The 72,089-nt window shown below is 36.1% G+C and overlaps 1 protein-coding gene and 1 long non-coding RNA gene across 28 annotated transcripts; both read right to left on the bottom strand.

Annotated features, from left to right (window-relative positions):
* Window positions 1–20,471: 20,471 nt before the first annotated feature.
* On the bottom strand, window positions 20,472–35,797 carry LOC115992342 (putative disease resistance protein RGA3). 27 transcript variants are annotated; one of them, XM_031116516.1, is made up of 21 exons: window positions 32,162–35,797; window positions 31,353–31,862; window positions 30,741–30,783; window positions 30,349–30,533; window positions 29,202–29,473; window positions 28,468–28,709; window positions 27,841–28,151; window positions 27,475–27,629; window positions 27,002–27,371; window positions 26,471–26,804; window positions 25,042–25,326; window positions 24,794–24,967; window positions 24,196–24,297; window positions 23,959–24,039; window positions 23,634–23,784; window positions 22,773–23,441; window positions 22,511–22,592; window positions 22,275–22,422; window positions 21,912–22,017; window positions 21,355–21,512; window positions 20,472–21,036 (listed from the first exon to the last, which is right to left on the bottom strand). In XM_031116516.1, the coding sequence occupies exons 1-2, from the start codon at window positions 35,660–35,662 to the stop codon at window positions 31,443–31,445; spliced, it is 3,921 nt and encodes a 1,306-aa protein (XP_030972376.1). In that variant the 5' UTR covers window positions 35,663–35,797; the 3' UTR covers window positions 20,472–21,036; window positions 21,355–21,512; window positions 21,912–22,017; window positions 22,275–22,422; window positions 22,511–22,592; window positions 22,773–23,441; window positions 23,634–23,784; window positions 23,959–24,039; window positions 24,196–24,297; window positions 24,794–24,967; window positions 25,042–25,326; window positions 26,471–26,804; window positions 27,002–27,371; window positions 27,475–27,629; window positions 27,841–28,151; window positions 28,468–28,709; window positions 29,202–29,473; window positions 30,349–30,533; window positions 30,741–30,783; window positions 31,353–31,442. The 27 variants fall into 27 exon arrangements, with proteins under 27 accessions (XP_030972376.1, XP_030972375.1, XP_030972363.1 ...); XM_031116515.1 differs by lacking the exon at window positions 30,349–30,533; XM_031116503.1 differs by lacking the exons at window positions 30,349–30,533; window positions 30,741–30,783 and having other exon boundaries at window positions 22,773–22,826; window positions 23,242–23,441.
* Window positions 35,798–44,157: 8,360 nt separating this feature from the next.
* Window positions 44,158–46,162, bottom strand: LOC115992609. Its single transcript, XR_004092574.1, has 3 exons — window positions 45,280–46,162; window positions 44,896–45,071; window positions 44,158–44,792 (listed from the first exon to the last, which is right to left on the bottom strand). It is a non-coding gene; the product is annotated as an uncharacterized LOC115992609 (long non-coding RNA).
* Window positions 46,163–72,089: the final 25,927 nt, after the last annotated feature.

Below are 72,089 nucleotides of genomic sequence, written 5' to 3'. Positions count from 1 at the left end.
TTTTTTTTTGGTCCTTTTGGATTTTTTTTTTTTTTGGATGTTATAAAAATTTGATTTGGAGAATAATGGTCAATTTCTAGCATACTTTTGATCATCATAATGTATACTAGCCTCTGAGCACTCGCATGCTTAGAGGCTCTTTTATTTTTATTTTTTTGGTAAAAGTTAAAAATTTGCATAAATTATAATTTGGGATTAATATATTTTCTAATCACAAAAAAAAAAAAAAAAAAAAAAAATCTATGGGTTTTGCTGGTGTTATTAAGCATTCTTGTGGTGAAATAATTTTATGTGATTAGTGTTGCTCAGGGAGTTTTTTTTTTTTTTTTTTTTATTTTACGTGATGTGAGTAGTTTTTTTTTTTTTTTTAATTTTTTATGGAAGTTTTTTTTTATTATTATTATTGGAACCGTTGGTAGTGCTTTTTATTTTTTATTTATTTTTTAATTTTATAGGAGCCGTGAGTGGGTAGCCTTTCTTTCTTATTTTTGATTAGAAATGTGGGGTAGTAAGGTTGGGAAGTGGGAAGTGGGAAGTGGGAAGTGTGAGGGTAGTGGGAAAATTTTAGTTTATTTACCATCTTAACCTTATTTCTCTTTTTAAGGAATAAGAATAGATTAATTAAATTAGGGGTATTTTTTACAGTAAAAAAAGCAATAACTAACTTTCTGAATCTTTTTGTAATGACTCAATTTGTATCGATCCCCAAACTAGTATTGGGTTCGTACGTTAGAGGCCCAAACAATAAAATTTGTAGAGCGTGGATGTCCAAAAACTAGGTTAACTCTAAAAGAAAAACGATTAAGCCTCACTTTGATAGATTAGCACGAATAAATCGATTTCTCTCTTCTTCAAACAAGTTTAGCTCTTTTTTAGGTTTTCTTCTGAGTATTTTTGTCTTTTCTTCTGTGTGTCCTCAAAAAGGGGTCACCGGTGTGGTGCCTGCCACAACGCCTCTGATGCCAAAGTTAGAACGATAAAGCAATTCACAAAACTAGAAAGTAATAGATATTTTCTCAGAGTATCAGTATGTATGTACCTTATGCTGCCAATGTAAGGACTTTATATATGTGATCTTGACTACTAGCCGTTGGGGTGTTAATGCCTCTCTTTAGTAACGCCTCCAGCCCAATTATGGGGCTTTTATTAAGCTCCAACGGTCTGTTTTGCTGGTTTCGTAACTGCCCAGGTTACTTGCTGGCATCATTGAATGACTTTCCTTTCCTCGTCAGTGATGGCTGCTCGTTGCCAGGGATGACCTCGTCACTAGGTTGACTTCGTCAAGGTAATGTGTTCTCGTCACTCCCATCAGTTGCCCCCCAGGTTTTGTGGTCGTCAGTGACGTGTCATGAGGGCCACAGAAGGTGAAAGGTTTCTTTTCCTGAGTTGTTTGTGACGCTTGGGATTTCGTTTCGAATTTAATGTATGATGGCAGCGCGGTATGAAACGTGGCCACGTGGCACATGCTGATTGAAGGCATTGATGGCATGACCCTTGGGTTTCCCGCTACTTTTCAGTTTCCTTGGATTTTTGGTTTCAAAAACTTTTCTTTTTCCTTCACTCTGATTTTTCTTTCTTTTCCTGCTCCGAGTGTTTGTCTCTCTGCGATTATTCCGATTCTGCTCCGGCGACTTCGACCTTGCTCCGGCGACGAATTTCTCCGGCCTCGACTGTTCCGCTTTTCAAGGTATGCTACTCCTTCGATTTTTCTCAGATCCTTTTTCTTAATGGCCCCCTTATAAATTCCTGATTTTTCCTTTGTCTTTTGTTTTTGTTGTCTTTTTTTTTTTTTTTTTTTTTTTTTTTTTTTTTTTTTTTTTGTTTTTTTTTTTTTTTTTTTTGTGTTTGATGTGTGGGCATTTAGGATTGCGTACCCCTTTTCATGGTTAGTTCTTCTGAGGTTTGGGTAGCTTGCCCCTCAGTTTCTTTCTTTTTTGCTCGCTTAGGGGCGGCTTTGGGTGTTTCCGGGGACTTTTTTCCTTTGATTGGGGACTATCTTTTTGAAGGTTGTGGGTTGAGTGTAGTTCTAAGGGAGCTGTCTCCAATTTTAGGTCAGTCGCTGGCTTGGTTTGAGGGAGAGACGAGGAGGATGTCGGAGGTGAGATCCAGTGAACTAGACACAGGGTTGTCGTCTAGCGGCAGCCCGGTTGAAGGTGATACAGCCGTTTCCACCCCTCGTCAGGTTAGGGCTTTTTATGCTCTTAACGAGGAGTGTGGGCTGGATGCTGACACCGTGGCTAGGTTCAAGGATAGGTTTCAGTTTCCTGCGAGAGTCTGCGTTCGTAGGCCTGGTCTTGAGGATCGGGCCTGCCACTTCTTTCCAAGTGAAGTATGCTTCTACGAGGCTGCTTTCACTTCTGGGCTTAGGCTACCCGTCCATCCTCTGGTGATGGAGCTTTTGGGTCATTTTGGCATTGCCCCCGGGCAACTCATGCCTAACTCCTGGAGGATAGTTATCAACTGTATGGAGATTTGGCTGGCTGCCAATGGAGATATGATCAAAGTGAGTGAGATTGTCCACCTTTACCGCTTAAAGGAATCGAAAGAGTATGGGTATTATGAGCTAGTCCCCTGGACGAGGAAGACTAGAATCATTAAGGGTTTAGCTTCGTCATTCAGGTACTGGAAATCACGTTTCTTTTTCGTGTTCGGGGATGATTTTGAGACCCCTTCTAGCGAGGCTTGGGGTGATATCCCAAGGTTACTTCGTCGGTGGAGAACCCCAAACTTAGGTGCGTCCACGTTTCTCATTGTCTGTTTATTTTCGTTTTGCATATTTGGTCGTCACTAACCACTTGTTCAATTTCTTTTGCAGTTAAAAGACGCCCCAAACTGAAGAGCAAGTATCAGGGTCGTGTTGAGAAGGCAATAGAATACGCAGAGTCGATTGAGAGTTGGGACGATCTTCTTGATCCACGGACGCTTGCTTTCTACTACTTAGGGCCGGACCCATCTCCTTACGTTTTGCGCAGCATCAACATCGAGGAGAAGAAGAGTAAGTGTTTACCTCGTCAGTACTGATCTTCACTTGTGTATTTTGGGTTTCTTAGTTTTTTTTTTTTTTTTTTTTTTTTTTTTTTTTTTTTTTTAGAGATGACGACCAGATTCAACAAAGATATGTACGCCAAGATGAGGTCCAAGAAGGACGAACCCTTGGCGAACATTGGCAAGAAGGGAGTTCGCATCACGGGGAAGGGTCCGTCCGTCCATCCTTCCGTAGATGCCACTCCAATCGTCTCAGGGGTAGAAAGTCTACGGGTGGCTTCGCCGGCCACTTCAGTTGAGGAGATCCCTACCCCGTCATCAAAGAGGCCGAGACTGTCAGCCAAAGAGAAAGAGAAGGAGAGAGTGGGCTCGTCCGTCTGGGATGACGAAGGTGTGGCCGTGGAGCAGGCACATAACGTTGTGAAGGCTAAAGACCTTAAGGTCTTTTCTGGAGTGCCTCTCAATGTGGTTGCAAGTCAGCATGTTCATAAGATCGTGCAGGTAAGGCTGTTTATGCATTTTCCATGGTTTCTTTTCACATTAATTTCCCTAACTTTTTTTTTTTTTTTTACTGACGCACTTAATTTACTTTGTCAGGTGTTGGGGGAGAGCCTTCACCTTGCTTCTAAGTGTCTCACTCAAGAGGCTAAGGTGGCTTCTTTTGCGTCCAGGATGGAGGCTCTGGAGAAGGAGAACTCCACGCTGAAAAAGGACCTCATAGAGTCTATGGACGAGGCTGCCACATTGAAGGAGAAAGTCAAGGCTTAGAATTCCGACCTTAGGGTTGAGCGTCAGCTGAACCTGGAGAAGGACGGCCAGCTACAGGTGGCAAAGGAGAAGCTAAAGACGATCGCTGCTAGGTCCGTCGAGGCCTTCCAGCAAACTGAGGAGTATTCCACAGTACTCTTCAGCTGGTACTTCAAGGGCTTCGAGCTCCTTCGTAGGTACCTCGTCAAGCACCCTATAGGGGTTGATCTGCCGAATTTGGATCTAGAAGTGGTAGATCAAGAGATGGTTGCTGACGAGGCTGCCTAGTCATTTGCACCTGAAGGTGATGCCCCTGTTGCTGATGATGCCCCTATTGCTGATGATGCTCCCGCTGCTGCTGATGATCCTGTTACTGACGCTCCAGAAACCCGAACCTGATACTTAGGAAAATTTATCTGTCATATATGCCCGTTGTGTTTTGGGCCTTTTTGGTGATGTATATATGTGTTTTTTTTTTTTTTTTTATCTATTTTCAGAACAATGTCTCTTGGCCCTCTGTTTCATGGGTCTGTAGGAAGAACAAAGATAATTGCCCTCTATTTTTAGGCTTTTTATGATTTTGTACTTACCCGTTTTTATGGCTATGCTTCTGTTGATGACCATGCATGTGTTTGTGATTTAGCATAAATTTCTTAGCATACCTTGTACTTAGCTTGTACTTAGCATAAATTTCTTAGCCGTGATCTGCTCGTCATTCTTTATCTTTAATGAGGGTTCTTGTCCTTCTTCTTTTTCTCCTTTATCCTTTCTCTTGCGGATTCGTCAGTATCCTGAGTTCGTCAAGCGGGACTTTGCCAATTGCGTAGGCCTCAAGGATTATGTCTTCGTCACCAGCACGTTATGGGGACATTTACTTTCTTTTATGTCTTCATTAGTGACTTACATCCGTCAAAGCGGAATCTTATCACTTGGCCACTTTTCGGTGATTTACATCCGGTTAAGGAATCTACTTCAGGATTCGTCAGTGATTTACATCCGTCTTGGCGGAATTTTATCACTTGGCCATTTTTTGGTGACTTACATCCACTCAAGGAATCTCGTCACTTCAGGTTTCGTCAGTGATTTACATCCGTCTTGGCGGAATTTTATCACTTAGCTTTCATATATTTTGTACCCGTTATGAGGGTCGTTAGTAACTTACATCCGTCAAGGCGGAATCTTATTACTTTAGTTTGCCTTATACCCGTTGGTGTTGTCGTCAGTAACTTACATTCGTCAAGGTGGAATCTTGTTACTTTAGTTTGACTTGTAATTGGCTAGACCTGTTTGCACAAAGACATCAGAGAATAAAGTTTTTTTTTATTAAATTCAAGAATGACTGCATTTGTCTATTACATCTACTGGTGGTACTTTTTTAAATGCTCAATGTTCCATGGTCGAGGGAGCCTTTGTCCGTCCATGGTTTCCAAGTGGTAACTTCCTTGTCTTGAGTAATGAATGACTCGGTAAGGTCCTTCCCACGTAGGACCCAGCTTTCCCTGGGTAGGGTCTTTAGTTGCTGTGGTGGTCCTGCGTAGGACGAGGTCTCCTATGTCCAGTCGTTTGAGTTTAACCCTCTTATCGTAGTACTCGGCCATCTTTTTCTGATACTTCGTCATTTTGTTGGATGCGTTGTCTCTTACTTCGTCCAGACAATCCAGGTTGAGTCGTAGTTCGTCATCATTGATCCCTTCGTTGAAAGTTCCTTGTCTGATGCTCGTTACCCCCACTTCGACTAGGATTACTACTTCTGTGCCATAGGTAAGCCTGAAGGGGGTTTCTCCTATCGGGGTTCTGGCTGTGGTTCTGTAAGCCCACAGGACATTTGGTAATTCTTCTGGCCAGGCACCCTTCGCATCGTCCAGCCTGGTCTTGATAATCTTGAGCAGCGTCCGGTTCGTCACTTCCGTCTGCCCGTTTGCCTGAGGATGCCCTGGGGACGAGAACTGATTCTTGATCCCAAGGTTTGAACAGAATTCCCTGAAGCCTTGGCTGTCGAACTGCCTCCCATTATCTGATATGATCGTCAAGGGAATCCCGAGCCTGCAGATTATATTCTTCCACACAAAGCTCCGGATCCAAGCCTCAGTGATCATTGCTAGAGCCTCTGCTTCAACCCATTTCGTGAAATAATCAATAGCAACAAGTAGGAACTTTACCTAACCTTTACCTTGGGGTAGCGGACCGACAATGTCAATTCCCCACTGTGCAAATGGCCATGGGGAAGCTATAGTCATCAGTCTCTCTGTTGGAAGCCGTTGCACATTCCCGTATCGCTGGCATTTGTCGCACCTCTTGACGATCTCAGCAGTGTCTACCTGCATGGTTGGCCAAAAATATCCTGCTCGTACTACCTTATTCACCAGGGATCTGGAGCCAGCGTGGTCGCCGTAAATTCCTCCGTGGATTTCTTCCAGGATGTATCTAGCCTCTTCCTCGTCGACGCACTTCAAGTAAGGCATAGAGAAGCCTCTCTTGTACAAGGCGTCATTCAGGATCATGAACATGGCCGCCCTCTTCTTGATCTTTTTAGCTTCTTCTCTGCTCTGGATGGTGAATGTTACAATTTCTTCGATACTAGGGTGTTTCTGGACCTCCATCGCCAGATTTGTGCTAATCCCCCCTTCTTCTGATGACGCTAGCTTCGATACTTCGTCAGCCCCCATATTCTGACTTCTTGGGATCTGCACGAACTCTACTATATCGAACTCCTGAGTTAGATGTTTCGTCAGCTTGAGGTATTTCTGCATCCTTTCTTCCTTTGCTTCGTACTCTCCCCTGATCTGTCCGATCATTAGCTTTGAATCACTTTGGATCAATAAGAGCTTTCCCAAGCCTTAGTCCCGTCAGTATCCCTTCATATTCAGCTTCGTTATTGGTGGTTGGGAATTTTAGTTGGATCCCATATTTGAGCACTTCTCCGTCAGGGGTGGTTATGACGACCCCTACTCCCCCCTTCCTCTAGGCCGACGAACCATCAGTTTGTATTGTCCATCTATCTACCCCGTCGGTAATCCTATCTTCGTCTGGAAGAGTGAATTCTGCGATGAAGTCCACCAGAGCTTGCGCCTTGATCGCTGTTCTGGGATGGTACTCGATGTCAAATTGACTAAGTTCAATTGCCCACTGGACCATTCTTCCTGCTGCTTCAGGCTTGTTCATTGATTTCTTGATTGGTTGGTCCGTCATTACAAGAATGGGATTTGCCTGGAAATATTGCCTTAGCTTGCACGAGGCTACAATTAGCGCAAACGCAATCTTTTCGATCCTTGGATATCTGGACTCAGCTCCTTGGAAGGCTTGGCTGACGTAATAAACCGGGAGCTGCTTCTTGCCCTCTTCTCTGATCAGGGCTGCACTTACTGCCGAGGCTGACACTGCCAGGTATAAGTATAGGTTTTCCCCTTCTTTGGACGGGCTTAGGAGAGGTGGGCTGCTCAGGTAACGCTTTAGTTCTTGGAACGCCGCTTCGCACTCGTCGGTACAGGCAAAAGCCTGCTTCAAAGTCTTGAAAAAGGGCAGGCATTTGTCTGTAGCCCTAGAGACGAACCTGTTTAAAGCCGCTATCCTTCCTGTGAGTTTTTGAACATCCTTGACGGTTTTGGGTAAGGCCATGTCAATGATGGCTCGTACTTTTTCTGGGTTTGCTTCTATTCCTCTCTGGGACACCATGAATCCCAGGAACTTCCCCGAGGCTACCCCAAAAACACACTTACTTGGATTCAACCTCATCTAGTGTTTTTTGAGGGTTGCAAACGTTTCCTTCAAGTCGTCCAGATGTGTAAGCTCTTCTTTGCTCTTGACGAGCATATCGTCCACGTACACTTCCATGTTCCTGCCAATCTATTGACTGAACATTTTGTTCACCAACCTCTAATACGTAGCTCCAGCATTTTTCAGCCCAAAAGGCATTACCTTGTAATAGTAGAGTCCTTGACTTGTGATGAAGGCGGTCTTCTCCTGGTCTTCCTCAGCCATCTTTATTTGGTTGTACCCTGAGAAGGCGTCCATGAATGTCAGTAACTTGTGCCCAGCTGTGGAGTCCACGAGCTGGTCTATTCTTGGTAGAGGGAAGCTGTCCTTTGGGCATGTCTTGTTCAGGTCGGTGAAGTCTACACACATCCTCCATTTCCCGTTTGCTTTCTTCACCAGGACGACGTTTGCGAGCCATTCAGGATAATACACCTCCCGGATGAATCCAACCGTCAGGAGTTTGGTAACTTCCTCTGCAACTGCCTGATCTCGTTCTGGGGCGAAGGTTCTTCGTCGTTGCTGGACGGGTTTCCGTTTTGGGTCCACATTCAACTTATGCTGGATGACTTTTGGAGATATGCCCGGTATGTCCTCGTGGCTCCATGCGAAGACATCTAGATTCTCTTTAAGGAACCTTATGAGTCTTGTTCTCATCTCAGGGCTCAACGTCGTTCCTATCTTGGTCGTCTTGTTCGCTTTTCCTTCTACCAATTCCACCGTCTCCAGGGCCTCTATCCTGTCTTCTTCCTTTTCTTCAATCATCCATGTGTGGTTCTCCTTCCCGGCCAGGACGGCTTGATAGCATTCTCTTGCCAGGACTTGATCTCCTTTCACTTCACCGATGCCATCATCTGTTGAGAATTTCACCTTCAAACAGTAGGTTGACGTCGCCGCCTTCCACTTGTTGAGGGTGGGCCTCCCAATGATGACATTGTAGGATAAGGGACAATCTACCACCAGGAAGTCTACTTGTCGGGTCAACTGTACTGGGTAGGCCCCTGCCGTCACCGTCAATGTCACTATGCCCCTGGGGTAGACCCTGTCTCCGCTGAAGATGACGAGTGGAGAGTCAAAATGGCGCAGTCTTTTAGGATCTAGTCTCAGCTACTGGAAGGCTGGGAAGTAGATGATGTCCGCGGAGCTTCCGTTATCGACGAGGATCCTCTTGGTATTGAACCCTTCTATATTCAGCATTATGACCAAGGGATCATTGTGGGGCTGCTTCACTCCCATGGCGTCTCCTTCACTGAAGGACACGTCCTGGTATGTTCGTCGGTGCTTGGATGGAGGTATGGCGTGGACGCTGTTCACTGCCTCTGGTATGCCTTTTTTAGTGATTTAAACGATCCTTCTGAAAACGGTCCTCCAGTAATCATGTTTATCTCCCCGATCACCTTGTGTGGAGGCTGGTACGGACGGTCGTCATCCCGGGAGAAGGATTCATGCTGGATTTTATTGTCGTCCCTGAACTTGCTATATTCTCCTTTCTTCACATATTTCTGTAACTTCCCTTTCCGTATTAACTCCTCTATTTGCTCCTTTAGGTCTCTGCAATCCTCCGTGTGGTGGCCGTGATCTTTGTGGAACCGGCAATACTTGTTCTTGTCACGGACATTGGGGGATGAGTGCAATGGTCTGGGCCATTTGAGATAATGCTCGTCCTTGATCTGCGTGAAGATTTTGTCAACAGGCATAACCAAAGGAGTAAATCTTACCGTCCGAGGATTTTTATCATCTTTCCTCCTGTTCCCGTCATTGTTCCGACGGCCTGATCGATCTCTCTTCTGCCCCCTGCGGTTGTCTTCCCTCTTGGCCTTGTCTCCTGGCTTCTCGGCATCCTTTATGGCAGCTAGAGCATCTTCAGCATTCATGTACTTCTGTGCCTTCAGGAGCATTTCCGCCATCATCTTTGGGGGGTTCTTTGCGAGGGAGGCCACAAGGTCTCTGGACCTCAACCCCGCCTTGAAGGTCGTCAGCTGCACCTTGTCATCAGCTTCGTCCACCTCCAGAGTCTCCTGGGTGAATCGTTTGACATACGACCTCAGAGTTTCCTTCTCTCCCTGCCTTATGGTGAGCAAATAGTCTACCGGCCTCTTCGGACGTTGCCCCCCTATGAAATGGCGCAAGAAGGCACTACTTAATTGATCGAAGTTGTCTATGGACGAGTTTGGCAACTTCGTAAACCATTTTCTTGCAGCTCCTTTGAGAGTCGTCGGGAAGGAACGACAAAGTATCTCGTCAGGTGGTTGTTGAAGACCCAAAGTCGTCTTAAAGGTATTAAGATGATCCTGAGGGTCTTTTAGTCCGTCGAATGGCTCAAGTTGAGGTAAGCGAAACTTTGACGGTACAGGGCATTCGAGTACCGTGACGGTGAAAGGTGAATCCGTAACCCTTACCATTTTGTCTACGCTTCGGTCTGTCTTCTCCTTAATGGCGCTCCTCAGTTCGTCCATCTCCTTCCTCATTTCTCGAAGGAGATCTGAGTTCTGCTCGTCTGGAGTAGTTGGCCTCTGAGGGGTTCCTCTCTGGTGGCTATCCCCTTCTCCCTCCGGGTTACCCTTGGACCGGTTCTCTTCCTGTTGAGCCTGTTGAACCTGCTGGAGCCGTAGCTTCATTTCCTGGTTCTGTTTGGTGAGTTCTTCAATGGTGGCTGCAAGGGCTTGGACTTGCTGGGCCAAGGCTGCTGAATCTAGGTTGGATTCCATCTGAATGTAGAGGGTTGATGGAAACTACGTTTTCAAATATAAATTTGAGAATGTCTCCCCACAGATGGCGCCAAATTGATGAAGTGTAAACTCGTCAGTCGTAATAAGCAGATGAAACTCCCCGTCAGCACCTGTGTGTCCTCAAAAAGGGGTCACCGGTGTGGTGCTTGCCACAACGCCTTCGATGCCAAAGTTAGAACGATAAAGCAATTCACAAAACTAGAAAGTAATAGGTATTTTCTCAGAGTATCAGTATGTATGTACCTTATGCTGCCAATGTAAGGACTTTATATATGTGATCTTGACTGCTAGCCGTTGGGGTGTTAATGCCTCTCTTTAGTAACGCCTCCAGTCCAATTATGGGGCTTTTATTAGGCTCCAACGGTCTGTTTTGCTGGTTTCGTAACTACCCAGGTTACTTGCTGGCATCATTGAATGACTTTCCTTTCCTCGTTAGTGATGGCTGCTCGTCGCCAAGGATGACCTCGTCACTAGGTTGACTTCGTCAAGGTAATGTGTTCTCATCACTCCCATCAAACATAAAAGGAAAAAAAAAAGGAATAATTTGCTAAGAACATGGATATGAACAGTCATGTGCAAGGAAGAACACAAAAACCATACATGATTATGTTCTTCCGAAAAAAAAAGAAAAAGAAAAGATATTTTATTTTATTTTAAAAATCATAAGTTTAGATTTTTGTTTTAATTGTTTTTCTGGAGTGGCTTTTTTTTAATATGTAAAATGCTGACGTGGCATTATTTTAATATTAATTAAATTTATTATTATTATTTTAATGTCTACATAGACACTTTATGTGCCAATAGTGCACTCCGTTTGCTACATAGAATATTTCCGTTATTTTGATGATGGTAGGGACCAAAATGGAACATGTTTTTCACTTTGGGACTAAAAACGGTAAAATAAAAATGTAGGGACCAAAATGGAAATAAGGTTAAAACATAAGGATCAAAACTTCAAAAGGGCATTTATGCCTATATTAAATTTAATAATAAATTAAATTATCTATTTTTTTTATTTGAAAGTGTTTTAAAAAAAATTGCAAGTTTTTTTTAGGGGAAAAATAAAGCATTTTACACTAAATCATTATATAAGGCGAGATTTTGTAAATAAAAACTTTTGAGTGTGACTTTGCTTTATTAGTAGAAAAAAAATTCCCAAACCAAAGCTTATCTAGAAAAATCAATCACCCAAATAATTGAACAAACAAAGGATTCAATCTTTTGAGGGAGAAAGACTAACAATTAGATAGTATGGTCGTGCGCAAAAAATATGTTGCCTTAAGGTATGACATAACATATGCAGAAAATAATTTTTTATATTTTATACTTTCTATTGCAAATAAAATTCATAAAAGTAAACAAAAGGCAAGTCTTTAACTCGTGATAATAAAAAAAAAATTAAATACAAAATAAAAGGGAAAAATATGTAAATTTCTTTATAACATCCTTTTATTAAGGACTTTATAAGAGCATGAAATTTTAACTTTACAAATTTGATCTTATAGTTAGGACTTTATAATTTATAGAGGCACTCTCTTTTAGGGATGGACCTATGCGTGGGTTGGGACTTGGGACCCAGGTTTTGAAAAACCAAAGACTAGTACATATATCTACAGAGAAGTTTAGAATTTTGTCCCTGAAATATTATATATTTTACCTACTCCCTCAAAATTCTTTTCAAATTGACCCATGAAATCAAAATAGTAAACTTATTATCTGACCATTCCTGCATTCCATTTGCTAGAAGAAAAACAAAAACCTTAAGACAATCCTTTGGACAAATTCACAAAGAAGCCCCATCCCATGCCTTACCTTTCCTTTTCTCTGTCTTCCACTTCCTTACGTGGCTTTCTCTCTTAACTCCAAGATAATTCCCACTTTAATTATCTTGGTATATTCCGAAATTCCAAAGATGAAAAACATATTAGATCAAGCTAAACTCAGGCCCTTGACAAACCACAATTCAGAAGCAAACCCAAACCATTTGCAACTTAAAGCCAAGTTTCAGATGGTATTGACTACTGAAGCGAAGGGTAAAGACAAAGATTGGAGTAGAGAAGGAAGTAACTGAACCGCAAATGGGTTTCTTGTGTATGGTTTTGTAGTAAGGTTTTATAAAGAGTATTGGTGTAAACTGTAAAGTTTTAGTTGGGTTTTATAAAGAGTATTGGTGTATGGTTTAAAAAATAAATGAGCCGTAAAATTGTGGAGGGTGCAAAGCTTACGTGGCAAGTTCTAAGGAAGTTAACAAAAAGTCATAGGTTTTAGTTTTATAGTATATGTAGATATCTTCATCCTTATTGAATTTGTAATAAAAAAGGGTAACGTTAATATTTAATTATTAATATATCATTATAGAGATATTAGGTATAATGTTAAAAATATTAAATAAATTGATTTTAAAACAAAAATTGTAGTGTGAAAAGATTAAAGAATCAATCCAATTTGAATCGAACCAAAGAACCTAGAAGTTTAGAACCACTCACTATTTTCGGTTCCCTTTGCAATCGTATTTTTAAAACCATAATGGATTCTTATAATTAATATATATATAATAATAATAATAATAATAATAATAATAATAATAATATGATAGTTACAACAAAAAAGAAGGGGATTTGAACCCTGCACATTTTTGTTGGACACACAACAAAAAATAATCAATAGTTTTGTAGCTCAACTTTCCCATAATCCCTAGAATTAATATGACTTTTAAACAATTCTAGAGCCAATTACAATATGCTATTAATCCTGCAGCTCAAACATTTTTTCTCCTAAACCTCTAAGCACCTTATACATGGGAAGGTGCCAATTCAATTACAAGACCCTAGACAAGCACAAAGATTCAATGTAAGGACATCTTGACATTGCATATTGGCATGTAACGGTTAGAAGATTTCTTTGCCACCGAATAAATAAAATCACAAACTTCAAGCTTTTTTGGGAGCTGTAAAGAGTGGAACATTTACACAAGGAAGAATATTTACGTTTCTAGCTTTACTTCTAAGTGTTAGCTTGAGAAAGAGGCTATAAGATTAAGCGGTGTGAAATAAAAGCAAAGAAATATTAAAAAAAAAAAAAAAGAAGAAGGGAAAGCCAAAGGACCTTGCATGTGTTAGGCTCAAGCTTTTTTTTTTTTTTTTTTTTTTGAGAAAGTTTCAACTTATAGGTTCTGCTCCTGATAATAGCTCTTTATTATCATACTAAGACACCAATTAGTTTTTGGTATAAGCGGGGATTGAACTCCGGATCTCTTATACAACCATCAGAGATTTTACCAGCTGAACTAACTGGAACCCATGCCTCAAACTTTGTTGGATGCTTTTAAAAAATGTACATTTACGCAAGTAATATTACATAAGCATTAATTCTTGTTTTTTAATAGAATATTTATATGCTTCTAGTTTTAGTGTTTTTTTTTTTTTTGATAAACAGTTTTAGTGTTAGTTTAAAAAAAAAAAAAAAAAAAAAAAGAGACTGTGGGCTTTTTAAATCTGTCATATATATGCTTCCATAAGCATTATATATGAATGTGATAGCTTCCTTATTTGAAAGCTTGATCCATTGCCCATACAGATGGGCTGTGACCGTAATTTAAAATTCTTCTTATGGAAATTAAACATTGCAATTAGAAAGTACCAGACTAATGAGACTGAAACGTTCTTTAAAAAAATCCCTCGAAATTGGACCACTTCAAAGAATTGATTGTCCCTCGAAAGACCATAAAAATCCAGTACAGCAACCCGTTTAGACAAATCAGAACAATTAAAGTATCATTAGAAGTAGAGGTAGGCAGGTGCCACTGTTGGGGGTGACAGTAACAGAGATCCATGAGCTAGAAGTTTTGATGATGCCAGAGAGCATTAGCATTGAAGAATGCCAATGCCATATTTAAGGCCTTTTTGGCATTTCATGGCTCAAAAATATTTGCATCAAAAAATTGTAAACCCCACTATTGCAAAATTTTTTGCAATAGTGCTATAGTACAATTCTAAAATTAGAATTGTACTGTAGCAGTTTTCTAAAAATATATATATATATATATATATTTTTTTTTTATTCCACCCTCGAAATTTCTCTCTCCATTGTCTTGGTACTTTAGTTCTTTTCTCTCTCTTCCTTCTCTATTTCTCTATCTGCTCTCTCCTCTCTTCAGACCCAAACACCATCTCTTCTCTCTCTTCCTTCTCTCTTCCTTCTCTGTTGGGTCTGGTGTTTGGATTGTGGTTGGGTTGTGGGTCCGGTGTTTGGGTTGTGGGTGATGGCGTGGGTCAATGGTGGTTGTGGTTTTTGGCGTGGGTCACTGTGGTGGTTGTGGTTTTTTTTTTTTTTTTTTTGGCTGTGACCGGTGCTTAAAGGGGTTGTGGGTCGTGGTTGGGTCCGGTGTTTGGTCGTTGATCGTGGTTAGGTTGTGGTTGAAGTGGGTTGTTGGTCGTGGATCAGCGAAGCTTCACACGGCCTCTCTCTCATCTCTCATCGTGGATCAGCGAGCTGGGTTTGGATCGATGGGCTGGGATTGGTTGATGGTGGGTTTGAAACGGTGGATCTATTGATCGGTGGGTGGATCGGTTGGGTTGATCATCGATAGCTCCGATGGTGGCTCTGGTGATGATTTTTTTTGAATGGGTTTGCTCCGGTGGGTTTCAAATCGGTTGGGTTTCAAATCGACGGCGTGGGTTTCTGATCGGTGGCTTGGGTGGTGGGTGTGGTGGCCGTTGTTGGCTCTAACTGGTTTGATGGTTTGTGTGTGTGTGGCTCTGTTGATGGTTTGATGGTTTGTGTTTATGTGTGTGGCTTTGTTGATGGTTTGTGTTTGTGTGTGTGGCTTTGTTGATGGTTTGATGGTTTGTGTTTGTGTGTGGTGATGGGTTTGGATAGGTTGATCGGTGTATCATGGGTCTGTGTGTGTGGCTCTGTGTGTTGAACCAGTGCTAGAGGTTGAGGGAGACTGAGGAAAAAAAATACTGTTGGAAAGCTCAGGAAAATGGAATCATGCCTAGTCTGAAAAAAAGTATCGGTTAGAAAGAAATAATAAAAAAAAATTAAAGAATAATATTTTAATAAAAATAAAGTTTTGGGATGTGGGAGGTATTGTAAAATGATATGGTATAAATAATAAAGTGGCTTTTTGAGATGGTAAAATAGAATAGGATAGCATTCTTTAATGCTGATGCTTCAAGGAAGACCAGCAATTCAAATTGGATTACAATTAGCTAGCTTCGTGATATTATTGCTAATGTGAAGTAGGTGATATTGCTTATAACGTGATCCTCTTTATGTTCGGAATAAACAATCCTCTATAAATAAATATATATATATATAAAACAAAATCTTTAGCGATAGTACTTTTCAAATCTATGTATTACTAAAAACTGAAGTATAGCGTTTAATGCTACTGCTCTCACGTTGCGCCACATCAGTTACTACGTCATTCTTTTTTTTCTTTTTTTTTTAAATATTAATTTGTCCTACAATTTTAAAATGGTTTTTACAATTTTCAACCCCATAAATGCAGCTCACTACTTATTTATCTACTTCCACTATCACCCTGTAATAAATCCAACCCACTAGTTATTTATTTACATCCACTGTCACCCTATAATAAATCTGTATAATTAATCAAGTCCACCTCTTATTTATTTAATTCCACTATCAAGCCCAACCCAAAGCCTTTTCAGTTCAACTTTAGGGTTTTGTGTGAGTATTTTCAGCTTAAAGGAAGAAAAAAAAAAAATACAAAACAAAACAAAACAAAACGTTGAAGCCTTTCAAGCTTTAGGGTTTTTTTTTTTTTTTTCCAATTTTCTTATAATTGTTTTTAACATTTATTTTTTTAATATTTACACTTCTCCATCCTTTCTCTCTCCCTTACCATTTCATCTTCTCACTACTTCTTTAATCTTTCTCCCTTCTTTACCTTTTCATCTCCCTACTACCCTTTACCTTAATATCCTTCTTCCTCTTTCCCTTTATCTTCCTTTATTTTTATCTGTTCTTATTCACATCCTCTTACTATAAATTTGTCACTATCTTTTCTATTCTATGCATAGTTTTCCCTCAAAAAAAAAAAAAAAAAAGGTTCCCTCTCTCTCTCTCTCTCTAAATATTTTGCTGGATTTTTTTATTTTTATTGCATCTCTACTTTAGGTTGATAATTAGTTATATTCTTTAAAACTCTATTTTGGGTTAATGCGATTTAGTTTTGTTTTTTAATTTGTGATTTAGTTTTGTTTTTTAAATTGTTGTTGTTGTTGTTTTTTTTTTATTATTATTATTTATTATTATTCTCTTTGATTGTTAAATATTATCCTATTGTGTTCTAAAGAATTAAATATAGCATATAAAAATATAATATTATTCTATTACATAGCATGATTTGGCTAATTTGGTATTTATTCCATTACATAGCATGATTTTTTATAGTACTCAATTTAGATGTTAAACTATGAGATTTTACTAATTTTTGTTTATTTTCTAATCCTTTGTGGTGGACAAAATACTCTTAATAGTTGTATTCGAAGTACTCTATAATGCCATTTATTTAAAGAAAAGCAAAGGTTAGCCAAACAAAAACAATCGGCTAGGTGACAAATTTCAACTTTTGCAATTTTAATTTTATTATTATTATTTTATAACAATGCATGTATAGAAATTTAATTCTTAGATTTTGCTAATAATTGTTTATTTGATAATATGTTTTGGGCGGTCGAAATTATAATTTTTACAAAGAAAATAACCTTAATAGATTATCAAAAACAAAATTTTATCCTAATATTGGTTCAATTAATCATTGTTAAGTTTTATTAATTTTTTTTAGTTTACATTTTTTTGGTGTTTTGGATTGTTCCTATATTACATTTATGATTGTTCATATAATAAATAAAAATATAATTACGAAATACATTACTCATTATTAGATTAGTTTAAATTGTAAATTTTTTTTTTAATAAAACCATCATAAAAATAATTATTACGCGCAACACGCAGGTCCGCAACTAGTACAAGTGAAAGTCAAATTCGTGTAATTTTTTAATATTTTTAGGAATACAATAAATGCATACTTACTATCATTTCCACTATAAATTTAACTAGTCGCTAACCCGTGCGATGCACGGGAAACTATTGAAAATTAGATTTTAAAAAAGAAAAATTTATTAATTTTAGTTTATATTGAATATTTATTTATGCTAGTTTAAAATATTATTTCAAATCTTCATTTCATTTTATTTTAGTTGGAATAACTTATATAATTAAATGAAATGCTTATGAATAAGAGTTGACATTAATAATATACTATATATATTTAGTGATTATTCAAGATATCATTCAAATATAACAATTTTTTTTGTTGTTTTAAAAAAAGAACAATATTAATACATTGAAACACAAAATACTATATTGTCCAATAGATATTACAACTTTAAAACTAAAACATGAGTAGTGATTTTTAATGGACTGGGGTAATAGCACAGCTTTCTATAGAAAAAAAATTGATTAAAATTTTTTTGGAGTTAACCATGCAATTGGCACGGTCTTATTAGATTGAAGACGACAATAACTCTATATATCAAACCATAACCTTTTTGTAATTTCTTGTAGTTGAATTCTTTTAAACAGAGAACAAAAGGCATATTACAAATGAATCTGAGAACAAACACCTGAGCATTCTATCAAACACATGTTCAGCAATCTCAAGTACTTATACTAACCAACCCCAACCTTTAAAAAAAATTCCCATGGAATCCAAAATAGCGGCAACCCCAACATAACATTCCACAGGCTATCATATATGAAGACCCAAAGATTATAATAATTTATAAAAAGGCAAAACCAATGTAAATGAAGATGACAATAACACTATATATCAAACCAAAACAAACCCAAAATTGAAATCAAATAGAAGATCCTAGGAAACCAAAAATCCAATAAAAATTGCATAACCAAAAAAAAAAAGGGAAAAAGAAAATCCAAACCAATGTAAAATGAAGATGAGAAAAACACTATATATCAACTAAAACAAACCCAGAATTAAAACCAAATAGAAGAATCCCAAAAAACCAAAAATCCAATAAAAATCGCATACAAAAAAAAAGGAAAAAAAAAATCTAATAACAAAAATTTCATGATTCTTCTTTGCCATAGATTTGACAACAAAGGAAGAAGAAGAAAACGTGGAAATCTGCAAAGAAAAAAAAAACAAAAACAAAAAAACTTAAATCCAAAGCAACCCACAGCCACAAACCAACAAAATTCCATGAAAAACAAAAACAAACCAAAAAAAAAAACTTAAATCCAAAGCAACCCACAGCCACAAACTAACAAAATTCCATGAACAATTGAAGCGGATAGAGAGAGAGCAATATATAGAAATTATGCAAAGTAAAAAACATGTTTTAATTACCTCAAAATAATTTGCCGACCTAGAATATGATGGGCTGGATTGAGCGGCGATGGAGAGGCAAAAAGAAATCGATGTAGTGGCGGTGATCCATGGTGGTGGCGGCAGCGGGAAGATCTGAGTTTTGGGGTGCCAGCGTATATTAGAAAACAGAGAGGTTGTTTTAGACGTGAAGGCTGACGGGAAACAGAGAGGTTGTTTTAGACGTGAAGACTGAAGGGAGTTGTATACTTGTATTAGGGTTGTAAATTAATAAATTCTAATATAATAATAAATTAGAATTAAAGAATTAAAAGAAAAAAGAAAAAAGAAAAAAGAAGAAGGTAACGTGAAGGTTGAAGGGGAGTTGATTGGGGGTGGGGTTCTAAATTAATAAATTCTAATATAATAAATCATTAGAATTTAATAATAAATCATTAAAAAAAAAAAGGAGAAGAAGAAGAAGGAGGTGACGTGAAGGTTGAAGGGGGATTAGGGTTGTAAATTAATAAATTCTAATACAATAATAAATTAGAATTAAAGAATTAAAAAAAAAAAGAAGAAGAAAGTAACGTGAAGGTTGAAGGGGAGTTGATTGGGGTGGGGTTCTAAATTAATAAATTATAATATAATAAATCATTAGAATTTAATAATAAATCATTAAAAAAATTTTAAAAAAAGAAGAAGAAGAAGGAGGTGGCGTGAAGGCTGAGGGGGGATTAGGGTTGTAAATTAATAAATTCTAATATAGGGCAGATACTTATCCTTTTATAGCAGATTTAATAAAAAAAAAAATCTTTAGATTAAACTTAGCTTAAAATATCAGATTTTATCCAAAAAAAGAAAAATAAAAAAAGAAGATAAGTATAGTGTTTTTAATTTTATTTTTTATTTTTTAAATATTGTGATATGCTGACGTGGAAAATTGTGGTGCCAGCAAAAGCTTCGGTTTTATATATATATATATATATATAGATTACTATCATGTAAGAAAAGGGAGCATATATTTATTATACTCCTAAAATACTGAATAATTACTCGTCAAATTCATGTTATAACCCTAAACCAAAATTTTTGCATCTTTCACTTTGTTCACACTGATGAGTCCAACCCAAGAGTATATGAGAAAAAAAATTGTGAAAAATAAAAAACTAAAATGAGCCAATCTGAACTTGACTAAATTAACTAAAATTAGGTAACGAGACACCTTGGAGGCCTAGAGCTAGATGGACCGGCATCCTAAATTTACAATCAAAGCAGCAGCCAGCAAGCTCCATCGATTTTGGAGGTTGTGTTAAACGTTACTACGATTTACGGGGAATAATAGAAAAAGGATTGTGGAGACGATTTTAACAAGCCAGAAAACTCCAAGCTAAAACAACATTCCTACTTTTTTAGCCCCTTGTTTTGAATAAATCCCGGAAAGGAAAGAAGGAACAGTTGATTCAGAATGCGCCACATAATGAACTAGAGAATCTCATTGTCTGTAAGCAATCTGTTGAAAATTTAAGGGTTAAATGACAAAAGATCATTGAAACTAGAGAATCACCTAAGTCTAGAGAAGCTAAGCAAGATATACAAGTCCTAGAGAAGGAACCTGAAGACAGGCAGAAAATTTGGGGGTAAATATCTGCTTTGTGACAATATACATATTGGGAATGGCTCTATAGATAGGAGGCTGACCTGTTTCATTATTTATTGGAATTTGGAGTCTCAACAGATGGAATTGCTTTTGTAGCCTTCAGAGCAAAGGAATGGGGCTTTCTAATGGAAGTGGCATATTTGATATTAGGAAACAGTCAATAATTAAAAGAAAAGGTTTTATAGAGGAAGAACTCGAATATGACAAAATTTCCGGAGGTAGATATGGATACTCTAAGGCCTTTTTCAAAGATACGCATGCAGACTCAGATTTCTTATATATTCAAAATAATATACAGTGGTTCTTTACGAAAGCATTGTGTCAAGAAGCTCAAGTAGGCCCCATCTACATAGGATAATTTCACCCAAAAATCTTACAAATCAGCAATGCTAGAACAAACCACAAAGATTTTAGACGGCGTACTTGACATAATTAGTATCAACATGCAGGAAAAAACAAAGGGATACAATAACACAGAAAACATCAAATTAACAGCTACTTTGATTGGAAAGTGCTGCTAATCACTTTATTAAGCCATTTTTGCTTCTAAAATGGTGTTCCAAGTGGTTCTTCTTCACTATGTCCTCATTACATCTTTGGGAACTCATATATGCTTAGATCTTGTTGCTTCCAAATGGTTCTGCCTATATATTGATAAGATTTGTGGTACATCCCTTCTTTCTATCCTCGATCAAGGACATCTGTATGGTCCAAGTCATTAAGAAACTCGGCTGATTGGTTGAAGACTGTAGTTATGCCCACATCATGTCATTTATCATGACCTTGCTTTGTTTCTCAATTGAACACTGCAAGCACAAAATGAGCAAACAAGTCCATATTATATTGCTGGCTAGTTGCCAATAATAAAACCAATATGCTCCTGCCCCAGTTGAAAAAACTCATTTATCATTGAATGAAATTTTGAATAAAAACTTGTAGTCACTTACAGATTCATTGATCATGTTTCTAGATCAATAGGTGCAACAAGCTATGTGTAAAACAGGCCAGATATTTAAAGGTCGGTTGGACATATGTGCAAACCCACAAACACATACATATAGCTCACACAGAAAGCCAGACATGATTAAGGAAGATAAAAAATTTCCAACCAAGAAGAAACTTACAGGGAATGGAATGTAAGCATGCCTCCCATTAATAGGCTCGACTGTGAATATAATCCATATACCCTGCCACTAAACCATGAATAGCCCTGTGTGCAAGGAGGGTTGAGCACACGTTTCAGATGCATTGCTCAGAACAACACAGATCATGTAATTAGGATCTGCAAAACAAGCAAACAAAGGCTTATCATTTGCCCATCAATTTTTAGGACAAGGGACAGAGGAAGGAACTGTAAATTTTCCCCCTATACTGATTTTAGACTGCTCCAAATACATGAATATCTCTTTAGACATAATTGAGGCTTTACACTTGCCTAACATGCACACTATAGATAACATGCATGCAAGAAAATGACCAAAAAAGAAGTTTAAAATACAACATTAATTTTTAACACCATGTTCCAGGAAACTTTATATCTCCAAAATGATTTTTGAGCGTTTTACACAGTCCAACATGTTTCTCCAACATGATGTGTGTTTTCCATAATTCATGGCTAACTATAAGTTTCCACATCAGATTATAGGACATTATAAGAACAATTATTTTTTAATAAACTAACCGTTATATTTGAGAAAGATACCCATCTTATGCAGCCCAACATTGACGCCAACTTTCTCTTGCAGTACACATAAACGAGATCACAATTGTATCTCCATTTGGCAACCCTGTCATTAGGGAGAATTCTATCCATGAACGTTAGCCAACAAATGAAGGAATGCTTAGGAATAGCAATACAAATCCAAACCAAACACCATCAATCAACAACTGGAATCTTTTACCTAATCTTATTGATCTACATTAACAAAATGAATAGAAAAACAACAATTTATTTACTTCTGAAGCACAATAGGGAGCAAAAATAAGGACTCATTTGTCAATTGAACAAACAAAACACAAGTTAAGGGAAAATTATATCAAGTACCATGACTAGTAGTGTTAATCTGTGACCACATAGCTGGGATTTTCTCTTTGAGATTGATCTTGACCTTTCTTCATCATCCATTGCAAGTTTTTTGTGTTAATCTTCTAGGCTTATGCTATTTGTAAAATCCAGAGGACCTTTCTTTGATCTGAATCATAAGTGCCAAACAGATTAAGATTATCTTGAGATGAGCTAGATGTGACCTAGTTGACAGTCATTTGAAGCATAGAGAGTACCGGAGTTCCAATTAATGTGACAATTGTCAATGATTTTAGGAAGTCCAGCCAACAAAACTTTGGGGGTAGTCCTCCAAATTTCCTACAGAGAGAGTAATCTTTCATACAAATTTCAAATCCACAAATTATCATTGTGTAGAAACTTTGTTAATATCACATAGCCCAATCCACTTAAAATTAGGGATCTCAAAAATCTCAAATTTTAACTCCATGTGACCATAACTTAGAAAACCAAAAATAATGCTAAATCAAATTGCATTACCTTACAAACCACTGAAGACCTTCTTGAGCTCCTGCTACTCTGAATGAATAAACTCTTGAGATGCACAAACAAATAATTACCAAAGAAATAAATTGGAGCTGTTCGCGTGAAGACAACAACATAGGCTAAATTTTAAAACTTATTAATGGCAATGAAAACATATTTACTATAGGATGTGATCCTGAAACTGTTGAATTTGAAAGTGTGGTTTTGGGCTCATTATTAATATTAATATTGCATTTGCCTGAAACTGTTGTTGTTGGTAGTGGTTTTTGACTGCTGAAAGTCTGAAGAAGAAGGAGGCCCGGGAGGTTTGGTTTCTGAATAGTCTAGGTTTTAATTACTTTTTTGCCCCTTATAAACCCTTATTGTGTGTGTGTGCCTGTGCGTTTGGTTCCACTTTCAGAGCTGCGATTGCGAAAACACAAATATATTTTTACCAAGATCTCCAAATAAATAAATAAAATACCATCAGAATTTCTCTGCATTCTTTGCTCCCTCCTCCTCGTCACTGCCAACAAGTCCAAAAGCAGATTCCCACCGCGCAGTGCAGTGCAAGTAGTAGTGTTTCTTCTTTCATTTCCTTTGCTCATTTACTAGCCATGTCAGGAGTGGGAAGTATCTCATAACAGTTAGCCAAGAAATGAAGGTACTGCTTGCAAATAGCAGCTGAAAACAAAACCAACCCCTCCAATCAACAACTAAATGCTTTTCCCAAATCTTATTCCAAGTTAATCTACATTAACAAACTTCAAAATCAATAGAAAAGAATCAATTCAATACTTCCTAGGCACGATGAGGAGCGTAAAAGTAACCCAGCATTTATAGTACTAATTAATAAGGTGCCAACAGCTTAAGTACCAGTAAAAGTAATGGCTGATTGATTGCCCCGTGTCATCACATAGCTAGTAGCCTCCCAAATTGTTTGGAGAATCACCAAGGGATGATGAACCAAAGCATTCATATACCACTGGCTGATTGAACATTATTAACACACTAGCACTTCTCTCACCTGCAATATTATCTTAGGTCATTAATTATCAGAAAAATGAAATTTAACAAAATCATGCACTTGTACAAACAAATTTTTCTGTAACTTTAGAAACCACCACCTGCCCCTAGAGTGATAAACCTGAAAACCAGTCATTCACATTCAAACAAAAAAGATATGGAAAGTGGTACTTACAGATATGCATAATGCCAATTGCCTAGTTTCCAATTCATTTGTCACTGGTTGACCTTATTTCTACTTCACATCCATGACATGCTACATTCACAATGTTGAATAGTACCTCTTCACTCAGCATAGTTGCAATCTATGGACTTAGTATAGAAATTTATTAACAATGTAAATGATATGGGGCAGAGAGGAAGGGAGCTTTGTTATTCTAACGTATCAAGCTTTGCAGCTGATGGAGCTTACCAAATATATCTTGCACCAGAATGTAAGACATGGCTATCTGAGGTGCATCCTTGCTCAACAATTTTCACCAATATAAAACTGTGCTTCTCCAATAGGTTTAAACTGCATTAGTTTTTACAAACAAGATCAATGATTCTGGACAAAGGATAGAAAATAGAAAAACGTACTTATGAGCAAAGTTTGAAATATTAATTAGGTGAGGATACAAAGATGAAACTCTAGTTTCTGCAAGAGTTGTATGGAAAGCAAGGAGCATTTGTTCTTTCAATGTGAATGCTCCTTCTCTAGAAGGATTTGGCAACAGTTTGATTAATAATCGCTGGAGTTGTTGTAAAGAAATAATGTTGTAGTGAGGAGTAGTTGTACAAACTAGCCTGGGCTGCCACTATTTATATTGTTCTACTTTAGATAATATGAAAAGGCTAACAGAAAACAACCTCAGCACATAAGTGCCAAAACCCAAATTTTTATATGGTTCAGCTTCAGGTACTTTGCAAATAAGAGGCTGACTCTACACAAGCACAATCTCAGCAAACACTATGGGTAATGAATTTCGAAAGAAAGATCGGATAGATGTTCAAGTCATGAAAAGGCAAACCTTCAATGAATGCCTAATGATGAGGAGGAAACGAAGACATTAAGGCTTCAAATGGTGAAACTAAAACCCAATTTTTGAAGTCATCGTCGCTATAAAGCTCAACACCATAGTGCACAACACCATTTTCCATGCATATAACTTTGTGCAACTAGCTTAATGATCCTCATCTGTGATCTGAGTCATTAGTGACAACCATAAGAGAAGATTTAGTCATTGGGAACATTAATATGCAAAAAAGAAAGCCTTACTTCATTGGCTGTTTAGGATCTTTGCTTATATCCCCAAGTTCTTGCCAAACTTCCTTTATATGCAGGGATTGTTTCTTTTGGCAAGGAGAAATAAATAAACCCTGATGAGCTGATCTTTGATTTGCCACACCCAAGCATCTGGTATAGCTGCCTTGCCATTCTGTTTGCCATTGTCAGTTTCTATGGGCCCTTTCTATCAACCGTGCATGAAGTTTGAGTGGAGTTTTGCACACGCATTTGTTGGAGGCAGATTTGCAAAGGAGTAGGGGATCAGAAGCCCAACGTCTTCCATACAAGGATTATTCAAGTTAACAAGCATCAATTAGAAGTAGGAAGTTTAAAGATGGCATAATATTGCAATAGACAACAACGAAAATGTTCTCAAAAAGAAATCAATTTTAAGATTTTTATCTCTATTTCAAGGGGTTATAACATTTAAAAAGGAATTTGAAATTCTAACCAATAAAGAAGTGATGGATGCGACATTTCATCTGAGCAATCAAAAAAATAGTTAAAATATATATTTTTTTTTATTTTTACGACTGAGATAAATTTAAAAAAAAAAAAAAAAGCAAATATATCACAAAATAGTTCAACCTTGACACAACACAAACAGCAAACTACTGCAAAACACAAAAACAATCAACACATCTATCTACTCTAAAACAGACACTAATATACCCCTGCAGCCAAAATGGCTCTATTTTGCACTGAGTTCTAGAACCCTGTAAACTACACTAACGACGTCTAATGTCATCTTTCACTAAACACAGGATCGTCTCTTTGCTATAAATGACTCCCTTGTGAACATTAGCATTGCCTTGACACCATATATGATTAATGAAGGCAGCCCAAGCCAACTTGCAAACAATAGTTCTGAAACATTTACTTTCAAGGAATGAATACCTCAACAAAACACTGAACTCCAATCATTCAGTGCTTGCAGACTAAACAAAACCTTAACACCTATTGCTATAGCCTTTTATTAAAGGAACAGTCATAGGAATATGTGATCTCTGGACTCTTGCTTTCTCCTGTAGAACAAACATACTAGGTCAGACTTATCCCCATTTACCAACCCTGTCAGGAGTGGGAAGTCTATCCATAAGAGTTAGCCAACAAATGAAGGCATGCTTGCAAATAGCAGCAGAAAAACAAACCAAAGCCCTCTAATTAACAACTGGATGCCTTTCCCTAATCTCATTCCAAGTTTATCTAAACTAACAAACATCAAAATCAATAGAAATGCAGCAATTTATTACTTCCTAGGCACAATGAGGAGCATAAAAGAAACCTAGCATAGATAGTACCAATTCATGTCACAAAACAGAGCTACCAAAGACTTTCATGCATTGTATAAGAAAAAATAAGAATGCTTTTGTCAATTGAACAAACAAAACAGGAGTTACGGGAAAAATATATCATGTACCATATTTTAAGAGTCAATCTCTCATAACTTTCCTTTTGGACTGGAAGATTCAGGCTCATGCTTATTTCTTTCCACAGCTGAATCCATGACCAGCCAAATGGGTTGTTTTCTTTGAGATTGATCTTGATCTCCCTTCCTCATAAATGGTTTGTATCTTCTAGTCTTATGCTGTTTCTAATACCAGATTGAGATTATATTTGGATGAGTTAGATTTGACCTGCAGTTAACAAATCAATTAAAGCATAGAGAGTACCAGAGTTCCAATTGCTGTGACATTGTCAATGATTTTAGGAAATCAAGCCACAACAACTTTAATGGTCGTCCTCCAAATTTCCTACAGAAAAGAATAATCTTTTTTAAACAGATTTCAAATCTTCAAATTATCATTGTGTAGAAACTTCTAAATAACACAACCCATTCTGATCAAAATTAGGGATCTCCAAAAATTCAAATTTTACTCCACATGACCATAACATAGAAAACCAAACTCTTTGTTCAATTAAAATAGCTATTCAAATTAATGAAACTTACCAGTGTTGCGGCCCATTAACTTGATGACAATGATACCATTCTTAATGCTTTATGATTGAACATGGGGTGTATGACCACTTTATTGAGCTTCCTAACAGTAGTGCCAGAAACAAAGGATAATTAATAACCTAAACTAGGAAGAGGATAAGGTCCGATAAGAGAGTTTCAATATCAAATCATGGTTTTCTGTTACTTCATGCTTTTTGCAAGAAGTGGCCTTGTTCAATAAATTTTTTCTTACTTATCAAAAAATAAAAAATGTAGCCATCAAATTTTAGAGTTGTGTACGCCTTGAGGAGTACTAGAATGTCATCATCAATTGTGTTCGGTATCCTACCACTGCAACTGTGAGCCCACACCTCCTAATTTCCTGCATGAAACAGGGCTTTATTAAAAACCGCGTACAATGACTGGCAACCTTTTCCATTTCTATTTTATAATGAACATTTCCATCTCAAGGATAGAGCACAAACCCTAAGAGTGGCAAGAGAGGGAGTGATCCTTCTGGTTCTGAGGCAATAGTCAAAGAAATGCTGCAAAAGGGAGAGTTAACAGAGGCTTTAGATCCCTCTTCTCTCTCACTATCATCATTCAAAAAACCTCCACTTCTATCTAAAATTAATGATCCCTGACACAAACACACAAAAATTCAAAAAAACCATTCAATAAAATGCTAATATAGTTTTAAATTTTAACAACTATAATCATTAATTGAAACACAATGGGATTCAAAAAATTGATCCAAGATAGAAATATTAACCGTAACCAAAAATAATAGGCACAAAGCAATAAACACTGATTGAAAATGATGATCATGAAAAATAATCAAGGAATTTCACCTCATCATTTCGTCTTTTTAAAGTCTCTGTTTGATTCAACACCCTCCTCTTACTACCCTGTCCCATAATATGTATCTGTCTTCTTCTGTGTATGTCAATCGCCCTGTACTGTTCAACTTTGCAAATCACGCTTTCATCATTGTCTACTTCCACTTCTTCATCCATTGTATACTTAGTCCAATTGATAAGTCCTTATGCTTAGTCCCATCTTCTTAATCACCGCTATCCTCAATCTTGTATACCTCAACCACCTAATCTTCGTCATTGATTTCTTGTTCACTGTCTTGATCATCATTAATCCACATCCATGCCTAAAAGAAAAGCATAAGATTTACGTCACATTATTCTAAATGGCCAAAACAAAGAAACTCCACATAGAACCACACAATATTAACTGATCCTAAACCATATTCAATTACACTACAGTAATCATGTTTTTCTTTGACCTCATGTACAATGTTTTTCCGAAACCATTTCCCTTGAATGAACTTTTATATGAAAAAATTTTTAAAAAATCTTAAAATAGCTTTCTTTGCAACAGAAGTACATGTTCAGATCAATCCAATAATTTCTCAAGTGTTAACTCTTTGTTATGTTAAAATAGCTTTTTAGGTGAATGAAGCTTACCACTGTAGCAGCCCATTAACTTGACAACACAGGTATCATTCTTAATACATTACATTTGAACATGGGTTGCATGAATTATTTCTTGAGCCTTTGGACAGTAGTGTAATCATGGTTTTCTATCGGGAGATATACATGACCATCAGATTTTAGAGTTGTGTATGCCTCGAGGAATACTAGAATGTCATCGTCAATTGTCTTCAGTATTCCAACCGCTGCAACTGTAAGCCAAACCTCCTAATTTCCTGCATCAAACAGGGTGTTAAAAAAACCCACGTACTATGACTTGAAATCATTTTCATCTCTACTTTATAATGATTGTATCTATCTCAAGGAAAGAACACAAACCCAAAGAGTGGCAAGGAAGGCAACAGGGAGGGATTGATCCTTCTGGTTCTAAGGGGAGAGTCAAATAAATCTTAAAAAAGGGAGAGTTAAAGTCAACCCAAACTTTAATAACAGAGGCTTCATATCCCTCACTATCATCATTTTATAAAAACTCTATTTGTAACTAAACTTCATGATCCCTGACACACAAACACTCAAAAACTCAATAAAACCGATCAATAAAATGTTAATATGGTTGTAACAACTATAATCATTAATCTAAACACAATTGGATTTAAAAAATTGATCCAAGATATATATATATTAAAGGTAACCAGAAATAATAGGGACAAAGTAGCAATAAACATAGATTGAAAATGATGTTCATGCAAGTAATCAAGGAATTTCACCTCATCATTCATCTTTAAAGTCTCTATCTTCTTCTGTGTATGCCAATCGCCCTGTTCTGTTCAGCTCTGCAAAAACCTTCTTATCATTCTCTATTCCACTTCTTCATCCGCCTTATACTTAGTCCAATCTTCTTTTTTGATAAGTCCTTATGCTTAGTCCCATCTTCTTCATCACTAATGTCCTCAATCTTGTATACCTTAACCACATAATCTTTGTCATTGATTTCTTGCCCAGATTCATTATCTTGATCATCATCAATCCACATGCATGCCTAAAAGAAAAGCATAAGATTTGTCACATTATTCTAAATAGCCAAAATAAAGAAATTCCATAAAGACCCATACAATATTAACTGATCCTAAACCATATTCAATTACACTACAATAATCATGTTTTTCTTTGACCTCATGTACAATGTCTATCTCAAACCATTTCCCTTGAATGAACTTTTATATGGGAAAAAAAAAAAAAAAAAAAAGGAATAAAGAATCTACACAAATAACAATTCCTGGTTCTTTTTCTCTGTGCTGATGCAACCCACAATTTCCTTAATAGGCACACCGAAGGCCAACTTGATGGATAAACCTCACCGTGTTTGACCAAGTTTTCATCTTCAAAATCCTGCTTAGGTTACAGATGGTTCTCCCTTTATTTCATGTTGAACATCTTTCCTGATAGGCCCTCCACCAGACCAACTTGCTAAATAAACTATATTACATTTAATCAAATACTATTTTTCTACAAACTACTCTCAATGCCTTGCATTTATATTATTTTTAGCTCAAGATAATGGGTGAAAAAAATGTAAAGTGCCACATGATTTACCTATAAGCAAATCAATGGTTCTTAAGTTTGCATCTTGTATAGAGGCTGACAGTTCCTAAATGAAGGAACTATCATGTTCTAGGCTACATTTACCATTTGCTAAACTGAAAAGGGGCAACTCAAGCAGTTGAAATTACATTAATGTCTCTAGCACCATGTCAGAAAGCAAAATGAAGGAAATAATAGGCAGCCCTTAAAGTTAGAATGAGTCGCTACACAAATAATCATTTCCAAGTTCTTTCTTTACTATATTTCAAAATTGAGATGTTCACAATTTCCAGGCATGGCAAACAACATAGTTAACTCCAAAGCAAGACTTACATCCTAGAATCCATGCCTAAATCCCCTGAGATATTCCCATACTCATGTCCTGCTAGTCTTTTGTATGCATTATTTCAAGAAGAAGTTTTGTAACTTCAACAGTTACTATAACCATGTGCCCATTTTCTTTGTCTTTTCACAATAAATTCAAACAGTCCACTAGCTCCTCCAAGATAAAATGGTGACTGCACAATCAAGCAACACTCCACATCTCAGCTAACAAGGGAAATGTACATTGCTATGGATCGTTCATAAAATTTTCTAACCTACAAGAATTTGGTGAAGCTAATTCAAGAAAGATTGATTCTCTTTAAAATTGGCAAATTTGATCAAGAAGAATTAATGCAGGGAAACCCTTCAAAAAGAATAAAGTCAGTGAGAACAAAATTGACCTGGGCAGCATAATTACTTGATGGATGTGCCCCAGCCAGCATCCTATAAGGGAGACAATATTGGCATTAACATGGAATAGTAGGAATGTATTTAGAGTTTAATTTTTTTTATTTCACCAAAATGGCAAATGCAAAAACATATTTTTATCAAGATGGTTAAGATTAATCACATGAATTAGTAATAAATCAAATAAAAAATAACAAATAATATACAGCGCAAATAACAATCCAGCCAATAAAGACATGGAATTGAAATCAAGAACAAAAAAATATTACAAGAAGAACATCTTATGTTATGAAAAAACTTGGAGAGAGTTTCATAAACAAAGGCTTTATATCTCTCCTTGCTCTCGCCATCATCATTCGAGAAAACTCTACTTGTAGCTAAAAATTAATGATCCCACACATGCACACACAAAAATTTATTGAAATCAATCAATAAAAAGTTAATAAAGTTTTATCTATTAAAATCACTGATCTAAACACACAATGGAATTCAAGCAATTAATCGAAGATAGAAATATTAAAGGTAACTAGAAATAAAAGGCATAAAGTAGCAATAGACACATAGATTTAAAGGTAATGTTTGAGAAATTTAAAAGGGAATCTGACCTCCTCATTCATTGTCTTCTTCAACACCCAGTCTCATCATAATGTATCTGTCTTCTTCTGTGCATGTCAACTGCCCTGTACTGTCCAGATTTAAAAATCCCCTTCATCAATGTTTACTTCCACTTGTTCATCCGCCTCAAACCCAGCCCCATCGTCTTTCTCATGATTACTGCCCTCAGTCTTGTCCACCTCAACCACATCATCAGTGTTTCGGAAGCATAGAGCCTTGTCCCACCTGTCCAACACGTCTTTCGGAAGCACTGCCCTGCAAGCATCGAGTTCTATGACACCCTTGCAGTCCAATCCAGGGCAAGTAACAACGGTTATGCTTTCTTGGATCTTTGTGGCAACATGTTTGCCAATGCAATCAGAGCAAAATGAGTGAACACAACTCTCAGTTTTGAACATCTGGTCACTATCTTTCCTTTCCACACAAATCTCACAGAAGCTATATGATGATTCTCCAGCTTCTTCTGCATCTACATGCATCTGGTCACTATCATCATGCATCTACATGCATGTCCAAAAGAAAAGCATAGCAGGTATGTCAGATTAGTTTAAATAACCCAAAATGAACAAAGCCCACAATGACCCATAATATGGGTCACAAGCCAAACAAATAGAATGATTTGGTGGCGGTAGTGTGTTTGTGATATTGGGAAAATTTATCAAGGGACGTGGTTGGCATTATAATTAATTTTTTTTTATGGGATAAATATAGAAGTCAATTAGCTGCGTCTATTTGCACAAATCCATATATGTATTTTTATATATTTGATTGGATAGTTTTGCAAGAAAAGAAGAGTTACCTCTGAATCAATGCTCTCTGGAAGTTGACCGTCTCTTTGCACATATATATAACCAATTCGGATGTTTGGAATGTGAGAAATGTTGGGCCAGTAATCTCCTATCCCTCTTTCGCAACGCTGCTCCAGAATTGGACATCTACAGATTTCCAATTCCTGTAGTAATGGAGTATTACGCAGGTAGTCTGGCAGAGACTTTAGATTGCCGCACCACTGAAGTTCCAAGGAATGAAGAAGTGGCATTATTTTAATTTTTGGAGTATTATTAGTAACAAAAGCATTAGCACTATTATCTTTTTCTTCTTCTTCCATCGTTCCTCCCATCCCACTCCATTCTTCCCACTTCCCCAAACCGCAGAAGCTGAGAGATTTAAGGTTTGGGAATATGATGATGTCTTTGGATGATTCTGATAATTCTTCTTCTTCTATGTCTATTCCCAAAAATTCATCTCCCACCTTTCCAATCATTTCAGCGTTCCTTATTAATAATTCTTCGAGCAACGGCAGCTTCCCCAAAGGAGGCAACTGCTCTAGGTTTAGGAAATCTGTGATCCATAATTTCTTCAATGGAATATTACACAGGTAGTCTGGCAGAGACTTTATGCCGCACCCCACAAGGTCCAAGGAATGAAGAAGTGGCATTATTTTAATTTTTGGAGTATTATTAGTAACAAAAGCATTACCACTATTATCTTTTTCTTCTTCTTCTTCTACTGTTCCTCCCATCCCACTCCATTCTTCCCACTCCCCCAAACCCCAGAAGCTGAGAGATTTAAGGTTTGGGAATATGACGAGGTCTTTGTTGTTATTGTTTTTGGATGATTCTGATAATTCTTCTTCTTCTATGTCTATTCCCAAAAATTCATCTCCCACCTTTCCAATCTTTGGAGCGCTCCATATTTTTAATTCTTCGAGCAACGGCAGCTTCCCCAAAGGAGGCAACTGCTCTAGGTTTGGGCACTCTATGATAAGAAGTGTTTTCAAATAGGTCAATTTGGACATCATCCAATTAGGACACATTGTGGTGCCCTTATAAAAATCAATTTGTAAAGATTCCAAGCGGGGAGGTGGCTCTAAGGCATTTAGAATGGCTACATCTTTTCTTCTTCTTTCTGCCTCTGTCTCTTCCTCATCTTCCTCATCTTCCTCTATTGTGTTAAAATATAGCACCAAATCACGGAGGTCTTCCTTCTTCTTCAATGTATTCTCGATCGCACCAAAATCTACCACATTACTCAACCCGAATATTTGAATTTTCCCTTGAATGTGGTTCAAATGTTCTAATTCTCCCAATTTACATATTTCTTCGCCCTTACCTACAGGAAAGTATGCTAATGTTTTAAGACAAGTTAATCTCCCAATTCCCTTCGGAAACGATTTTATTCTTGGATCACTAAATACACCAAACAGAGCGAGGTATCTTAAATTAATTAGTTTACCTATCCCCTCGGGTAAATATTTACCAAACAGAAGGATGTGTCTTAAATTAATTAGTTTACCTATCCCCTTGGGTAATTTCTCAAGTGCCCCACAATTAATAACATCCAAAGTTTGTAAATTATATAAATTACATATACTTTCAGGCAATTCTTTTATCTCTTCACAAGATAATTTGAGATATCTTAAATGTATCAATTTTTCCACCTCATTTGGAAGTTCTAGATTGGATTGACCTTCCAAATGTAGTGTACGAAGACATGTCAAACTGTCGAATAACTTGGGTTGGACAATCGGAGAGGAAATAAAATCCAAATTTAAAAAGCGTAGATTTTTCGCTTCATAGACAAACTCAGGAAATGTTTCTCTAAATATTAAAGACAACTGTCGAGCCCTTTTAAAGTCTATCTTAACCTCTTCTTCACCTTCAATTGTGAAGCATACATCTTTTGTCAATAACTGTGCAAAGTCATGCACAATATCATGCATTTTGCAACTATTAATTCTACCATCAATTTTATCTTCCTCAAAATCTTGAAAAAAAGAACGCATGGCTAATTTTTGAAAGTACTCTTCCGCCATGTCTTCCATCTCCATATTTCGTTTTGAGTCAATATCAATATATCCTTGTGCCATCCAATGGATGATTAACTCAAATCTATTAATTTCATGATCTTTTGGGAAGATAGCACAAAATAAGAAACATTTTTTCTCTGCTAAGGACAATTCATAATAACTCAACAACAATGGTCCCAAAAGACCTTTTTCAACATCTTCTAAATCCCACAAACTATTTTTCAAAACCTTCTCCCACTGTTCTTTTCTTCTCTTGTTGCACATGTAACCCCCTATAAGCTTTGCAGCAAGCGGCAAGCCATGGCATTTATCCGCTAGTTGTCTACCTAGGGGTTCAAGATCCTTATGTTGATCTATATTTTCATCAAAAAATGCTATCTTCCTAATAATCAACCAACAATCATCAACAGATAAATTCCCTATTATGTGGGTTTTGGTGCTCCCCATCATGTGCGCAACTTCCTCATTACGTGTGGTGACTAGAATTCTACTACCTTGGGCACCATGTGTGAGAGCATCTTTTAAAGGCTCCCACTTTTGAGACTCTTTTGGGACGTCTTTAGCCCACACATCATCAAGGACAAGAAAGAACTTTTTGTCCTTAATCAAATTACGAACTATACACAATAGAGCTTGCAATGTAGTAGTGGTATTATTGAGGGATTCATGTGTAGGGGCAAGCTCCTGGATGATTGCTTTGGCAACCTTGCACTGATCGAAAGGATCAGAAACACAGACCCACATTATTTTCTGAAAATGAGCTATTACTTTTGGATGATTATAGGCGAGTTTGGCAAGAGTTGATTTTCCTATACCGCCTATACCCACTAAGGAGATGACAAGAGGATTGTTTTCTTGTTGACTACCCACGCCTAATAGTTTGTTCAGTGGATCATCCCTGTACTCGTTACGGCCAACTATTTTAGAAACATCCACAATGGACGTAATTTCTAGTCTTTCAACTCTTTCAGGTTGACTATTCAAGTCAATCCCAAACTCCTGTTTGCCTTTGAGAATATTATCTAATGTTTCATTCAGTTCTTTTATCTTGTGACCAACCTCATGACGAACAGAAACATTGTCAACTTGACGAAAGCAACATGATGGAGAGGGGAAGAAGGACCATACCGTCTTCATTTTTTTCTCAAGGGGGGCAGGAGCGTTACTATGAGCAGCTTTTTCTCCTTCTTCTTCTTCTTCTTTCTGAATTTGTAATTTGATCTTTGCAGTTTTCCAGGTGTCCAACACGTCATCCATCATGTAGTATGCATCTTCGAGCTTATCATACCAAAGCTTCACAGCGTCATCCCTCAGTCGACTTTCCTCGAACTTGTTGAGCATCGCCTGGACCATTTTGAATTTGCATTGAAGATTTTCGATTTCTTCATCAACGCCAACAATCAAGTTTATCTCTTGTTGAGCCTGCTGAACAGTGATTGAACCCAACTGCTTCAAGAGATCAGTAGCTAGTGACAGCAGTGCATCAGCCATAGTAAATGGAGACTGAAAGTTATAAGTTGAGAATACAATAAAGAAACAGAATGGGAATGACAAAAATAAGGAGCAAAGTGAGAAACAGATTACGCAATAGCAGGTGTGTTTGTGCTTCTTCACTCCTACTATTCGGCTTTTATATAACGAACTAGCAGTCTCCAGCGCCTGCGTTTTGCAATTTTTTTTCTTTTTTTTTAACGCGTTTCAGCACATGGACGTGGGACATAGACCTGCCAGTGGGTCGGTGCACGTGTTTTTTTAAACGCGTTTCAGCACGTCAATGTGGGACACAGACCTGCCAGTGTGTCCCATACACGCGTTTTGCTTTCTTTTTCCTTTTTTTTCATTTTTTTTCATTTTTTTACGCGTTTCAGCACGTGAACGTGGGACACAGACCTGCCAGTTGTCCCGTGCACGCGTTTTGCTTTTTTCTTTTTTACGCGTTTCAGCACGTGAACGTGGGACACAGTCCTGTCAGTATATTCTGTGTACGGTTTATCGGAACAAAATCGTCTTTTTATTATAACTTTTTTTATTAAAAATAAGTTTTAAAAAATATTTTACTATAATATTTTGTATTTTCAGTAAAATAAGTGGTATTTAATAAATAATAAAAATGTTTAATATTTATTTATTAAGATAATTTCTGTCTTTCCTAAGGATATGATATACGGTATCGATAACATGGTAGGTCATCCTAAATGTTTTTTTTTTTTTTTATGGGAATTTTACACGTTATTATTGGCCTTTATTTATTAGAGTAAAAAGAAAATATTGGTCATTAAGTATTGCACTTGATTCTCATCCAAAAAAAAAAAAAAAAAGTATTGCACTTGATTTTTTTTTCTTTTTTGATAATTAAAAAATTTACTAAAATAGTTTACTAAAAAATGTGTTTAAGTATACATTTGGATACCGTTTATTTTGCTAAAAACTAAAACTAAAAATAAGAAAAAATAATTTTTGATTACTATTCACTTTTTAAATCATTGATCATTTGCCTATTTGTACCCTTCATTCCATGAACAATACAAGAGGCATAGATAAAAAAAAAATAAAAATAAAAATAAAAAAAACAGACACGTGAATCTAAAACGTATTGTTCACGAGACTTATAATCACTTTATTCAGAAAAAAAAATTTTAAAATGGATAATTGGTACTATTTACACTAAAAGTTATTTAGCTACAATATTTTCAATTTTAAATAAAATAAGTTATATCCAAACGTACTCTAGAAATATCTTAACAAAGTCTTAAGAATATGTGGGCCATGAAGTATTCCAATGGTAATATCCATATAAATTTTAATTAGAATTTAAATTTTACGGTGTGTATTGTGGAATGAGGATGGCTCATCATGTTCATAGACTCATAGGTACCAACTTCCAAGCAGTCCATATTCTGCTGAACAAAACCATTACTACTAAAATAAAATAAAATAAGAAGTGTTGTTGGTCCACACAAGATCGAACGGGGAAGCAGGAGCAACAACGCTTCAATTTTAGTTGCACTAACCATTTTAGCTATGATGATTTTTTTACAGGTCCACACAAAATAGCTACAAACATGAAAATTTAAATATTAAAACAATTCTTCTCAAAGTGAACTCATTGATATGATATTAAGCAAGCTCTCTAGGTGAAGATTATTAACAATTGAGCAATATTATCCACAATTTGCCACTAACCCAAGCAATTTACATACTTTTGAAACCACTTGACATATACTGTACACCGTTATAATATGAGCAAAGGGTAATATTAAATGGACAAAATTTAGTTACAAAATTAGTTGTAGTTTAAGGCTACAAACTCACTCAATAAAATAATGTTACTACTTATTTTGAAAATCTAACCTTCAAATTGCGTGTTCTTTATGCTCTTAATATACATGTCAAATTTTGTGTCAATTGAATATTATTTACTATATGATCTATAAACTTATATTTTATACATAATTTTAAATTACAAAAACTTGCAATTAAAAAAATTTATTGATAACATAGTTAGTGATCTTTAATTTTCTTAAAATTTTGCAAGCATAGAGGATATAAGAAGAAGATGTAATTCAATGATGGATTTGTCAAAATTAACCTCTAATAAAAAAATATTGAGTAAAGTTGTAACTTAAAGTTACAAACAATTTTATAACTAAACTTTGTCCATATCAAATATACAAACAGTAAAAAAGGACTTGTAAAGCACTACGCTCTCCCGTGTAGGAGTCTCTCTCTCTCTCACCTTGTAAGAGAACTTTCCCTCTCCTTTTGGTAGAGAACTAAGCTCCCCTGTGGGGGGTTTTCTTACCCTCTCACTTCACTGGTCTTCTCAATGGAACAAGATATCACCGAAGAGCTGCAACACCTTTGTCTGACTAAAGAGGAAGAAGAGGATATTATAATTTCAACTCAAAATAGGGATGACCTCTTAGAAGAATGTTCATTAAGCTTGTTTGGAAGGCTTCTTTCAGATAGGCAGCAAAACATGAGAGCTCTGAAAAACACACTGAGGGCAGCATGGAAGATGGGATCGGAACTAAGAATTGTTGACGTTGGGAGCAACATCTTACAATTTAAATTTGGCTCAAGTTATCAGCGCGATTGGGTGGAAAACAGTGGGCCATGGAATTTTGAAAACAATTTGCTGCTTCTGTGTAGATGGAAGAAAGGTCTCACGGCAACAAATATTGTTTTCTCCCACACTCCATTTTAGATTCAGCTATGGGGCTTACCATTTGAGCTCATGTCAGAGGAAGTTTGTCAGGATATTGGAAAGAGTTTGGGGCGTTTGTTTGAAGTAGATAAAAGAGCCAAACATTCAGATTAAGCCAAATTCCTACGCATTAGAGTGGATCTCCCAATTGAGAAGCCACTCCGAAGAGGTGGAAATGTAGTGAATAAGAGTGGTGAAAAGTTTTGGATTACATTTAGATATGAAAGGCTCCCTACCTTCTGCTATTTGTGTGGGTTGCTTGGTCATGATGACAAACATTGCAAGATCTATTCTGACTGGCAAAACACCCCGAAGCAATATGGGGAGTGGTTAAAGGCAAATGGAGCCTTTAATGGTGGAAATGTAAAACAAATGAATTTTAAAGCCAGAAATTCAGGTGCCAAGGAAAATACAAATGAAGATGGAAGCCGGTCTGCAGCTGAAAATTTTCTGCATACTTCACCGGCGGGTTGTGGAGAAGAAAGCAACAATGAAGACTTTTTCCAAAGTTCAAACTCAGGGGACAAGTCAGCTCAAAATCAGATATGTGGAGTGTCAGATACTCAAGACAGGCAGTCGGCTAAAGTCAGGGCTGAAAGAGACATAAGAGAAATTGATATGGGAGTTGTTAGTCAAAAAGCTGAGGCAGATACAGAGAGCCCCACTCCCATTCAGATAGATAAGCCAAATCCGGTTATTAGAGTGGGTGAAAGAAGTATGTTGCAAGTGAGCTGTCAATCTACTTCACACGTAGGCAATAATAATGAAGACACAAGCCCACTCAGGACACGACATTGGGCCCAAAAGCAAGAAGAAAGAGCAGAACAAGCAGCAGCCCAAGAAGCAAAGAAAAACCAAAGAGGAAGGGGCCGAATAAAAAATATAGCCCGTGAGAAAGGCCTTACCCAAAGAAAGGAGAAGCAAGCACTCGGCCCAAACTCAGGTACAAAACGTCAAATTAATTTGCTTCTCTCTGAAAAGGAACTTGAAAACTTAGATAACTCGGCTAAGAAAAGAAAAGGTGGGAGTAATGTTTGCATTGATCATGGTGTCTATCATAATGATAATGCTAGTGTGCATTGTGTTAGTGATATTGCTTATGATGCAAATAATAGTGATACTAATGAAGCTCAGAATGATATTGCTCTTAATGTGCATTGTGTTAAACTCGGTACAAATGATGAATCTGATATATCGGCGGTGGCTGCTGTGCAGCACCACCGAAAGCCATGAATTCCTTAGGATGGAACTGCCGGGGGCTTGGGAACCCCCGGTCAGTTCGAGCATTGCACGATCTTGTGCGATGCTGGGGTCCCAAAATAGTCTTCCTCTCGGAGACTAAAGTTAGAAAAAACAGAATGGAGAGAATTAAGGATAGAGTTGGGTTTGGAAATGGGCTCTATGTTCCCTGTCATGGCTGTAGTGGGGGGTTGGCTCTCCTGTGGACTAGGGATACAAATTTAGAGATCAAAAGTTACAGCAATCACCACATTGATGCTGTCATCACTGAAGAATCCTCTAATTTTATTTGGCGTTTCACTGGCTTCTATGGTCACCCCCAATCTCATATGAGACAGCAGTCTTGGAATTTGCTGGAGTTCTTAAAGAATCAATTTCAGCTCCCTTGGTTTAGTATGGGCGATTTTAATGAGATTTTATCTATGGATGAAAAATCTGGTGGTGCAGAGAGATCACAGAGCCAGATGGATAAATTTAGGAAAGTAGTTAATGATTGTGGATTCAAAGATTTGGGATACCTGGGGCCGGATTTCACCTGGTGTAATATGCAGTCTGGTGGCAGCAGGATGTATCTAAGATTAGATAGAGCTTTTGCAACAATTGATTGGATTGATAAGTTCAGTGAAGTAAAAATTAATCACCTGGTGGATTCCACTTCTGATCATTGTGTGCTTTATGTTGCTGACCCCAAAGCCCCTAAACAATCAAACACCCACCGATTTCACTTTGAAGCTATATGGGCAAGAAATGATGAATGTAAAAACATTATTGAGGCTGCTTGGATGGCAGCAGGCAATATGAATACGACAGAAGGAATGGCTGCTGCATTGAAGGCTTGTGCCATGGACTTAAAGGCTTGGAGCTCAGTCACATACAGGCAAATCCCAAAGAAGATTCAAGAGAAAAGGAAAAGGCTTAATTTTCTGGTTCAGCTGGATGGGGATGGTCATTTTGCCGAGGAAATAAAGCAAGTGAGGAAAGACATTAATGATCTCATTGATAATGAAGAGCTTTACTGGTGTCAACGTTCAAAGGCTTATTGGCTCAAAGAGGGGGATAGAAACATGAAGTATTTTCATGCTCGGGCTTCGAAAAGAAGGAAGCAAAACACTATCTTGGGTATTTGGGATAAATTTGATAAATGGTGTGGTGACCAAGATAGCATTGCCGGGGCTGCCATTTCATTTTTTGAGGAAATCTATACCACTTCATTGCCGAACCAGATTGAGGAAGTTACTAATCTCATCCCGGTTAAGGTAACGGAAGGAATGAACTTAGAGCTGACCAGAAGCTTCACCAAAGAAGAAGTTCTTTCAGCCCTCAAGCAACTCCATCCCTACAAGTCTCCTGGCCCGGACGGTATGTCTGCATTTTTCTTTCAAAAATATTGGAGTATTGTAGGCAATAATGTAACAAACGTGGTGCTGAATGTACTTAATTCTGGAATGTCCATGGCTGAAATAAATAAAACTAATATAGCTCTTGTGCCAAAATGCAAAAATCCTCTAAGAATGACTGATTTTAGGCCTATTAGCCTTTGTAATGTTGTTTATAAGCTCATTTCTAAAACTTTGGCTAACCGTCTTAAAGCTATTCTTCCTTATATTATTTCAGAGAATCAAAGTGCTTTTGTGGCTAACCGACTCATCACTAACAATGTTTTGGTGGCTTATGAGATTATGCACTATATAAAGCGTAAAAGAGATGGGAATGATAGCTTTATGGCTGCAAAGCTAGATATGAGCAAAACTTTCGACAGGGTGGAGTGGTCCTTTATTGACAAGGTAATGAGAAGAATGGGCTTTAATGAGTCTTGGATTGATTTGGTGATGAAGTGCATAACCTCGGTAACGTACTCAGTCATCATAAATGGTTCGGTTCATGGATGTATTGTGCCAACTAGGGGCCTTAGACAAGGCAACCCTTTATCTCCCTACTTGTTACTTCTTTGTGCGGAAGGCTTCACAGCTCTTATCAATGAAGCAACAAGATGCCAACAGCTGAATGGCATAACCATTTGTAGAGGGGCACCAAAAATCAGCCACCTTTTCTTTGCCGATGACAGCCTCCTCTTTTGTAAGGCAAATAGAGTTGAATGCAACAAGCTAATGGAAATACTAAGAATCTATGAATCGGCTTCGGGGCAAAAGATCAATACCGAAAAGTCGTCAATATTTTTCAGCCCAAACATTTCTCAAGAGCGAAAGGATGAAATCTTAAGCATTCTTGGGCCTATGAACGACTCGCGGCACACAAAGTATCTTGGTCTCCCCTCCGTTATTGGTCGCTCAAAAAAACAAATCTTTGCGGAAATAAGAGAAAAGGTGGGAAAGAAGTTGGCTGGCTGGAAAGGTAAGCTTCTCTCAATGGGAGGCAAAGAAATCCTAATCAAAGCGGTTGCGCAAGCCATCCCCTCCTACACTATGAGTTGTTTCCTTCTCCCAATGAGCCTTTATGAAGACCTTGAAAGGGATTTGAGAAGCTTTTGGTGGGGTCAGAAGCAGCAAGAATCTAAGGTTGCTTGGGTTGGTTGGAAGAAAATGTGCAAACCAAAATCCCTCGGTGGATTGGGTTTTCGTAATTTGCATGCATTCAATTTGGCCTTACTTGCAAAACAGGTCTGGAGGATTTTTACGAACCCAAGCTCCCTGGCTGCCGGAACTTTGAAGGCTAAATATTTCCCATATGAAGACATACTGAATGCTGGTCTAGGCAGCAGCCCCTCGTTCACGTGGCGAAGTATTTTCCAAAGTATTGAAGTCATTAAGAACGGAACTCGTTGGCGAGTTGGAAACGGGCGTCTAATTCACATTTGGGAAGACAAGTGGCTCCCAACCCCTTCCACATTCAAAGTTATTTCCCCTCCAAGAGATTTTGGAGATTACCCCATGGTTTCCTCCCTCATTGACCAAGATACTAAGTGGTGGAAGGCCAATGTAGTAAGGACACTCTTCTTGCCCTTTGAAGCAGATATGATTCTAAAAATTCCTCTAAGCCAGCGGCTGCCAAAGGATTCACTGATATGGATTGGGAACAAAAGAGGGGTGTTCACGGTTAAAAGTGCATACCACATTGCTGCCAAGCTTCAGTCAGATAAAGATTTGGGAGAAAGCTCATCCGGAGACTCAAAAAGCATTATTTGGAAAAAACTTTGGAAAATGAAACTCCCTCCAAAGATCAAGATCTTTGCTTGGAGAGCCTGTGCTAATAGCCTCCCTGTGTATGTGAAAATGGCGGATAGAGGAATTCAATTGTGCTGCGATTGCCCTATATGTGGAGAAGATTTTGAAAGCCTAACTCATGCATTAATCCAATGTGATTTTGCTCTGTCAGTTTGGGCTCTTTGGAATGACTGCCCCTTACTTCTTCTTTTGAATGCCTTGGACTACACTGATATAGTTCTTCATTTCTGTTCAAGCCCCAATGGTGAGCACTTAGATTATTTTTTTGCTACTGCCTGGGCAATTTGGCACAACCGGAACCAACTAGTGCATAATGAGAAGGGCCTCTCTCCGTTGCAAATCTGGGATTTGGCGAGAAGTATTATTCAGGATATCCATGAAGCCAACAATAAGCTCAGTTATGCGAAATATGAATCGAATGTGGGCTGGTTGGCCCCTCCGCCTGGATATTTCAAAGTTAATGTGGATGGTGCGTCGCCATTGGACAGCAATGGCACCTCTAGCGTGGGTGCAATTGTTCGCAATAGTGATGGAAAGGTTGTTGTAGCTCTTTGCAAGGCTCTGCCATCTATTTATCCAGCCGAGTGGATTGAGCTTTTTGCTTTAGAACAAGGCATCTTTCTAGCTCAGCAAATGGCGATCTCGAAAGTCATTTTTGAATCCGATGCTGCTCTTGCAATTCAGGCCATTTCTCAGGGCTCTTTTGGTGGAGAGATTGGTCACTTAATCCAAGGTATCCTGGAAGCAAAGTCCTCTTTCACGGATTGCTCCTTCAGACACGTAAACAGGGCATTCAATGGTGCTGCTCACGAGCTGGCCCAATATGCAAAATGGAATAACGCTAGTCATGTATGGAAGGATGTTTTTCCCCTGTTTTTGAATTCCTTGTTCCATTCTGTATTGAACTAATGCTATCTCTGAGTGTGCTCTGTTTCTGTCCTATATGGACTCTGTGTTCGGACTGTATTCTCTGCCCTGTTGTTTTCTTCTCTTGCTTAATGAAATTTCATTTCCCTCTCAAAAATATATATATATATATATACAAACAGTGTCCTTCAAAAAAGATTATGCATATTCATAAGTTTTGGTATCAAATATTTATTATGATCATGCACAATTTAAATATTTATTATATAAAAATAAAAGCGTAGCATTTAATGTTGTTAATTTCATATATTTATAAGGGTCAATATCATGATTATTTTTTATATCAATGTAGCACTGGACAAATGCCTATTTATGAATTATGCACCTTTGCAGGAAAAGAAGTCATGGGCCTTCTCTTCTAGAAAAGTGTTTCCCTACAAAAACGTGCAACGTGCTTCTTTTTTTCTTTTTCTTTTTTGATTGGGAATATTAATGCATAACATTAATAAAACTCAAATACTGCAAGCAGCTACATCAAAGGCCAAAGCAGCTTCTAAAAAACTGGGGGTTTCTTCAACCCATGCCTCAAAATCAACTATAGACTTAGCATGATGAGCTAGAAGATGGGCTGGCCCATTGCCTACCCTTTTTATGTGAGAAAAATCAAAAGAACGAAAAGCTTGAAAATTATAAAGAATGCCTTCCAACACGTTAGCAACAGCAGGTGAGACTAAGGAGCCTCCTTTAAGAAAATTGTATACTTGTAGTGAGTCCCCTTCGAAAATGATCTCTTGAATTCCAACATCCCTTTGCAAACATCACAGCAGCTTCCATTGCCTTAGCTTCAGCTTCAAGAATGCCTAATGGAGCATATATCTGCTTACCACTGTAGCAGCCCATTAACTTGACAACACAGGTATCATTCTTAATACATTACATTTGAACATGGGTTGCATGAATTATTTCTTGAGCCTCCGAACAGTAATGTAATCATGGTTTTCTATCAGGAGATATAAATGACCATCAGATTTTAGAGTTGTGTATGCCTCGAGGAGTACTGGAATGTCATCGTCAATTGTCTTCAGTATTCCTACCGCTGCAACTGTAAGCCACACCTCCTAATTTCCTGCATCAAACAGGGCGTTAAAAAAAACCACGTACTATGACTTGAAATCATTTTCATCTCTACCTCATAATAATTGTATCTATCTCAAGGAAAAAACACAAACCCAAAGAGTGGCAAGGAAGGCAGCAGGGAGGGATTGATCCTTCTGGTTCTAAGGGGAGAGTCAAAAATTCTTTAAAAGGGGAGAGTTAAAGTCAACCCAAACTTCAATAACAAAGGCTTCATATCCCTCACTATCATCATTTATAAAAACTCTACTTGTAACTAAACTTCATGATCCTGACACACGATCATGTAAAAATTCAATAAAACCAATCAATAAAATGTTAATATAGTTTTAACAACTATAATCATTAATCTAAACACAATTGGATTTAAAAAATTGATCCAAGATATAAATATTAAAGGTAACTAGAAATAATAGGGACAAAGTAGCAATAAACACTGATTGAAAATGATGATCATGCAAGTAATCAAGGAATTTCACCTCATCGTTCGTCTTTAAAGTCTCTGTCTTCTTCTGTGTATGTCAATTGCCTTGTACCTAGTCCAATCTTCTTTCTTGACAAGTCCTTATGCTTCATCCCATCTTCTTCATCACTAATGTCCTCAATCTTGTATACCTTAACCACATAATCTCTGTCATTGATTTCTTGCCCAGATTCATTATCTTAATCATCATCAATCCACATGCATGCCTAAAAGAAAAGTATAAGATTTATGTCACATTATTCTAAATAGCCAAAATAAAGAAGCTCCATAAAGACCCATACAATATTAACTCATCCTAAACCATATTCAATTACACTACAATAATCATGTTTTTCTTTGACCTCGTGTACAATGTCTTTCTGAAACCAATTCCCTTGAATGAACTTTTATATGGAACAAAAAACAAAAAAAATAATCTACACAAACAACAATTCCTTTATCTTTTTCTCAATGCTGTTGCAACCCACAATTTCCTTAATAGGCACACCAGAAGGCCAACTTGATGGATAAACCTCAGTGCGTTCGACCAAGTTTTCATCTTCAAAATCCTGCTCAAGTTACAGGTGGTTCCCCCTTTACTTCATGTTGAACATCTTTCCTGATAGGCACTCCACCAGACCAACTTGCTAAATAAACCATATTACATTTAATAAAATACTATTTTTCTAAAAACTACTCTCAATGCCTTACTTTTATATTAGCTCAGGATAATGGGTGTAGAGATTTTCCATTTAATGTTTTATTTTTAATTTTTAAATCTTAACACCCAAAAACAACTTTTATATCATTGCGAAACCCCTGCTCTGATCATGTTCCTCACAATGCATCAAAATTGTTATTTATCAAATCAAGAAAGCAAAGAATAACTCAATCTGCTACACAACTATAAAAAGTGTTAGGGACCTTAAAGGTTTCACTGGAAAAAGAATATGTAAATTGCCACATGATTTACCTATAACCAAATCAATGGTTCTTAGGTTTGCATCTTGTATAGAGGCAGACAATTCCTAAATGAAGGAATGGTCATGTTCTAGTGCTTTGTTTACCATATACTAAACTGAGAAGGGGCAACTCAAGCAGTTAAAATTACATTAATGTCTCTAGCACCATGTCAGAAAGTAAAATGAAGGAAATAATAGGTAGTCCTTAAAGTTAGAATTAGTCGCTACACAAATAATCCTCTCCAAGTTCTTTCCTTACTATATTTCAAAACTGAGATGTTCACAATTTCCAGGCATGGCAAACAACACAATTAACACCAAAGCAAGACTTACTTCCTAGCATCCATACCTAAATCCCCTGAGATATCTGCATACTCATGTCCTACTAGTTTTTTGTATCCATTATTTGTTTTCTTAAGATGCAATGATAAATTTTAAGCTTTTTATTTTTTATATTGTGTGTGTGTGTGTGTGTGTGTGTGTTTTTTTTTTTTTCCTTTTAATTGATACTAAAGTCTAAAATCATAAATAATTAGTTTTGAATTGAGGAAATATTTTACGGTAAACTTTTATATTTATTATAATATATATACACACACATACATACATATATATATATATATATATATTTATAAATATAAAAAATAACAGTAAACCTGAAACGGTACACTGGTATTGACCGGTATCCAAAATATATCGTACTGCTGGCCAAACCGGTACAACCTTTGGTGCGGTATTGACTCCCTTGGTACCAACAAACAATACTTCAATTTTAGTTGCACTAGTCATTTAATTTAAGCTATATGATGACTTGGTTACAGGTACGGACCAACAAACAACACTTCAAATTTTAGTTGCACAAGTCATTTAATTTAAGCTATATGATGACTTGGTTACAGGTCCGGACAAACATGAAAACTTAAAAATATTGAAACAACTGCTTCTCAAAGTGAACTTATTGATATTATGATATATATTAAGCAAGCCTATAGTTACCGGCAGAAGATTATTAACACTTAGGAAATATTATCTTATAAGTCATCTGCTTATACATAATTTTTTTTCTAATCCAAGCAATTTACGTACTTTTGAAATCACTATAAAAATATATGATATATCGTTATTACTTATTATGAGCAAAGGGTATATAAAATATACAAACCATGTCCTTCATAAAAGAATTGTACACATTCATAATTTTAGCTATCAAATATAGGGGAACTAAATTGAAGTAGTCTTGGTGTTTATAATCTTGTGGGTTTAATTTTTTTTTTCTTTTTAATAATAAAAAAATTATCTAAAGACAAGAAATCACAAATCTTGTAAATAAGAGCTTCTTATTAAGATTCTAATTAAATTAATTACCAAAATTCATCACCTATAATAACAAACAATTATATATTATGTAATGAACGTTTACATGAGAAGTGGGAACAACAGTATTCTGTAAGATATATTATATATCAACTCTACACTCTACTCTAACGATATTGTATTCGATACTTTGTGTTAGACCAACACTCATTCCCTCCCCTTCCAAATTTTAAAAAAATGAAAAATAAAAATCTAACTCTACCACAAATATAACTTGCTATTTCACATAATCACAACTTAAATTAAAAGTTTATAACTGTACTTTAGCATGATTTTACCATGACATTTTATATTTAATAAGGATTTGGTGCAAAAACTCTTGGATATTTTGAATACCCAAGTAAATAATAAATTAAGCTTAATGCTTTGTCTATACAATGAAAAGCACAGCCATGCATGCACATAGAGAGAGCCTCAAATATGTAGTTTACCCTATTTATATTTTATGTTTTTCTTTGTCATTTAAAAATATTTTTTTTTCTTGCTTTTTGAGATTTAAAATTACTATAAACTATGTGTAAATCCGAGACCCAAAAGATAATTAGACTTGAACCAAAGTCCATCACACAATTAATTTATAGAGATAGGTGTTTAGACCAATAGTTGAACTCCTAGGTGGTAATCTTTGATTAATGATAAATAAATGACAATAGGCATGTCATTATAAAAAAGAAACATCCCTATAGATCTTAAAAACGCTACTATAGATCCAGTTGGACTATAAGACCATAATCTATCACGGTACTATAAAATGTTGATGTAGAATCGTTTCTATAGGTCCATTTGGGTGTAATCTAATAGAAGGCCTCATAATAATTTAAGTCATGCAAAAAGTTGAGAAAAAAAAAAGTACCAATGATGGTTAGGATTTGGAAAATCTTTCCTTGGTAAAAAGTATCATATTTTATTTTTGGATATTTTTAGGTAAATTTTATTTACATGCCTTAAGATTTGAGCTAATTTTAATTAGGTTTAAAACTTTTTAAAACTAATCAATTTAGGGGCCGTTTGGTATATAATTTTGAGTAACAATTTTTAGTTTTTAAACAACATTATCAAACAACGTTATTAGAATAACGTTACCAAATGGGTCCTTAATTTTTAAAATAATTGAAAAAAATAACTGACTGACTTGACAATTTTAAGTTAATAAATTAGCTTTAAAAACTAAATTAATAAGTTTTAAAAAATCTTGAACATAATTTGCATTAGTTTAAACCTCAATATTTGTAAAAGAGATTTAGGTCTCGTTTGTTACATGTGTTTAAAAACTGAAAATTGTTATTTCAAAACTTTTGTAAAAATACGTGTGAGTGAAAAAGTATATAGAAATATATAAAATATTGTTTAAAAACTGAAAATTGTTGTTTAGAAAGACCCACCAAACACCCCCTTACCCTTTATTTTTTTTTTTAATGCTAAGGTAAAAAATTTATTCACAATAAAATTTAAAGCCCTACAAATTACAAGGGCAGAATTGGTCCACATAGCGTTGGCTGATGGAGCCGTTGACGTTTGCTAGCCACTACTTTAAAAAAAGAAAAATGAAACGCGCGACAGGTCCTTGCTATTGTCTGTGGTACTGGTAATAATAATGTCCATAGAGTGGACCTTAAAATAATTGAAGGTCATTATGTAGAGGAAATATGTCGTGCCTGGCTGTTTCCAAATTCCAACCCAACGAGTTGCACGTTGGCTTTAATTGATTGAAAGTTCTATGCCATTATTTAATTTTATTTTTTTGGTTCCTCACCACTCACCTAGGTAACCTATGAGTGTTCATAAAAACAAATTTAAAAAAAAAAAAAAAAAACCAACGAGTGAAACAAGTCTTCAAGAACGGTAGTTCAAGAAGAAATCTAGTAATACAATCAAATCTCATTATAATTTTAAAATATTATTGATTTGAGTTGCAGTGTATATCAATATAATTTTATTTTATTTTATGTTGATCTATGGTAGATTGTCACTTCACTTGCTATAAAAATGCTATAACATTTTGTTATGGTTGTTTGAGAACTTCTCTCTTAAAGTCGTCTTGAATGATCAACTCTAGTTTAATTTAGTTGTCAATAATTTTTAAGTAAACTAGTCGTAGATCTATGTAATTATTAGAAATATCAATTGAGCTGCTTGGAACTCACAAAATCTTTTCCAAGCTACTAAGTGGTCAAGTGACTAAGTGGTCAAGTGGTAACGTGTTGGAACATTTTAAATTATTGGCACTTAACGAATACAAATATTTTGTACTATCTTTTGTATTCCAAACTTCCAATACATTTTTTTATGTTTCAATTTATATTCCACAAATTATAATATGTCTTGTATTTATTTAATTTTTCTTATAAAATAGTTAACGACCGGATTGCAATATGGTAATAGGTGCATGCCCCAATAATGTGGTTCAATTTATACTTAAATAAAAACTAAAAGTGAAATTACATTTTAAATCCTAGTCCTTCTAGCTTCATTTTTTTACAAAAATAAATAGGAATAGGATTTATGCCAAGAATAGTCCTTGTAGCTTCCTCAGTGAACATGTTTTCGTTTCTTTGGTTTCTTTCCTCTTTTTTTTCGATAGAAAATATAAGAAATTCAATACTTAAATTAAGACATGTTACAGTTCTTAAATAAGTTTTGAAAAACCTTAAATTTTATTGACATTAGTCTAAACCTCAAGATTTATAAAGAAATTTACCCTTTATTTATTTTTATTTTTTAACGCTAAGGTAAAAAATTGATTTACAATAAAATTTAAGACCCTACAAATTACAAGGGCAGAGTTGGTCCACATAACGTTGGCTGGTATGAATTGAAAGCACCTGCAAGCCATTACTTTATTTTCAAAAAAGTAAAACGCGCGACAGGCCCTTTATATTGTCTGTGGTACTGGTAATAATAATGTCCATAGAGTGGGCCTTCAAATAATTAAAGGTCATTATGTAGGGGAAATTTGTCGTGCCTGGCTGTTTCCAAATTCCAACCCAACGAGTTGCACGTTGGCTTTGATATTGAAAGCTCTATGCCATTATTTTATTTTATTTTATTTTGGTTCCTTCCCACTCACCTAATTAACCAATGAGTGTTCATAAAAAAATAAAAATATAAAAACCAACGAGTGAAACAAGTCTTCAAGAGCGGTAGGTCAAGAAGAAATCTAGTAATACAACCAAATCTCATTATAATTTTAAAATATTTTTTATTTGAGTTGTAATGTATATTAATATAATTTCATTATATTTTATGTTGATTTATGGTAGATGGACACTTGTTATAAAAATGCTATAACATTTTGTTATGAACCCTTCTCTTAAAGCTGTCTTATATGATCAACTCTAGTTTAATTTATTTGTCAATTATTTTTAAATTAATTAGTCGTATATCCATTCAATTATTACAGATTTCACTAATTGAGCTGCCTGGAAGGCTGGAACCCACAAAATCTTTTCTAAGCAATTAAGTGGTCAAGTGGTAACATGTTGGAACATTTTAAATTACTGGCACTTAACGAACACAAATATTTTGTACTATCTTTTGTATTCCAAACTTCCAATACATTTTTTTATGTTCCAATTTATATTCCACAAATTATAATATTTTTGTATTTATTTGACTTTTCTTATAAAATAGTTAACGAACAGGTAGCAATATGGTAATAGGTGCACACCCCAATAATGTGGTTCAATATATACTTAAATAAAAACTAAAAGTGAAATTACATTTTAAATCCTAGTCCTTCTAGCTTCATTTTTTACAAAAATAAATAGGAATAGGATTTATGCCAAGAATAGTCCTTGTAGCTTCCTCAGTGAACATGTTTTCATTTCTTTGGTTTCTTTCCCTTTTTTTTTTTTTTCGATAGAAAATATAAGAAATTCAATACTTAAATTAAGACATGTTATAGTTCTTAAAAAATAAAAATAAAAAGAAAGTAAAGTTCAGTGGAGGATAATAAATATATACTTACGGACAACCATCTTATTTATAGGAGCCATCAAGTGGAGCTTCTTACTTTTTATATTTTAGAAAACCATCAAGTAGAACTTAGTATAGGAAAAAGTCAATTCCCAAAAAAAAAAAAAAAAAAAAAATCTTACAACATTTTCATAATGTCTTTATTTGAGTTGTGATGGTCTCGATATAAATCAAGCATTAAAAAAAATCAAATGTAAAGGATAAGGATAGAAAGTCGTTAACCTTGATTGTTGGCATAAACCCAAGGATCCAGTCTAATAGGATCAAGCGCTTACCTACTACACCAAAAACTATAGCTAATGGTAAGGGTTTAATTTTATTCCCTTAAGGGGTGGCAGCCCAATGTCAACGAATTGACTGAGACTTGTCCCAACCTAGCATTTGCCTTTGCAGGATGTTGGACTTGATCCATTAGGTCTTCGCCCAACAATCCTACCCCCAACACTGCACATGCACAACAACGGAGTCAAACTCGTGACCTGGCTCTAATACCAATTGATAGGACCAATCACCTATCAATTACACCAAAAGTTATGGTTGATGGTAAGGGTGCAAATTTATTCCCTTAAAGAATGGCAATCTAGCATCAACGATTGACTAAGACTTGTTCGAACATGGTCAATTTTTTTTCTTTGTTTAATCTTATTCTAGGAAAAGTGATTGCATGGTAACATGTTCAAACATTAAACTAAATAGCTTAATTGTTCCAATTATGTTCAAGGTTTGATAGTAGGATCATGCACAATCTATATATTTATTATATACAAATGGAAGTGTAGCATTTGATTTTGCTAATTTGTTATGTTTATAATGAGCAATATCATTATTATTTTTTATATCAATGCAGCACTGGACAAATGCCTATATATGAATTATGCACCTTTGCAGGAAAAGATGTCATGGGCCATGGCTAATGTGCCTTCTCTTCTAGAAAAGTGTTTCCCTACAAAAACGTGCAACATGTTACAAGGCAACAGAAACAGACACAATTGTACAAAGTTGAAGGGCATTAATTTTCATTAACATAGAGAAAGCAGCAGGTCTACACAAGAACAGGGAATGAAGCCGGACCAACAAACAACACTTCAATTTTAGTTGCACTAGTCATTTAATTTAAGCTATATGATGATTTCGTTACAGGTCCGGACAAAAGACTGACAAACATGAGACTTGAATTAACAACTGCTTCTCAAAGTAAACTTATTGATATTATGATACTATATATTAAGCAAGCTTTACGTACAGTTACCTGGAGAAGATTAATAATTATTAACACATCGGTAATATTATCTTATAAGTCATCTGCTTATACAGAATTTTTCTTCTAACCCAAGCATTTTACGTACTTTTGAAATCACTTTAACATATACGATATACCGTCAAATATTACTTATTATGAGCAAAGGGTAATATAAAATATACAAACCATGTCCTTCATAAAAGGATTGTGCATATTCACAATTTTAGCAATCAAATTTAGGGGAATTAAACTGAAGTAGTCTTGGTGTTTATAATCTTGTGGGTTTGAGTTTTTTTTTTTTTTTTTTTTTTAATATATATTATATAAAAATTATCTACAGAGAATAAATCACAAATCTTGTAAATAAGAACTTCTTATTAAGATTCCAATTAAATTAATTACCGAAATTCGTCACCTATAATAACAAACAATTATAGATTTTTTAATGAAAGGCATGACCAAAATCAGTAGCAGACTGTCAAAGAGGAAACAAGAACTGGACCTTCAACTGGTTCTATAAAAACCATAAAACTCAGACTACTCAGTGTTTTAATTGTAAAAACCGTCGGTTCAAATGGTAAAAAATAAATATCAGACTTTTTTTTAATATTTTAATCATTTAAGCTTTTTAAACCATCTAACTTTTTTTTTGCTAAACTAAAACCATCTAACTTATTGATGAAAGGAGAAACCACATACATACTAGAAAATGCAGATTGGCTGTGCTACAAAAGTCTATGAGTAATCTAAAGAGGGCCTCATAATAATCAGTCATGCAAAAAGTAGAGTAAAAAAAACGAAAGTACTATTTGGAAAGAGGTTTCATTGGTTTGTATTTGGAAAATCTTTTCTTCGTAAAAAGTATCATATTTTATGTTTTTTTTTTTTGGAACGCTAAGGTAAAAATTTTATTCACAATAATTGAAGACCATTATGCAGTGGAAATTTGTCGTGGCTGGCTGCTTCCAAATTCCAAGCCATCGAGTTGCACGTCGGCTTTAATTGATTGAAAGCTCTATGCCATTTTTTTATTTTTGGTTCCTCACCACTCACGGACTCACCTAACTAACCAATGACCAAACTTCAAAAGTATGTGACAGAAGTCCACAGTTGACAAAAAGTGAAAACATTTCACCAAGGTAAATTTGACAAACATGATTCTGCCGACACAAGAAGACAAAAAAACACGTGATTCACCAAGAAAGCAAATGTGACCAAATGAATTTCCTATTCCTAGTCCTTTCTGTTCCTCCAATTCGTAATCCCTTTCAAATTCTAAAATTTGTAAATCTTTCCTTATTAGTACAGGTGAAATATAAGTGAATCTTCAGTAAGGTCTTGCTCTTATTGATATTTTAAATTTGCATTGAAATTATTTTTTTACTGGATATTCAATTGCTTCAACGGCTAGGATATTTGAAATTTTGATATTAACTTACTGGATATTCAATTATTCAATTGCTCAGATTCTCCAAAAAAAAAATTATTCAATTGCTCAGCTTGATAGAAATTTGAAATTGAGAGAGAAATGCTAAAAAAAACACTAGAAAATGAAAATCAAAGTTTCAAAATTTCAAGCTGCACCATAGAGTAGAGAAAAGACCTTTACAAATTAAAAGGGAAATCACTCCTTAGCACATCCCAATGTGCTTTTCTAAGGGATGTGGGACTTAGCAGGACTGCTTCTCCCTCTGGTCATTCACAATCCACCTCCCTTATAGGCATACAAGTCCTCACGTGTGGGACCCACACTTATGGTTGGGGCATAACTTTGATACCATTTATAATGACCACACCCTAATTGTGTAAATATTGTTTGGAGGCCTAACAAAAGCTGAGTTCCATATCACTTAAGAGAATGTCCTAAGCTTGGTTCGTAAGGAGGGATGCCACTCTTCATTGTAAAAAGGTGTTTTCCCTTCCTTTGTGCTAAAGGGGAGAAGCAAAGCCATGAAGCCTAATGAAACCAAAGCGGACAATACTGCATAGTTGAGCTGGGGTTGTTACAATAAATCTTACGTAAAAATTGTTATTAGTGGATAAAAAAAAAATATTAGTATTTGGCTTAATTAGAATCAATAACAGCTTACCCGCTTGTGAAATTATTGTGAAAATGTTGTGAATGTAGTAACATTACTCTTGTTTTTGTTGGACCCAAATTTTTGTTATTCTCAAGTCAAAGTGTTCAAAATTTTTATTAAGATAGTCAAAGTAGGTTAATTTAGCATATAATATTTTTTTGTCAAGTGTATATATACATTTTTTTACCAATCAGGGTGGTCCTGTGACCATCTTGGCTTGCGAGTTGCCACTGACTGGGACTTAGCCCAGCTTAGCTCTAATACCAATTGATAAGACCAAGCACTTAATCCACTACTCCAAAAGTTATGGTTGATGGTAATGGTGCAAATTTATTCCCTTAAAAAGTGGCCACCGAGCATCAATGGATTGACGGAGACTTGTTCGAACATAGTCAATTATTTTTAATATCAATGCAGTACTGGACAAATGCCTATTTATGAAGGATTTTGTTAATGTGTGCCTTAAGGGCACATAATAATTTTTATTTTTGGAAAAAAATTTCATGGGAATCGAAAAAGCATTGATAATTTTTTCAATTTTTGAAAAAATGTTTTCAAAAATAGATAGTTTAATGTGTGCTGCACTAATCATTTAATCTAAGCTATGATGATTTGGTTACAGGTCCGGACAAAAGACTGACAAACATGAGACTTGAATTAACAACTACTTCTCAAAGTGAACTTACTGATATTAGAGCATCCGTAGCAGCTGATGTATAAATTATGCCATTTTACAACACCAAATGCTTACTTTATTATTTTACCACATCATTTTACAACACCTCATTTATCAGATGTTTTATAATTTAACTCTATACATTAAAATAATATTTCCTATACATTAAAATAATATATTATTCCTTTCCCCATTACCCTCAACAACAGCAACAGCAACATCAACAACCAACAACGGCAACATCAACAACCCACATGGCAGATCAACCGCCACAGCCCACAACCACCGGCCACCCCACACCACCTTATAAAAAAAAAAAAAAAAACCACAACCAGAAAAATTGTTGCGGCCACAACCACCCACAACCACCAGAAAAACAACAGAACCCACAACCCACCCAGAAAAACACCAGAAAAACACCAGAAAAATTGTTGCGGCCACAACCCATTCACCGATTTACTGATTCGCACCACCGATTTCGCCGATTCGGAACCCATTCACCGATCTCGCACCACCGATTCACCGATTTCGCACCACCGATTCACCGATTCGGAACCCATTCACCGATTTCGCACCACCGATTTCGCATAACAGAACCCACCACCACCGATTCGCCCATCACCAGCCGACCCACCCACCATCTCAACCCACCCACTGCCGAACCGGGTATCAAATCACTGCAAAAAAAAAAAAAAAAAAAAAAAACACAGCAACAGAGATCGGAGTGAAAGAAGAAAAGGGTGAGAAGAAAACACTAAGGATGATGTCTGAGAGAAAGAGAGAAAAACAAAGAGATTGAGAAGAAAAAATGAGTGAAAGAAGAAAATAATGGAGAGGCGGAGGCGTGAGCGTGAGTCTGAGTCTGAGGAAGAAAAGTGAAGTGAGAGGAGAGAGAAAAAGAATAAAAAAAGAATAAAACTTATACCACACCATTCCGTACCGTTGCAAATTTGCAACGGTACTGTTCACATGTTGTAAAAATAATGGGATTTAACATATCTGATATTTGGTGTTTTTTGAGTTTGGTGTGGTAAATGTGCCAAATATTTGGCATTTGGCACATTTACCACACCTACTGTGGGTGCTCTTATGATACTATATATATTAAGCAAGCTTACAGTTACCAAGAGAAGATTATTAACACTTGGGAAATATTATCTTATAAGTCATCTGCTTATACATAATTTTTCCTCTAATCCAAGCAATTTACGTACTTTTGAAATCACTTTAACATATACGATACCGTTATTTACTAATTATGAGCAAAGAGTATATAAAATATACAAACCATGTCCTTCACAAAAGAATTGTACATATTCATAATTTTAGCTATCAAATATAGGGGAACTAAACTGAAGTAGTCTTGGTATTTATAATCTTGTGAGTTTGAGTTTTTTTTTTTTTTTTAATAAAAAATTATCTAAAGACAACAAATCACAAATCTTGTAAATAAGAGCTTCTTTTTAAGATTCTAATTAAATTAATTACCAAAATTCATCACCTATAATAACAAACAATTATATTTTATAATGAAGGGCATAACCAAAATCAGTAGTAGACTGCCAAAGAGGAAATAGGAACCGAACCTTCAATTGGTCCTATAAAAACCATAAAACCCAATGGTTTAACCATAGTTCAACCGATAAAAACTGAATACCAAACATTTTTAGATCGTTTTAGCCATTTTAGTTTTTAAAACCATAGGAAGATGATGTAATTATTTGATGAAAGGAGAAACCACATACATATATACTAGAAAATACAGATTGCTATGCTACTAAGGGCCTCATATTAATTGAGCCATGCAAAAAGTAGAGTAAAAAACAAATGTACCAATGATGGTTAGGATTCAAGGACGGAGGGAGACTTAGACAAAGGGGATTTTTTAAAATTAATTGTAGGGACGCGTTTTTCTAGCTAGGCCCAAGATGCATGAGACCTTAGACCAGTAAGCCCGGTACAATGAATTTGTAGAGAATGGGCCAAAGAGCTAGGCCTTGATGTATGGACAATGGTTATCACGGTGTTCTCCATGGACCAAATTTACCAGAGAGGATTTGGTATTTGGCGCAGTTTCGGGAGCCTTTTCTGGTGCCTCTAGTGTGTTGGGGGGTTTTCGCCCCGCCCCCTGCTGTCTCTCTTTACTCCCTTTTTATAGCAGATTTTTTCCTCCTGAATGGGGTCCCTAGGGTAGGTACTTGTCCCATCAACCCTTCCCTCCAGCTATTGGAAGTGGTTGTAAGGATAGGGAAGTATGGTTGTGTCTGGCACAAGGCACTGAATGCAATAATGGCAACCTATCCCCTAGACACTTCCCTTTTCTCCGTTGTCTTTTTCTGCCTTAGTACTTTTCCTACTCCGTGGGACGATATGGAGTGTCACTACCAATGGCAGGTTGCCTCCTTTATCCTTGGCTATATCCATGCCGAGGAGGATTCTCCCCATGGTCGAGGAGGGGTTTTTCCTTGGGCTGGGCCCTTGGCCCAAATGTAGACATTCGCATGGGCTTCCGAGTCTTTTACCCCCCACAATAGCCCCTCAAAATCCTTCTGTCCAGCTCCTCGGATGGAGAGGAGGGTTTTGGTGACATTGGGCCTCTGTCACGGCTTGCCAAGTCTTGCCCTCCATTAATGCTAGAGCCTCTTCGTTTGCCTGAGGTGCGTTCGTAGCTGTGAGACATTCTCTTAGTTTTTCCAAGCCGTGTTCCTGTCGTTTCGATACACAAGGCGCGCTTTAATTAGGGTCTCTTCAAGAGGCGACATAAATCCAACGGCTGAAGACTATTTTGGAAATTGAGCAAGATTTATCTCGTTTGTAATTCTTTCTTGGAGATTTGGATGAATTGATTGTCACCAAGTTTGCCCCCTATATAAGACACACGGTGGGAGATCACTCCCCTTTATTCGCAAACCCTTGAGTTTTTTAGGCTTCTAACTCTCCAAATGTTCCCAAAGTTCCCACTATGAGAGTGACTGAGATTTAAGGAGTGAAAAGGTCATGGTTAGGGTGAGGGTGAAGGAGTCAAACCCTCTTCAGAAGCCTTGGGTGTCTCTGAGATTCAGAATGGCCCGGTCAAGGCAAGGGAGACAAAGGCCAAAGATATTTCTTCCCCTCAATAGGACAAGAAAGGAGTCTCTTCTTCTTTCAGCCAAAATCCAAAGCAGGTGGAGGTCGCATCAGATTTTTGGTGCAATAGCATTGGGATTTTCATCCTACGCCGTGTGTCACGCGTGTGAGGGTTTGGACGCCCCATCGTCGGTAGCATCCATACTTGCTCGATTGCTGCTAAAGCAATACTCTCTTGATTGCTACTAGAGCAAGTATGGTGATTTGGCGTCCCTGCTTCTTCTTCTCTTCCACTGCCGGGGCCATCTATACTCGTTCGATTGCTATTGGAGCAAGATCAAGGATTTATTGTTCCTATGTGCCTCCCTTTTTTTTTTTTTATAGTTAGCTTCTGATATATGCTTGTCTAAGCCCTTTTATGTACATTGTACTATTTTTTTATCTAATAAAAGATGATTTTATCTCATTCTGTGTATCTTTTCTTTTCTGCAATAATTATTTTGTGAATGGATGTGCTGGTGTCTTTTTCTTTCAAACCGTACTTAGAACCAATGCCCTTGTCAGTAAGGAGTTATCACTTTGAACTGATCAAAACTGACGGGCACAACAATGTCAACTTTAAGTAGGTTAATTATATAAGACTAATCGGGATAACAGCCGCATGTTTTGTACTGCGAATGGGGTGACTGCCCGAGGATGTGTAATCTAAAATAAACTGTCCGAAGGGGTCGCTGGGTACTAAGGTTCTTTTCCACGTTTCCGATAATATTCGTAGCTTTAACTTGTTTTAAGCGTCTAGTCCGAGGACCGAGGCATGACTGTACCTGGTCTAAACACTTAGAAAAGTACCATTGTGTGTTAATTTCCATAAAACCGGTGGTCTGAGGATCATGCAAGACTTCCATTCCGCCTAGGACTTAGGCCTTTCTTGAAGTAGCTAGTTTTCCATAGGTTTGAGTCCGAGGACCACGCAAGACCTTGGTCTTGTCTAGCACTTAGATTCTTGGAGTGACTAGTTTCCCCATAGTTTTGAGTCCGAGGATCATGCAAGACTTTGGTTCTGTCTAGCACTTAGGCTTTAGGAGTGTCTAGTTTGCTCATAGGTTTGAGTCTGAGAACTATGCAAGACCTTGGTTTTGTCTAGCACTTTAGACTTTTGGAGTGTCTAGTTTCCCCATAAGTTTGAGTCCGAGGACCATGCAAGACCTTGGTTCTGTCTAACACTTTAGGCTTTTAGAGTGTCTAGTTTCCCCATAAGTTCGAGTTCGAGGACCATGCAAGACCTTGGTTCTGTCTAACACTTTAGGCTTTTGGAGTGTCTACTTTCCTTATAGGTTTGAGTCCGAGGACCATGCAAGACCTTGGTTTTGTTTAGCATTTAGATTCTTGGAGTGACTAGTTTCCCAATAGGTTTGAGTCCGAGGACCATGCAAGATCTTGGTTCTGTCTAGCACTTTAGGCTTTTGGAGTGTCTAATTTCTCCAAAAGTTTGAGTCCGAGGACCATGCAAGACCTTGGTTCTGTCTAACACTTAGATTATTGGAGTGACTAGTTTCCCCATAGGTTTGAGTCCGAGGACCATGCAAGACCTTAGTTCTGTCTAGCACTTTAGGCTTTTGGAGTGTCTAGTTTCCCCATAAGTTTGAGTCCAAGGACCATGCAAGACCTTGGTTCTGTCTAGCATTTAGATTCTTGGAGTGACTAGTTTCCCCATAGGTTTGAGTCTGAGGACCATGCAAGACCTTGGTTCTGTCTAGCACTTAGGCTTTTAGAGTGTCTAGTTTCCCCATAGGTTTGAGTCCGAGGACCATGCAAGACCTTGGTTCTGTCTAACACTTTAGGCTTTTGGAGTGTCTAGTTTCTCCATAGGTTTGAGTCCAACAACTGTGCAAGAGCTTGGTTCTGTCTAGCACTTAGATTCTTGGAGTGACTAGTTTCCCCGTAGGTTTGAGTTCAAGGACCATGCAAGGCCTTTGTTCTGTCTACCACTTAGATTCTTGGAGTGACTAGTTTTCCCCTAGGTTTGAGTCCGAAGACCATGCAAGACCTTGGTTCTGTCTAGCACTTAGGCTTTTGGAGTGTCTAGTTTCCCCATAGGTTTGAGTCCGAGGACCTTGCAAGACCTTGGTTCTGTTTAGCACTTAGATTCTTAGAGTGACTAGTTTCCCCATAGGTTTGAGTCTGAGGATCATGCAAGACCTTGGTTCTGTCTAGCACTTAGATTCTTGGAGTGACTAGTTTTCCTATAGGTTTAAGTCCGAGAACCATGCAAGACCTTGGTTCTGTCTAGCACTTAGACTTTTGGAGTGTCTAGTTTCCCCATAAGTTTGAGTTTGAGGACCATGCAAGACCTTGGTTCTATCTAGTACTTTAGGCTCCTGGAGTGTCTAGTTTCCCTATAGGTTTAAGTCCGAGGACCATGTAAGACCTTGGTTCTGTCTAGCACTTAGACTCCTGGAGTGTCTAGTTTCCCCATAGGTTTGAGTCCGAGGACCATGCAAGACCTTGGTTCTGTCTAGCACTTAGGCTCTTGGAGGTTGTCGGTGCGTGTTAATTTCCTCAAAGTCGGAGGTCCGGGGGCCCGACATAGCTAAGGTTCTGTTTAGCCGCTTCAAAAGATTCCAGTTTAGCCCTCGGCTTCCTTCTCCGAAGGGAATTCAGTGAACCGGAATACTAGGGCTTCAAGAGTGAGCCCCTTGACAAGTGCATGAGGGCACATATCTGACGTTAGAAGCCCCTTGAACTGCGCTCCGTCTAGCGATCCTTCTCGCGTAATGGACACTTCGAAGCGTGGACCTAGGCGGAGGCTGAGTTATGACAATGACGGTGTGTTCCTGGAAATGATGGGGGGCTTTCGCGTAGCTTGCACCACTGCCAAAATGGTCCTCTCGAGGGGCTCTTGTTGATAGGAGCTTAACCGTGATTAACCGTCACATTTGCCAACGCACAAGCTCTCCCCACAGACGGCGCCAATTGAAGGGACACGTTTTTCTGGCCAGAATCAAGATGCATGGGACTTTAGATCAGTGAGCCCGGTACAACGAATTTGTAGAGAGTGGGCCAAAGAGCTAGGCCTTGGTGTATGGACAATAGTTATCACGGTGTTCTCCATGGACTGAATTTACCAGAGAGGATTTGGTTCTCGGCGCAGTTCCGGGAGCCTTTTCTGGTGCCTCTGGTGTGTTGGGGGGTTTTCGCCCCATCCTTTGCTGTCTTTCTTTACTCCCTTTTTATAGCAGATTTCTTTTTCTTGAATAGGGTCCCTAGGGTAGGTACTTGTCCCATCAACCCTTCCCTCCAGCTATTTGGAGTGGTTGTAAGGACAGGGAAGTATGGCCGTGTTAGGCATAAGGCACTGAATGCAATAATGGCAACCTATCCCCTAGACACTTCCCTTTTCTCCGTTGTCCTTTTCTACCTTAGTACTTTTCCTGCTCCGTGGGACGATATGGAGTGTCACTACCAGTGGCGGGTTGCCTCCTTTATCCTCGGCTATATCCATGCCGATGAGGATTCTCCCCATGGCCGAGGAGGGGTTTTTCCTTGGGCTGGGCCCTTGGCCCAAATGTAGACATTCGCATGGGCCTCCAGGTCTTTTACCCCCCACATTAATATATGCATAGGCATCAATTTTAGTAATTTTGTTTTATAAAATCATACGTTGCCCCCTTAACATTATCATTGATTTTTTTAAAAGTGCCACTGTAGCCACAAACTTTTCTTTAACATTTTTTCAAATTGTTGAGGTAGTAAATTTTATTTGGTTTGCATATAAGCTCATCGCTTACATCACATTTTTACTTATTAATAACCACTCACCACATTAATAATTTGTAAAAAAAATTTGTAACTCTATCATTTTCCTCATTTTAAAGGCCAAATCTAAAATCTAAAACCTAAAATAAAATAAACAAGCCCAAAAAAATTACCCAACAACAAAAATTACCAATAATAAAGCTAAAAACAATTTAACTTGATCAACTAATTTTACCCAAAACAAACAACCTGACTCTTTAAAAAATTTTAAACAAAATAATTTTGTCCATACCTAGATGCACACATAAAAAACACAAATAAATAAATAAATAACCATTAACTATCAAACAACTCGGAGATTCTATCCTTTTACCCTTAATTTTTAAAAAATTTAGCAATATGTCCCCATTTCGAAATTATATAGGGATATGCCCCTGTTTCGATACTCGATTACCTTAAAATCAAGTTTCAATAAAATACTCGATTCGTAGAAAATCGAGTTATGCCCAATAAAACTAAAAAAAAAAAAAAAAAAAAAAACGTGGAACTCGATTTTAGGGAAGTCGAGTTTCAAAATGCCGCTATAGCGATTTAAAACGTCACTATAGGGCTCCTTGAACCTGGTATGGGGACTTATAAAATTTTTTTGCAGGAAAACGCTTCTATAGGGTTTTAAAACGTCACTATAAGGCTTAAAAACGTCACTATAGGGCTACCTGAACGGGGCAATCAGACTAATAAAAAAAATTTGCAGGAAAACGCTGCTATAGGGATTTAAAACGTCACTATAAGGATTAAAAATGCCACTATAGGTCACCCTGAATATGGGGCAATCACACTTATAAAATTTTTTTTTTTGCATGGAACTCGATTTCCTGAAACTCGAGTTCGATGTAAATTTTTTTTTTTAAAGTTTGATCGGGCATAACTCGATTTTTTACGAATCGAGTATTTAATTGAACTCGATTTTAGGGTAATCGAGTATTGAAACAGGGGCACGCCCCTATATAGTTTGCAAACAGGAGCATATTGCCAATTTTTTAAAAAATTAAGGGTAAAATGCCAGAATCTCCCAAGCAACTCAACCGAAAGCTAGAGCCACCACACACAACTAATAGCAAAACTTTCTCCCTAACTTCAAGTCTGGCTCCATCCCTGCTAGGATTTGGAAAATATTTTATTGCCATGTTCTATTTTTGTGTAATTTCTATTCACGTATTTAGGCTATTCTTTTCTAAACTTGCCAAAGTCCTTAAAGCCACCGACACTTATTGAAGATAATTAATACCAAACACTACGTTATTCTGGCCTATATGGAGCTTTGCCTATGGAGCTTTTGTCAATTTGTAAGACAAAGGCTACAGCTCAACAATCTAGTGGGTCCCGTCTATCTCCATGAGATAATTATCGTAAACAAAAAAAACAAAAATAAAAAGATCATTTTGATCCTTACATTTAAGATCAATTTAGTCCTTACATTTTTTTTTTTTGATTGGATAGTCCTTACATTTTGATAGTAGTCAATTTGATTCTTGTTATTTTCAACTTGTAATTAATTTGGTTCCTATCATTAATTTACTAATGAGAAATACTTACGTGTCAAATGATGTGCACAATTTGCATATTTAACGCTAACGTGGCAAATAAAATGATCAAAATAATATTTAATAAATATTTTTAAATGCCATGTCAGCATTTAATTTGAAAAAAAAAAACTAATTTTTATTTTTATTTTGTAGTGTAGGGGTGTTAGGCCCAAGAGCTCATATTTATGTATATATTGGGCCAAAGGCCTAATCCAGGACGTTAAATGATCCGAGGACGGGTAAAAACTTTCATGAGGAACCGTGTTAGCAAGTGAAGAGGTGAAGTCCGGTTAAAGTCGTCCAGAAGGGTGGTCTGAGGGAGAATCCCTCCTCAGCTAAGCAGAGTTGAGGTCAGAGGATGTGGTCTACCATCAAGAGTAACATTCCGGATCGTTCCATGAGTGAGGATAAGTATCAGGAAAGAACAGGACAGAGAATGGTCATGAAATATCTCAAGGGAAAGTTGCTACCGTTGTATTAAATGCTCTGCAGCTAACTCTTTGGCCGTATTGATGAAGAAGTGATTCCTGAACAGTAACTTTCAGCCTTATAGCTACTACCTAAAGATTTTAGAAAGGTGCTGATGGGAGAAGGATCAACACCTACAATCTGATCTACACGTGGAAGGTGAAGATGAAAGGGGAAGATAGTATAAAATGGAAAAGGGACTCTGAGAAAAAGGGATCGAGAAACTAAGAGAAAAACACTGTAGCCATCAAGAACTGACTTTGTAAATCAAATTTAAAAGAAATATATATAAGAACTGATCTCCTCGGATTGTGCCGAGGATGATTTTTCTTTAGATTAAAACATTTTATCTTCCTTTTTTTGTTACCTGAATTCATTATACTTGTTGTCCAACTTGTTAAAGTCCAGTTTTCCAATCCACTCTCTACAAATTCATTGTATTGGACTTTTTGGGCCTAAGTTCATTCATCACTTGGGCTAGGGACCCAATTTGCGTCCTTACACGCAGTTTTAAAAATGATAAAAAAAAATTGCAATTCTAGATTTTCTTGACAACCAAACACAAAAAAACTTTCTTGATTTTCTATCTTTAAATCATTGAATTCACAAATACATTCAACAACATCTCACCTCTATACAATTGAGAAGATCATAAATAACCAATAAGAACATGAAATTTTGGAACACAAAAAGATTTAGCAAATTTTTCCCAGTAACCAAACAGAAAAAAAAAAAAAAAAAGAAAAAGAAAAAAAAAAGAACAAACCCATAATGAGTCAGGTTGGTGTCTTTGTGTTGAGTCCAATCCAATGGCTTTGATGGGGACAAATCTCAAATTGTGAGGGTGGCCAAATTTATAAACAAAACCAAAACCCAATTCAAAACACCAAACCCACGGTGTTTTGAATTGGGTTGATGGCACGGTGTGCCTGGCGGCAGTCGGATGCAACACCAATGAAGTCAATCGGAAAACATATAACTCGATTTCCAAATACTAAGCTTTTGCTATCTCTATTCAATCTGGTAAACTAAGGAGACATGTGGGTTCAATATTAACAAACTGGGGTTGGTTTGGTGATTTAAGAAATGTGGGCTGTTGGCTATAGTTTTGTTTGTTTTCATTTGTGATTGAGATTGTGATAGGGATAAGCAATGAGTATATTGTGGTGTGGCATAAGAAATGGGCGTTTGTGTTGATGTAATGACTAATTGTGTATATCGATTTTTTTTTCAATCTAAAATCGAATTTGATATTTGTATTTTTGTGTTTGGTTGCTGAGAAAGTAAATGAAAATGCAAAGAAAATTTGATATTATCTTTTTTTTTTAAATCTTTAAAATTAAAAATTGAAATTTAATGTTAATGTGGAATTTTTAATATATTTATTGAATTTTTTATAATTATTTTATTTGCCACGTCAGTATTAAATGTGCCAATTGTGCATACCGTTTGCCACATAAGCAATTTATGTTATTGAGTTAACCATAGGAACCAAATTAACTACAAGTTGAAAATAGTGGAAACTAAATTGATTGCTACCAAAATGTAGGGACTAAATTGACTCTAATCTTAAAATATAGGGACTAAAATAGTATTTTCGTCAAAAATAAAAAAGAACCGGAGGAGGTTTTAAGGTTTGTTACGAAAGATTATAAGATTGCTTACTTTCTTGATAGTATATTATGCTTCTAGTATTAGAGCTAACTTAAAAAACAAAAACAAAAACAAAAAAGCGGAGACTTTTTGATTACTTTTTGCACTTTGAAAGAAAAAGCTCCATAGTATATTAGGCTTTGTCCATGCTGATAAAAAATGTACATGTACGAATGTATACTACTTCTAAATAACAAGATTTAACAATTGATGAGTTTCAACACTACTAAATTTGTTACTTTTTGTCAATTTATTCAGTTTAAAGGAGCTTTTAAGATGGCAAATCAAACTACTCATATTTTGGTTTCGTAATTTTTAAAAAATAAATAGGTAAAAATATCATTTTGGTCTCCACATGTTAGAGTTACAGTCAATTTGATATTTATATTTCGTAGCAGTCAATTTGGTCATTCTTATTTTCAATTTAGAGTCAATTTGATTCCTCTCATTAATTTATTAATGAAAAATGTTTACGTAGCCAGCGGTATGCTTTATTGGCATACATGTGACAAAAAATATATATAAAGTCAAATATTTAACATTTAAAAATATTTAAATATTTAACATTTAAATATTTAATTGAATCTTCATATTTCCCCATCAAAAAAAAAAATATATTTAACATTTAAAAGGTGACATAAGCATTTCAAAAACATAACAACAGAAAAAGCCATGTCAAACCAAAAACTAATCTAGAAAAATTAATTTAAAAAAATAAAACGTTTTTTTTTTAAATCCCTAATTTCTTTAATTTTCTTGTGTATTGTTGCACTTTCTTAGCTACCAAACACAGCCAAACAATGCACCAATCTAAAGATTGCCACCAAAATAAAATATGGACATGGTTCGAAGCCCATAAATGGAGATTTTCTAGCATCTACAATAAGCCCATTTTAGGTCCCACAAGCTCCATATATGCTCTGGGATCAAAAGAGATTTCCTCGTTGATTCCCAGAGCACGTAGGACTTGAGAGTGCTGTTCTGGATGGCACAAAACATAGCTGCAGCAGCTAGTTGATCAATAAATGAAGTCCTAATGGGTGAGAAACTCATCATAAACAATCAAAATTACTTTAACACAATCTAATTGGCTTAATTTCATATTGGCCTTTAACAGCTCATGCCCAATAATTAGAGGGCAGCACTTCAATAAACGAGAGCGAATCCTGTGAAAAAGTAAAGGCTGAAAATTTGCTGAAATTTCACTTTAAAAGAGCAGTGTAGCAAAGAGATTTGTTAAAAGAAAGAAGTGAAACTAGAAGATTCTCTGCTGGTAGATTTTGGTTGGGATTTTCATATCGGCGTATTGTTTGGTTGTGTTTGGTAGCTAAGAAAGTTCAAGACTGCACAAAAAAAACATTAACGAAATTGAGGATTTAAAAAAAAAATGTTTTCTTTATTTTTTTTAAAAATTAGTTTTTCCAGATTAGTTTTTGTTTTGACATGGCTTTTTCTGTTATTATTGAAATTCTTACGTGGTCTTTTAAATGTTAAATATTTGATTTTATATATATATTTGTTGCCACATGTATATTGACAAAGCACCTTGTTAGTTATGTAGGCATTTTTCATTAGTTAGTTAATAATAGGAACCAAATTGATTTTAAGTGAAAAATAACACAGATTAAATTAATTGTTATAAAAATATAGGAACAAATTGACTATGACTTTAAAATATAGGGATCATAATAGTGTTTTTGCCAAACAAATATTCAAGTTGTTTTGTTATTGGCTCTATCCCTTCTGTATTTTTGTGATATATTTTTTAAGAGATAATTACAACATGATATTAATTCCGCAGTTCAAACCTTTTTTCCTTTAAACCCCTAATCACTTTATATATAGGAGGTGCTAATTCAACTATAAAAACTTTCACTTTTGTAATTTATTAACCATTGAGATGTTAAAATTTTGGAACCCATTTAATAGAGGAGTTCAAAGCTACATATAACTGAAAAAATGTATAAAAATAATATATATAATGTTATTTAAAAATTAAAAATATATTATTTAGGCAATCTACCGCCTTGATTTCTTAACTGCTGTTTTCGGGCTTTTCTGTTAATAAAAATTGTTGTTTATCAAAAAAAAAAAAAAAATTTGATGAGTTCCATTGTTAGGACATCTTTGGATTCCGTTATTAAAAGTGGTTCGCTGAAAATTGGTGTTTATCTAAAAAAAGAAAAAAATAGGTGAGTTGCATTATTAGGACAGCTTTGGATTCCTTTCTTAAAAGTAGTGCTAGACTGCTAGTACTACTAAAGTCTGTAGATGAAAAAGCAAAAGCACCGACTAAAGTCTGTAGAGAGGTTCAAAGTAGTTCTAGACTGCTAGCAGTACTATAGTCTGTAGAGAGGGTCAAAGTAATTGAGTGAAAAAAACTACAATAAAAAGCAAAAGTATCGACTAAAGTCTCTAAACTTTATTTTTTAATCTTTTTTTTTTAAATTTTTATAAAGTCTTTTTACTGCTAAATTTTGTCAAAAAAAAAAAAAAATCAATAGTTTAGAAGTAAAACTAGGAAAAATAAATTTTTTTAAATATTTTAGAAATTTTTTTATTTTTTTAATAAAAATTTATTAACAAAAAAGTGAAACATTCTTAATAATTTAAAAATAAATTTTTTTAAAAAAATTTAGCAAAGAATATTTTTTTGATAAAATTTAGAAACCAAATTTATATTTTAGCCAAACTTTTCTTTAGGCGGAAAGTTCCTCTTGGTATCAGATAACGGCAAGGTTCATCAACCGTGTACTATTAGCGTAGGACTTGAGAGTGCTGTTCAGCCTGTTCTTTAGTCGGTACTTTTGCTTTTTGACCGTAGTTTTTTTCATTCAATTACTTTGACACTACTTTTGAGCCTCTACGGACTTTAGTACTGCTAGCAGTCTAGCACTACTTTTTGAGTCTCTATCGCGTTTCCGGCTTATGTTATTTCTCTCTCACAAAGCGATGAATCCCACAAATAACATGCACTTGAATCATGATATAACTTCTCCTACGGACTTTACTTTAGTCGGTACTTTTGCTTTTTTCCTCTAGTTTTTTCACTATATTACTTTGAGCCTCTCTACAGACTTTAGTAGTACTAGCAGTCTAGCACTACCTCTAATAAAGGAATCCAAAGCTTTTTAGATAAACACCAATTTCCATCCAACTACTTTTTTTTTTTTTAGAATAGCCAACTACTTTTAATGTGGCTATTAACTGTAAACGATTGTATTCATGCCTTTAAAAGATAATTTAAAAGTACATATATAATAATTTTATGAAAATATTCCAACACTTAATGAAGATTATTAATACCAACACTTCTTTCAGCTACAATACTATCTTAGGATATTAATGATGAGAAAAGTGAAATTTAAAATCATACTGCTTAAACAAATCAATTTTGCTACAAACACAAGCATCTGTTTGGATAGCAATGAATGTGATATCCTGTCATTCACATTCAAATAGAAATTGGAAAAGAATAATTTACACTAACGAGTACACATAAAGGCAATTGCTTAGTTTCTTGTTCATGTGTAAAATGGTATTTAAAAAACAAGTGTGCAGGTTGTTTCGTGGTATTTAAAAGATGAAAATCATGATTAACTAATTAGATGAGTGTGGCTTCTCATGAATGACAAATTAAAATTGAAGGACATCAATTTCTCAAGAACAAAGCTGACAGGTCCCTGTCTAAATTTGCCACTAACCCAAACAAGTTACATACTTTAGAGACTACTTCACATGTACTGTACGTCGTTATAATATGAGCAAAGGCAGTAATGTAATATACAAATATACAAATATATTTGGGGAAAAAATAAGTATATCTTATTAAGATTCTAAATAAATTTAGGAAAATCTTAATAAGGTGTTTGTTAAGATTTCACATAATAGGTTGTGTTAATAAAAAAGACAAAAAGTTATTAAAAAGATTGCCAAAAATGATAAAAAAATTACTAAAAAATTATCAAAAAAAATCAAAAGCTGTAAAAAGTAAAAAAAGATGTCCAAAAAAATTAGTGTTAACGGGCACCATCCCATAAATTTATTACCAAAATTCATCACCTACTATATTTTTTATAATCAAATTCATCACCAATAAACGATAACAAACAAATATAGATTTTAATCATTTTATAAATTAATAGGGGTTGGCTGTGCTACTAATGCCTTTATTCTAGCGGAGCTTTAAATAATCGAGTTAGAAAAGTAGAGTCAAAACGCAATGTACTATGCTTGATAGCTGTCATTGGCATGGCTAATGTGCCTTCTCTTCTAGAAAAGTGTTTCCCTACGAAAACGTGCAACATGCTTCTAGGCAACAGAAACAGACACAATTGTACAAAGTTGAAGGGCATTAATTTTCATGAACATAGAGAAAGCAGCAGGTCCACACAAGAACAGGGAATGAAGCCGGACCAACAAACAACACTTCAATTTTAGTTGCACTAGTCATTTAATTTAAGCTATATGATGATTTGGTTACAGGTCCGGATAAAAGACTGACAAACATGAGACTTGAATTAACAACTGCCTCTCAAAGTGAACTTATTGATATTATGATATATATTAAGCGAGTATTACGCACAGTTACCTGGAGAAAGATTTATAATTATTAACAAGTCGGAAATATTATCTTATAAATCATATCTGCTTATACAGAATTTTTCTTCTAACCCAAGAAATTTTCGTACTTTTGAAATCACTTTAACATATTAGATATACCGTTATATATTACTTATTATGAGCAAAGGGTAATATAAAATATACAAACCATGTTCTTCATAAAAAGATTTTGCATATTCACAATTTTAGCTATCAAATTTAGGGGAATTAAACTGTAGTAGTCTTGGTGTTTATAATCTCGTGGGTCTGAGTTTTTTTTTTTAATATATATTATATAAAAATTATTTACAGAGAATAAATCACAAATCTTGTAAATAAGAACTTCTTATTAAGATTCCAATTAAAATAATTACCCAAATTCATCACCTGAAATAACAAACAATTATAGATTTTTTAATGAAAGGCATGACCAAAATCAGTAGCAGACTGTCAAAGAGGAAACAGGAACTGGACCTTCAACTAGTTCTATAAAAACCATAAAACCCAGTGTTTTAACTGTAAAAAAATAAATATCAGACTTTTTTTCAATATTTTAATCATTTAAGTTTTTAAAACCATCTAACTTTTTTTTTGATGGAATTTAAAACCATCTAACTTATTGATGAAAGGAGAAACCACATACATACTAGAAAATGCAGATTGGCTGTGCTACTAAAGTCTGAGTAATCTAAAGAGGGCCTCGTAATAATCAGTCATGCAAAAAGTAGAGTAAAAAAACGAAAGCACAAATGATGGTTTGGATTTGGAAAATCTTTTCTCAGTAAAAAGTATCATATTTTATGTTTTTTTTTTAATGTTAAGGTAAAAATTTTATTCACAATAATTGAAGACCATTATGTGGTGGAAATTTGTCGTGGTTGGCTGCTCCCAAATTCCAAGCCATCGAGTTGCACGTTGGCTTCAATCGATTGAAAGCTCCATGCAATTTTTTATTTTTATTTTTATCTTTGGTTCCTCGCCACCCACGGACTCACCTAACAAACCAATGACCAAAATTCAAAAATATGTGACAGAAGTCCACAGTTTTTTTTTTTTGGTATTAACCACCCGGTAATCCGATGCCCCTGACGGGGTTCATCGACTAATCCGGATTCGAGCCGGGCAGGACCCTTTCGGGCGGCAAAGCTCTCCCTACCGAGTTTTAACGCAACTGCATACACAAGGACTCGAACCCGAGACCTTGCTTAAGCCTGGATAGACCCATACCATCTAACCAGCGCGCCCGGTGGTACAGAAGTCCACAGTTGACAAAAAGTGAATACATTTCACCAAGGTAAATTTGGCAAACATGATTCTGCTGACACAAGAAGACAAAAACAGTTGTAAACACGTGATTCACCAAGAAAGCAAATGTGACCAAATGAAT

This window comes from Quercus lobata, chromosome 5 (assembly GCF_001633185.2).
Source record: "Quercus lobata isolate SW786 chromosome 5, ValleyOak3.0 Primary Assembly, whole genome shotgun sequence".
In the NCBI taxonomy this organism is placed as follows: Eukaryota; Viridiplantae; Streptophyta; class Magnoliopsida; order Fagales; family Fagaceae; genus Quercus; species Quercus lobata.
This window is presented reverse-complemented; position numbering and strand designations above follow the sequence as displayed.

Bases quoted from the DNA above. Each gene is read 5' to 3' on its own strand.
- LOC115992342 (XM_031116516.1), bottom strand. From the start codon at position 35,662: ATGGCTGATGCACTGCTGTCACTAGCTACTGATCTCTTGAAGCAGTTG. The intron at 31,863-32,161 runs GTAACTCTTCTT...ACATGCATGTAG, and splicing joins CAGAGAGCATTGATTCAGAG to ATGCATGATGATAGTGACCA.